The sequence below is a fragment of the Leptonotus elevatus genome, chromosome 13 (genome assembly GCF_054856555.1).
Source record: "Leptonotus elevatus isolate MCC_2025b chromosome 13, RoL_Lele_1.0, whole genome shotgun sequence".
Lineage (NCBI taxonomy): Eukaryota > Metazoa > Chordata > Actinopteri > Syngnathiformes > Syngnathidae > Leptonotus > Leptonotus elevatus.
In genome coordinates, this window is record NC_141251.1 from 17,194,662 (window position 1) to 17,266,581 (window position 71,920).

The 71,920-nt window shown below is 39.7% G+C and overlaps 4 protein-coding genes across 7 annotated transcripts; all 4 read left to right on the forward strand.

Moving 5' to 3' along the window:
* Positions 1-15,671: 15,671 nt before the first annotated feature.
* On the forward strand, positions 15,672-32,406 carry ercc6 (excision repair cross-complementation group 6). 2 transcript variants are annotated; one of them, XM_086093595.1, is made up of 22 exons: positions 15,672-15,731; positions 16,204-16,385; positions 16,481-16,709; positions 17,260-17,377; positions 17,809-17,923; positions 18,379-19,084; positions 20,686-20,817; positions 21,628-21,786; positions 22,504-22,639; positions 22,803-22,973; positions 23,181-23,357; positions 25,112-25,228; positions 25,712-25,807; positions 27,097-27,315; positions 27,639-27,749; positions 28,054-28,173; positions 28,891-28,985; positions 29,073-29,218; positions 29,299-29,745; positions 29,825-29,993; positions 30,074-30,152; positions 31,524-32,406. In XM_086093595.1, exons 2-22 carry the CDS (start codon positions 16,214-16,216, stop codon positions 31,959-31,961), a joined length of 4,152 nt encoding a protein of 1,383 aa, XP_085949721.1. In that variant the 5' UTR covers positions 15,672-15,731; positions 16,204-16,213; the 3' UTR covers positions 31,962-32,406. The 2 variants fall into 2 exon arrangements, with proteins under 2 accessions (XP_085949721.1, XP_085949722.1); XM_086093596.1 differs by lacking the exon at positions 15,672-15,731 and adding an exon at positions 15,744-16,040.
* A 1,961-nt stretch (positions 32,407-34,367) lies between these two features.
* drgx (dorsal root ganglia homeobox) lies at positions 34,368-42,165 on the forward strand. Its single transcript, XM_086093427.1, has 6 exons — positions 34,368-34,512; positions 35,005-35,105; positions 36,056-36,157; positions 38,166-38,338; positions 40,007-40,119; positions 40,195-42,165. The coding sequence occupies exons 1-6, from the start codon at positions 34,455-34,457 to the stop codon at positions 40,539-40,541; spliced, it is 894 nt and encodes a 297-aa protein (XP_085949553.1). The 5' UTR covers positions 34,368-34,454; the 3' UTR covers positions 40,542-42,165.
* A 3,966-nt stretch (positions 42,166-46,131) lies between these two features.
* c13h10orf71 (chromosome 13 C10orf71 homolog) lies at positions 46,132-59,729 on the forward strand. 3 transcript variants are annotated; one of them, XM_086093706.1, is made up of 4 exons: positions 46,132-46,285; positions 46,774-46,837; positions 48,705-57,628; positions 58,341-58,521. In XM_086093706.1, exons 3-4 carry the CDS (start codon positions 48,863-48,865, stop codon positions 58,362-58,364), a joined length of 8,790 nt encoding a protein of 2,929 aa, XP_085949832.1. In that variant the 5' UTR covers positions 46,132-46,285; positions 46,774-46,837; positions 48,705-48,862; the 3' UTR covers positions 58,365-58,521. The 3 variants fall into 3 exon arrangements, with proteins under 3 accessions (XP_085949832.1, XP_085949830.1, XP_085949831.1); XM_086093704.1 differs by having other exon boundaries at positions 48,705-59,729; XM_086093705.1 differs by lacking the exon at positions 46,774-46,837 and having other exon boundaries at positions 48,705-59,729.
* Positions 59,730-62,486: 2,757 nt separating this feature from the next.
* On the forward strand, positions 62,487-71,045 carry vstm4a (V-set and transmembrane domain containing 4a). Its single transcript, XM_086093786.1, has 8 exons — positions 62,487-62,680; positions 64,651-65,103; positions 68,815-68,868; positions 68,958-69,065; positions 69,156-69,189; positions 69,269-69,417; positions 69,843-69,907; positions 70,473-71,045. The coding sequence occupies exons 1-8, from the start codon at positions 62,539-62,541 to the stop codon at positions 70,623-70,625; spliced, it is 1,158 nt and encodes a 385-aa protein (XP_085949912.1). The 5' UTR covers positions 62,487-62,538; the 3' UTR covers positions 70,626-71,045.
* The last annotated feature ends 875 nt before the right edge of the window (positions 71,046-71,920 follow it).

The following is a 71,920-nucleotide window of genomic DNA, read 5'->3' on the forward strand; positions in this document are numbered from 1 at the left end:
GGGCATTCGGCCCGGGCTTGAGATACTTAAGTGATATTCAAAAGTTTACTCAACGATGCCATACATTATAACTATTTTAACATATGCCTCCTCTATATGGGTAGGGGAAAAAAATAACTCCCATTTGAAGTTTTACTTGACAAATTAATAAATAATAATAATGTTCTAAACCCAATATATTTTTTTCTCTCGCGGTAGACCCCCCCCCCCCCTCCTTTTTTTTTTATATGAAAGGGGCGGGAACAAACACACACCCTTTGGGTTGGGAGCACAGAGCGCTACTAGTGAGCTAAATTAGCCAATGAGCCATATGCGTATTGAACAAATAACAGAATTGGGCCCTAAAAAAAAAAACACCGCACCTTTTCAACCTCTTTCTTTCTGTCTCATGCAAATGAGCCACTACTTGCCTGCCTCCTTCTATTGCAAATGTGGTTTTCATGACCATGCTGACTAGGGGGAGAGCTAGGGTGTTACAACTAGGTGAGCGGCTAGTACCTGTGGAAGCCTCAACTGAGAATCAGAAAAAAAAAAGTGTGTGCCATCGATTGTATTTTCACTCATTGAGGCAAGACTTTCTCACTATTCATGTACACAGGCGCCAAACACAAAATCATGTAACATACATTTACAGGCTGTAGATGAGCAAAATAAGTAGCCATTAATCACAAATAAATAAATTCACTAAAGAGTTGAAACCTAAGAGCAAAAAGCCACGAGGAATGTTGATCACTGACACGCAAACCAAACACTCTCTCGGACCTTGAGGCAGACACAAGCTGCTTGCATTAGTGGAGGATGTTTAGACCTTGTCCTTGGAAACCCTTGAGGGAGATTTACCAAGGCAGGATCTCGCCGACCTCTAACCTCACAGAGGGGCAAAGAAAACACGGACGCTGGTGCACAGAAACCGAAAAGATTGCGCCCATGTTTCAAGGAGAGAATATGATGAGAACACGATGGCAGGCGGCGGAGGGGAAGAGGCAGCAGGACGGACAGGAAGGCAGAGTGTGGTCTTCAGTAAGTGTCAAGGATAATAAAGACGGGCTTAACAGGGTTTAGGTGCTGTTGGCGGATAACAGCAGGACAAATGAAGAAGACTTCTCTTAACAGCAGCACTTGACTGCTGCCAGCTGAGTCAACATCATCCCCGCGGGAATTCGGAATACCTGCAGGAAGAGGAGCAGGATGGAGGTTGTTGCTCCGCATGAGTGTGAACATTTCTTCTCATCACACACACACTCACCCCTTCCTAAATACAGCGGGACCTCGACTTCCGAGTGACCCGACTACGAGTCATTGCTTCAAAAATGTCACAATGTTGTGAGTGAGCAGAAGAAGAAAGGGATGCCAAGTCATTATTTATGTACCGGATTGCCTGATTGATTACCTGAGTACCTGATTGTGATTGAGGAAGATCACCTTCAGCAGTTTATTTGACATAAATAATCCATCCGACAACTCATGCAGGTGTTTTCAAATTCCTACCAGCAAGCAGCATTTGAAGCCCTTTCGCGATTAATCCGCTGCCATGCTGCTTTTTACACTTTTGTTGTCTTTTTCTGCCTTCAACACTTCAAACATTTGACACCATTATAGTCGTTTCTCTATCAATTTTGGCTCATTTGAAATCGAAATCAATGTTGACATTCTCAGCTCACTCCTATCTACGTTCTCATTTGCTGCAAGATTTTAATATAATTTTGCATGTAAAATAAAAATAATAATAATTATACACGATGTGCATTCATACCTACTTTAAATATCCATCCATCCATTCTCTGAACTGCTTATTCTCCTCACTGTTATTGTACTATGAACCAGAATGTATAATATTTGTCATTATTAGAATCGAACAGATCATGTTTTTTTAAATGACTCCCATCCTGTTCATTAGCCCTTATCACACATTCCCACGACTATTTTTCATTTTCTATTGCATCATCAACTCTCAAGATGGAAATTGATCCCTGAGATGGCTTAATGGCTTTAATACAATAATTTAGGTTTTCAATAGCACTCATTCATGTTGACTGTTGTTGAGTGAGCAAGGCAGGTGGATTACTATGCAAACGGTTTATAGGTTGATAGCTAAATATTGCAAAGAAAACAATGCTTGCAGTCTACTTTTCGTTCAGATTGAACTTCGTATCTGTTTCACGTTGGTTAAAGAAGACCTTCGGCTCTACGTTTCACCTCCTGGTGGCCCCCACAAGTGTAGTTTAGTTTAACCATAGGCGATGATTCATGGCGGAAACGAACACTGTGGGTGGCTGGAGCAGGATTCAAGGTCCAATGAGTGTCAAAAGCATCTTTACATTGTGCGGAGAGGCCAATATATTGGCAGTCTGCATTTCTATAGATATTTACGCCCCTGAGCACACACCAAAAGACAGGCAGACGGAGTCAAGACGATTTGAGTCAATGTTACACTCAAAATTAAGTAAAAAAAAATCGTAGTGGTTAGAATGTCTGACACACAGTTTAGAGGTTCTGGGTTTGAATATTGGCTCTGGTACACCTGTGGGGCGATTACATGTTCTCCCCGTGCTTGTGAGGGATTTCTCCAGGAACACCAGCTTCGTCACACACATTCCAAAAATATGCTTGTTGGATGGACGAACAGACTGAATTCAATCATGCTGTTGGCAGTATGTAGTATTTTTCTGTAGAATTCACGCCTTTGTGTTACTTTGAACTTGGCCTCTATAATTTCCCCCAATGTTTCTCCTCTGAGATGTGTGTCATCTCACTGAAACAATAAAATATACACAGTAAACATCTTCAGATTTTCTGCATTGTCAGTAAAAATGGGAAGAAAAAGAAGCACTCCAAGAATTTGAAACATCTGCATGTAATTTCTATACAAGCTGGCAAACTTGTGATTTTCACATGAAGCCCAAATATTTTGCATCCAAACAACAGCTGTCTTACACTTGGATTTGTCTGTCACACACGTCACTATATGTGAGTTATTACACTGACGTTGATGAGCAGGTGAGACCACACATACACATTTAAACACATAAAAACAAAAACATACATACACAGGCAGTTAGACAACTAATTCTATTCAGTAGTGAATAGTCCTTGCAGCATGTTCGTCTAGTGATGTGCCTCACAATAAAGAGTTTCTGGGTTTGATTCTCTAATTTGTAAATTCTCCCCGTGCTTAGCATTAAAATTTCAAGATTACATTTTTGGGAGTTGATTTTAATTCCTGAAATGTAATTTTCACACTTTAGAGTTAAATGGATGTTCATGAGAATAGGGGTTATTTTATAGAGTTGATCACCTAGTGTTAAATGAACTCTGCAGAGATGTAATTAAGCTCTGCCTTCGCACCTGCTCTTCTCCAGTTTTAGAGCTGTCATTTTCCTCTTCCTCGCTTATGACTCGGAAACACTGACATTCATACAAAATGAAGTCAAAGCATTGTTATAAGTTGTTGAATTATTAAATTTTTTACATTAAAGTTGCTCTATGTAACATTTTGCCCCAAAATATCTTTACAATAATCATTTTACTTGACCTTTTATGACTGAAACATCTTTGGTAAATTAACACATTACCTATTCACAATGGGTACTCCTGCAAGCCTCTGGCCAATAGTTTTCCGTCTGGATTCGGGTTCAAATTTCCCACCCTCTGCTGCCGGATGTGACGTCCTGTGCATATTGTGTACGTGAAGAAGGGAGTGTGCAGTTTCATTGGTTGGCCACAGGTGGCAGTAGTGATTCGAAATTCCATTTTCTGCGTTCAGCAAATGCGGTGTCTTTGTAGTGTGTGAGGAAAGAATTGGGAGTTTAATTGAACTGTAGTAATTTTGTGACTCTCTATCAGAGTTAAATAAATACTTAATATTAAGATTTCTAGAGCTAACTAATGACAGACTGTGGGGTTCCTCTGAATTACTTTTATTATTTGATACAGATTTAGAGCACTAGACAGTTACATTTTGTACCATTAATGGTAATGTGACCTTTAGGGTGTTCTTAAAGTGAATTGGTGTGCCAAATAGCTGAGAGACAGGATGACATGAAAAGTAAACAGAAACAACATTGACATTTAACCTCATATTCTGGTATGATTTCTGGAAATTGCTAAATGATGTTTCTTTAGTTACAGCTCTCGAGAGCATCAACCTTTAGTTGTCAAGATGAAGATGAATGGAACAAAACTAAACAGAGCATTTTCCGTTATCCAATCCCACATGTATAGTAAATGTATTCCAAGTCCAACTACTACTATCTTCTAAATATAATCCCCAGAGCCCCTCAAATCATACTGTTTGGAATTTGACCAAAAATAAAACATTTTGCTTCATTATGGACTTCATTAGACTCTCGTGTCACTATACTTTCTATGGTGCTTGTCCTCATTAGGGTCGCACATGAGCTGGAGCCAATCACAGCTAATGGAAAAGTCTGTATTAGAATCTGATAAAAGTAATGTGTTAAGTACACTCATTGCACAACTCTTTAGAATACCCCCCCCCCCCTAGCAAAAATGTATGTGTTTTATGGCACATAACATTAAAAATACACTGCAAGTGAGTATAGAGCATTGTTTTGCATCAAATATTGCTACAAAGTATAAACTCCTTGTGTACATCTGCTTTTTGTAGCAGGATTGAGTGCTTTCATGCCTACATATTGTCCTTTATCCTTCATTTCTGCCTTTTAATTCACTAGGGCTTTTCTGGATAAAAAGCTCTTTCTTGCTGCCAAAAGCCTAATTCTGAAATGTGTTTTCCCTCTGAAAAAAACGATGTTGCTTGTTGGCTCAGTTTTTACTTAATGAGATTGTTTCCTTCTGTGGAAGCATGTACGTGTACGTTTTTTTGTGTGTGTGTGTTTTTTTTTTTTTGCCTGATTGTGCTCCATAATGTCATGGGAGGATTTGTATGACGTTTTTATTCTTGATGAAACATGCTGACATGGCCCAGAACATTTCCTCCTCTCAATGTCATCTTCTTTGTTCAGCGGATACCACAGTGTCTTTATTTACTCTGTGTGTGTGCGGTGTGTGGATAGGGAAGGAATTCTTCATGTAAATCACTGTTTTCTCGAACAAACATCTTAAAATGTACTTTGTGGAAAGGCCAAATCCTCACATGAAATAAAAAGTCACAGCAATATATTCTCTGAAAGGCATACAATATATAAAAAAATACTGTTGTCTCAGAACTTTTTTTAAACAACAATACATCAAATGTTTTCCTATGTTGATCCCAGTTTTCCTGTTTTTCCTTACACATTGGCTAAGTTCCTCATCTTCAGTTTGGAGTTCCCCCCCAGGTCACAAAAATGGCCAGATAACAAGATCCCCCATTTAATAGCGTCACATGGCCGCTTAGGATTGCGCGGCGGGAGGCAAAACTTGTTCAGCACAATAAAAATGTTCCCACACAGGAAACACAATAACCACTGGGGAAAAAAAGCGACAATGAAAGTGACATGACTGTAAGCGTGAGTAACTAAACATAGACCAGAAGCAAATGGCTTTGGGTCATGAGGTCCTGCTGGAGAAAGTTCAGTGTTCTCAAAACTGAGATTAAAGATTACGACCTAAAACATCATAAATCAACAGAGGACAAAGAAGAACCTTTTTTTTTTAAAGCACATTTTGTGATAAAAATCAACAATGAAAGTGATTGCTTCAGCACCTGGTTGCTATTTTTTAAGCGAATGTCATGTAAAAGACATAAATTGTATGGTTTAAAGCAAGAGTTGGGGACCTTTCTCCTCCAGGGACCAGTTCATATATAAAAAGTCCTCCGGGGCTGTGTTAAAGTGGACGTGAAAAAATACGACAACAAACAAATAGTTTTACAGTGGTGCCTTGATTTATGAGATTTGTTTGTGTTCTCTAAATACTTGTATCTCAATTCATCTTTCTCCATTAAAATAAATGGAAATGCCATCAATCCATTTAAACACTACATTGCGCTCATCTGCGTTTGTGCGCCTTGGGCGGGAGTAAGTGCAGACACGTGCACACAAAATGAAGAACAACTGCTTCAGTGCTATTAGCTCTTCGCAGAGGATAAATACTATATGCATGTGATTATTGTCATACTGTTTTTCTGGAAGAATTGTTGAAATGTGAACATTCAGATAGATTGTTCTGGAATTTAATTTCTATAGGTTGGTTCTGCATAACATATTCAGATTTAGATTTTTATTTTAAACACCAAAAAAAAGTACAAAAGTAAATTCAAATTCAGCGCAAACAGATTACCAATAAACCATTATAGAAAGTGCTAAATGTTCCATCAAATAAAATGAAAGCACTATACTATTTCAAACAGGAACAATTGTGGCATATCCTACTAACACAAAAACAACAATCAAAATCCTTTGTCGTTCCGCTTTTGCATGAGGCAGAGGTAAATATAAATAACGGTGAGGAAAGTGAGAAGATTGAGGAAGGAAGTTCGAATAGAAGAGGAAATGGACATACTGTGCTGTAGTTGGAACTTCACAGATGGATCTCTTGAGTGTGTTGAAGGCTGAACTGGTGGCACACAGGAAGTTGTGGAGGAAGCAAAACATAACGAAGGTTGAGAAGTTGTTTTTTTCCATCATCCCTTAAACACAAACTTCATTTGTTGAAGGTAAAAATCTGACTTTTATTGGATCTCTCATTGCCCATTTTCCCCCCCACACTTGTATATGGGTATAAGCGATCATATGACTTGTAGCTATTTAATTCACCTTGTCCACATCAACCTCTGGCTTTTTCCTTAAAGCTATGTCAGATCAAGTTGCTCTGGCTACTCTTGGCTCACAAGCATGCTTCTTCTTTTATCACTTCCAGAGCCGTTCCTTTACTTTGCCAATGCTACTAATTTATCTGCATGTGTCTGCCGCACATAAAGATGTGGAGCTAAATCCTTTGCAATGTACTGTAGGTGTGCTATTGCCTGAGAGGGTCACTTGTTGGTCACAAACTCAGTTAGAGTCTATGCTGTCACTATTTTTTATACACATAAAACACAAGTAACCAAACCCTGATGTGTAGTTAGTCTAGCACATGCAGATCAGAAAGCGAGAGCCAACATTCATTATAAAGCCCAATTACGTCATTACAGAACAACTTCATTTATTCCTTTAATTTACTGGGTTTGTTTTGCATGATTGTTCATTGTTTTCCACACCTGATATCCTGGTGTAGCTGTAAACGCTTACAGGCCTGGAATGAAGAAAGATCGATAGCCACTGTGTTTATTTTGGTTCGGAAAATTCAAGCCTGGTCTCTTCGAATTTTCAACAGCACATTATACAAAGTGCATTTATAGATTAAATCACATATATCTGGGCTTAATTAATACACACCGCAAATAAATCACTCCATCTACAGAACGTGGAAGGGGTTAAGTATGTCTGGAGGGAGCAATAAACCATTGCCACACTCACACTACTACTCCATGTCGGGTAACCCCTAACTCCGTTTGCCCTTTCGAAGGGTGGCATCTAATCATGTTGAGTAAGGGCAGCAGAAGGACGAACCAGAGGGGTTCACGACGAACAAAGCAGAATCCTAATTTATGACTTGTAGCGCAGGAGGGGGGGGGGGGGGGGGGCACAGTTGCACTTCTTTGCTTAACATCTTATGATCCTTTCCAAAAGTAAATCAGGTATGTCAAACTGGGATCAGCTGAGAGCCCATTTGGCCAGAACAATTTTTTTGTTGTAAACTATTACATTATTACATACATAGAAAATGAAAAGGCTAGAAAGACTAATTTGTATTGTATACTTTTGTAATATGAATTCTACAATGTGAGCATTCTAAATATTGCTCTTTTCTGGTAACACTCTTTTGGGATCCCGAGATTGCTTCACACACTTGAGGATTTCAATTTATTACACGTAATGCCGACTTGGCAAGAAGTGTGAATTGACTTCCTGTTCCCAGAACCTCCAGATCACGTCTCATTGCTCTTTGTCGTGAAGCAAGACGATGAGTTCTGAACTCGTGACTTGACCTGGACTTCATCACTCAGCTGTCCTGATCAGTGATGCTTTTCACCTTTGCCACATTGTCCCAGCGCTGACGTGTGTTATTCAATTCCAAATCTTTTCATCCGTTACATCCCTGCATGCTTACGCTTAATAACTTGATTATCTGCCTCCTCTGCTCTGTCCTTTGGTGACCCTAAAATGAGATGAACAATTCAGCAACATGCCACTTGATTTAGCGTCACGCCAGTTCCTGTTGTTGTTCTCTATCACAATGTTTCACTATTTTGACATGAAGAGGAGATAGGTTAGTCCCTGGTAAGCACAGGTGACCCAGCTAAGGATTTGATAGCTCAGCATATTTTTCTAATGATTCCGCATATAAAACAATAGAAATTATCTAATGTTCTGGTTCTTCTGTGCAAAATAGAAAGTCAGCTCGAGTTACAGTCATATGAAGAATTTTGCTATTTATGTTGCAGCGAGTGGGAAATCACATCCAAGCCAAGTCAGAGTAAGAGTAACATTAGGTGGAAGTTAATGTTTGTGTATACTACAAATTGTGATTGCTGCAATCTTAATGCTGAAAGATGCTGTCACCACGCTGAAAGCAAAAAAATATAGGAATTGAATTGCAGACTGTAAAATGTTATTTTTTTCCAGACTGAGTATTCAACTCTTGAGTAGTCACCCAAAAAAGTATAGTACCAATATGAAATGAATGGCAATTTTCTGTTCTTGTTATTTCTAATTTCTAGTTCCTGATCATAAAACGGCAAAAGAGGGCGCCCGAAACGGATATTGACCGCCGTCACAAGTACCAATACCGTGAAATAAGGCCTTGCATCACTTTCTCATTCGGCATCCATTGCAGCCTGATCATCCTGGAACGGGGATTACTACATTTGCGGTCTCTTCTCAAGGTTTCTTATTTTTTGCCTGTTGTTGTTTTTGTTTTTTTTCATGCCTTCTTGTGGTTCGATTAGGGGATTTCATTGATATTTTTCAACTGTGGGCATGTGAAGCCCTTTAAGACTCTTGTGTGATTAAGGGCTACATAAATAAACTTGACTTGACTTGACTCATATTCTATCAGATGTGGCTGGTCTAACACCCATTTCTAAATGCCACCTGACCTGCAAGTGACAGACTGAATGTGTACAGTGTACACCAAACAAGTTTGTGAGGAGGTTGTTGCATCTGTTTATGGTAGTACAGCTGTGTAAAATCACAAACAGATGCATTTAGCAGCTACTGACGAGAGGTCAGCCCATCCCTGTAATCACTATCAGACCCTTAGAGAGACATTTACTAACTGAGACAGCGAAACACATGGGAGACATTACTGCAAATGTGCTCTCACATATAACATACAATGTGGTCCGAATGTACAATGCATTCATGTAGATGTGATGAAGTTACACCCGTGTTGACTTTTTGTACAATCCGCTGCTTAAGAAAACATCCTTTTTCTTGTGCCTTCTCACTGTAACCTTGTACCGCTCATAAACGATTAAGCACTTTATATTGTGATATATGGACTTGTCACAAAGTAGAGGCCCCCAAAGTGGAAGACAATCTGTTCTGTCGCTGGTTGACTTCCAAGCTGTTCTTAATTCAAAACAGTTTGCCCATAGAAAATAATGTAAAGTGACGGAATGCGTTCCAGGCTCTGACTCTTGTCAGGAACTTTGCAAGGCAAGTAAATAGTTTACATTCCTAACTATCTTACTTTTATTCTTTTAGAAAAGTTAACCACTGTCTGTACCACTGTAAACAAAACAAACAGTCGGTCACAGACCGATACTGTCACCTGGTGGCTCTTGTTAGACAGACACTTTCCTATGTTAAACTTCAGTTTCTATGGTTATCATGCTTTTTTTCTTTGCCATCTGGCACCATTTTTTTGCATCATAGAAGCAAAAATTTTAATAAATAAAAAACAATAAAATGTCCAAGCTGGTTAAGTTCATATTTTAAAAGCTCACAATGCGTTTTTCATGACTTTTGAGCCGGTATATTTTTGAGACTATATCATTTAGCATTTGGTGCGGGTTTTTTTTTTCTTCTCATTCTGTCTCAACAATCTGAATCAGACTATAATGAGACCAAAAAAAATCTTATTGAAGGTGAAGTCAACCCCCAAATTTTCTTTACTTTGAAATGTTGTATGTGCCCCCACTAGCCTAACATTGCATTTTGATATTGTGTTGTGAAAAATCCACCTGTTTTTAGCTATCTCAGGGCTGGCCATTTTGTCTCTTGCTTTTGACTGAAAATGACATCACAGTTGCTCAGGGCTCAGGTAACAACCAATCATGGCTAAGTTTCAGAAAACAGGTGAGTCGTGATTGGTCGTTACCTGGTCAACAGCAAGTAATGAAATGGATAAAAACAGGTGGGTTTTACTATTTAACCAATATTCCGCATACGCAATATTAAGCAGAATACGGTGTTTAGACTAGTGGGGCTACATAAAACATATTGCAAAAAAAATTGTGTGGTTGACTTCCTCTTTAATCTAAGAGCACGTTGGCTTTTATTTATTTAGTAAATTATACCATTTGAGAAACGACAGATATTGGATCCATCTAATTATGTTGTAGGAAATAGCTCGTTTTGGCACTTAAAGGGTATGCTGGGAAGAAAGTCGATGTTTAAGCAAAAAAGATCACTTGGGAAATCATTCCCTAACACCAGAGAAAACAAGTGTGAGGGAAGTTAAATGCCCTTTGGCGTTTAAACCCAAATCTAGTGGAGCTACTTTACAGATAATTAGACGCACATTTACAATTGGGGATACGCACAGCACAAATTGATGAATGGACAGTTGGATTTAAAAATTAGAGTAAAAAGTATTCAAATGCACTAGGCAGATGAAGTTCACAGGGTGAGAGCTTTGACCCTCATACAATTGATTCATAATGTGGTGTGACATCAATAGTCATACAAAAAGAAAAGACGCAAACGCAGAGGAAAAAAAAAACCTCACAATGCTCTTGCCTTTCCTCAAAAATATATCCTGAAGACATTGGTCATTTTCCAAACTGTTGATGAAGGCCATACGGACGCATAGCAGCACAACTACATGCTCGAGATAAAATGAAGAACCTCCACTGATTAATTACCGCAAATACCATGTAAAGTGTTGCCTTCGCTGCACATAAACATTCAGCGTATTTTGGAACCAATCCTCTGAGAAGCGAAAGTCAGCAAGCACAGAGGACATAAACCTGTTAGTGTTAAGTCTTTAAATCTTGCTCCATGTGTTATTCTCCTGTCAGGATGGAGAGCAGCGCAACACGGCAGCGCTAACACACTACGTACCCTCTGGGATGTGCACTCTACCCCCCTCTGCCAAATAAATCTGCAGTCCCCCAACATGGGCAGGATTCATTACATGCACTCTTGTTCACACATTAAGGCACACACTAAAATGAAGATGGACAGTTTGGCAATACACTAACTCCTGTGAGCGCTGTGTGGTCCACCAAAGGAACTTCCCCGATCATTGTAGAGCCTCAATATCACGCTGTGCAAGTGCTAACTGTTCCAATTCAGTCATGTTTTCCCACATTTTGACTGTGTCGCATTGAGATTTAAATGCGAGCGAGCAGCACAACTTTAATGAAGCTTCATGAGATTTTGATAGAACAGATCTCATATGATTGCAGCAAATCATTACCAAAGTCTGACATCCCTGCATGAATTAATTCATGGTTTTAGAATTGAGTTCAAGCAAAGCACAGGAGAATCTGAACATGAAATGAATGCGTGAAGTCATTGAATGAGGCAATCAAAGTTATATTACATTATATATTACATTTTTTCATTTCGCTTGGTGTGCGGTGGACATTGATGTCATGAATAAAGTCATAAAGATGTTCCATTTTTGTTTATCTTTCTTGTGCTGCTTTGCAGCTTGCTAGAGTAAGGGTCAGCAAGCTTTTTGAAGATGAGAGCTGCTTCATGGGCACTGATAACTGCAAAGGGCTACCAGTTTGATACACACTTCTGAAATAAATAAAATGCTCAAATTAACTTTAATAATGCTATTATTATCTTTTATTATGAATAATTAATGGTATTCATTTATGTGAAGACACTCACCATGTTAATGATTCCTATCTATAATTAGGAAACAGAAAATATCAATATGCAATATTTTTTTGTATAAATCTCTGCCAATTCCTAGGAAATCCCAATGGCCCATCGCTGGTGCGCTATTTTAGAACAGGCCCGCGAGACACTCGTGATCCTTGTTACCCCTGCGCCAGTCCATACTGTACAGCTAACCTTCCCATTTACATTCTTGTGACCAATAAGAGATCAATGTTATTTGGTTTATTGACGCATTTTGGGATCTTGCATTCATGTAAAGTCATTTTGGTTACTGCTGTCTAATGTGTAAAAAGTGTGTTGGGTTGCTGATCTTACATATTTTTGAAATGATAAGTAAAACATATTGCAACAGCTACTATTGATGAATGTATCTGTATTTTTTGTTTACATATCTTTTATCAAAGTCATGATAATACCAATAACTGTAGACAGGGCTCTAAATTAACTTTTTTGATGACCAGCCAACGTGGCTGCATGGTGACTCTCTAAAGTTACTAGCCAAACACCATTTCCAACAGGCAATTATTTTTCCCAGTGAAAATGTTCCCATTTTTGTTTTCTTTTTGAAATCCTTAAACATAAAGTAACAACAGTAGCTATGTCGATGACAGCATGTTATGTTGTATTAAATACACTGATTCTGTAACATATAGTAAAGTTAATTTTCTTACTCCCACATCCATACGGTCTGTGAAAGGCATGCTCTTTTTTTCCGATGGCGTGGCCAAAACATCTCCAACTCATACTTTTGTACACTTCCAATTAAGAAAGTATGGCGATATATCTTCAGTTTATAATTCTACACATTTAAGATATGTTTAATGATTGATTTACATCCGAAAACTGCCCAACTCTAGGCTTGCATCATTTATATACAAGTTTTATATAACTGCGCACCATTTTCTCACTTTAATTCATTCAACAGACCTCGACTCCATTGCCACCGTGAATGTGATTTGTAGAGACTGCATATTTCTTCCAACACTTTTCACGTGTTAAACAATCGTGAAATAAGAGAAATGCAATTGTTGGCGCTATTAATTACACTAGGCGAGTATGGCGCCATGACTTACCGGCATCTTTTCTTTACCGCTGTTATATGGTGCTTGTGGAGTAGCGATGTTAATGGTTCTTGGTGGAACAGAATTGTCAACAAATCCTTCCTCCTAGCGGCCGTTTTTCGGCATATTTCTACTGTTTTTTTGATTAATGTCACTCTTGTCAAAGTTGTCAAACCCAAATTAATTCCAGGTGAGTGGCGCTTGCTAAAATGCTAATATGTTCATTGTGAAAGTCCAGAAGGCAAACGTGAAACGCTTCCCGTGGCACATCCAAAATAAAAGTCACTACACATTTCAGCGATCAAGAAAGCTATATTATGACGAGGTCCGACAACAGTACCTCTAACTGTGCGCAAATGACATTTTCAGAGCTGTTTTCCGCAAAAGAGCACCCGATTGCCGATGACCAACCGGCAAAAATAATTTTAACCCGCATTTGCCGGGTGTTAATTTAGAGCCCTGACTGTATATAAAATGTAATAAATGTAAATAATAAATGTAATATCACTTTGGTTACTATATTCCATTTTTGTACCATTTCATCATTAGTGTACTTGCTATGGACAATGTGTTGAGCATCAGAATCCCTTAAATTCAAATAAAAACAAATAAATACAATGTAATACATAATATTGGTGAATAGAGGTGAGAGCTAAAAGATCTCTTGAGACCCTTGAAACACCTTTGTTTAAAAAATATAGATTAAACGATTTGCCATCAAACCTACTGTCAAGCATTGAGGCGTCATGCCGACCGTAAAGCCCTTGTGCAGAAGGGAGTGCAAGTGTTGGAATGGAGGGAAAGTTGAATGTGTGCAATAGGGGGCAGGATCATTAAAAAGGTGACCAACACCATCCCAAAACAAACAAGCAGGTTGAGAAAGCAAAACATTGCCGGGCCATTTGCACTAGGCAGAAATTTAGCATATTATTCTGCTGCTACAGACAATCCTGAGTGAGAACTTTTAGTGCTCATAATAGAATTTATATATCAGACTGGGGAATCGGCTCACATTTCAACAAGACCATAAAGTCAAGCCGCGTGCCAAGAAAATACAAGCACTGCTTTGGGAAAACACTGACAGACTAGTCCAGAAGCAAGATATTGACTTGACTCTTGAGATGTCTGAAAATGTACAAGCACTTACACTCACCGCTCATGTGTTTTCTATGCACTTGGATGAAAACAATTCCAAATGTCTGTAAACCTTGAAAGCATGAGAAGGTCTGCAGTTAGCCATGGTACATAATATCCTAACCTTGGTTTAAAAAGTCTGAATTTACACAAAAAGATGGAGGGCAAAACAGATGATAAGTTTACATTCCCCGCTGCATCTCAACCTTACAGTCACAACATTTCGAGCATGTATCGCTTTTTTCACAACATGAGTGATTCATCAGACGTTTATTTTGACCCATTCTTACTCCTGTGTGGGTGGCTTTGTAAAAACAATTACCTAAAACAAAAACATGGTCTGCACACTGAAGATCTTGCTGTGATAAAGCTTTAGCTCTTACAAAAAAGGGTTTGCTTTATTTAGCATGTCCAATGTCTTCATAATGCTGTAGTAAATCTTGCAGCATTTTTCAACCCCCGATTGCTGAAATTATTTATTTTCCTTTCTACAACCCCTAAATAAAAAGCCAAGAGGATGTTTTAATTAAACCTGCAATGTATTATTATTGCAAAACATTGTAAACAAACTTCCTCTGAGGCACACAACTACTTGGAACCATACACATTTATATCAACAATGAAGCGTTGTCTTTTCAAAAGCTTCCCATTACTAAAGAGCCGGAAATGTAATTTTCATTCATATTTGTTGAATTTCGTAGTATATTTTATTGCAAAGACACACACTCTTTATTGATTTTACTCATAGCTACAAATATGAAAAAAAATATTTTTAATTAATTTTAAAAATAGTTGGGTCTACAAAGTGCCTGCCACCCAACAACTATGAATTTAAATAATCAAATAAATGTTTTGTTATCCACCCACAAATTGGTCAAATTAACCCCCCCCCCCCCCCAAATAAAGGTTAAATTTGACCATTCCAGCTGGTAGTTATGTGTCCGACAGATCCTTTGGTTAAAACAACCAATCTAGAATATTGGTGATTGGGCCAAACGATACAAATTGGTCATCCTGACCAAGAGATTGATTAATCTGAGTTAGAGCCTGACAGACAAAAAAAAGTACCACTGATTGTCACACCCACCTAAATCGGGCGAAATTTGTTCTCCGCAACATGGTGTCTGCTCTGACGTAAAAAGAGGGGTGAAGGGGCGCACACAGGCGCTGTGCCATTTAAAAATGTCTATGATCTCTTCTGTCTCCGTTTTTTTTTCTCCTGATGTCATCGCCTCTCTGTTTTGTGGCAATCAACACGGACTTTCATGCAAGTCGGTGTACTAGTAACACAAATAGAAAATGATTATATGGCGTCATCTGTTGGCCAAAAAATAATAGCAGAATCGGTAGCGCCAGCAGAAGGCGCTGTCGCATAAGTCAAAGACTAGACATTCTCCAGCACCGGAAAATGCTTTAAGGACGCTGATGTTGTGTAACTGCACGTCTTGTAAGTACTGCATTGTCGATCTCTTTCTCTTCCAGACGTATGACATATTTGCCGTCATGTCATTCAAATATTCTTAGTGAGTTAGTCTGTTATGCTGTAAATGGTTCGTCAGTCATTCATTTGCTCGCCTGAACAGCCGAGAAGTAGCTCAGCAAGCTAGGCTAGCCGAGTAAACAATGGACTGCTGCGAGAAACATACTACACTGCCAGATTTGTCTTCGTTGAGAACAGGTTTAATTCAACTTAACGTTTCGTGGCACATACTTTGATTCACACATTGAAGAACGGAAAGCTCGTATATGTGGACAGGTAACCGCTTTATAAATTGCTCGCTACAGTCTAGTCTATTCCGTGTTTTGAATTCTATTTATATATCATATATATCACAATGCTCAGATAGAAGTAATATTAGTTACGTTTTTAGAACGTCATTAAAAATGGTAAATGGCCTGCCCGTCATACGTTGTTGCAGCCACATCACCATGCCAGTAGATGGGTCAGGGGACCAGACCCCCTCCTCTCACTCTGGGCCGGCCAGTGCTGCTCTCACCAGGACAAATTCAGAGGAGAATGGAGGCTCAGCAGTTTTTTCTCAGGGCCCCGAGGCTGCTTCTCCCTGCACAGCTGTCAACGAGGCTGGGGAGGGCAACAGTGGTGAGAACTAAAAGCTTGCTCACAGTAATTTTGCCTCAGTAACATAAAATCAATTGTCATGTTTGTTTCAAATTGTCATCCATTGTTTTGTTCAGGTGCTAAGAGGTCTGGAGCTTTACTGCATATTGATCGACAGCGCATCCAAGCAGCGTCTGCCAGTTCTGGGGCTGACGAGTTGTTTGGCCTCGGTGTGGCCGTCTATGACCAGGATGTATTGGAGCAAGGCGTCCTGCAGCAGGTGGACGAGGCCATCCAGGAGGCTAGTCAGGCTGCTGCAAAAGCCGAGGCCGAAAAGGAGTACGAGTCGGTGCTTGATGATGTCAGGTAAGAAAGAAAGAAACAAACAAAGAAAACTTTAAAACACCAAACACAACAATAGGCAAACCCAAATCAGGGTGCATGGTAACAGAATTTCAAAATATGACACAAAATAGAACAAAGAGTAGTAGTAGTAGTGGTAGTACCGCAATAAGAACACATAAAGAAGCTATGCTAATGGTTTGGTTATCTGGTAATTCTTTCCCTTGTCATTGTTATTATGTTGAATAAATTGTGAGACACTTTATACAAACACTTAATCATGATCACAGTCATAATGCTCAATGGTACTACTTGATATTTCTTGTACTTTTCCCCCTCTTATAACTGAGTCAGGTAATCAAAACAATTGACACACCTTTCAGGTTATATGATGCACCACTTTAAACTACAACCACAATTATAAACACATTATTAATAATTAATAGCTCGGATTAAATGTTATCAGGCTGCAGTTTGCATAATGTGAGCTGTAAATTTAGATAATTTGATATTACGAAACTATAATTATTTTATACGTATCATATTTCTGTTATTATTTCCACCTGACTTATAGGTCTGTGACAGTATCTCTGAAGCACATTAATAAGATCATTGAGCAGCTATCCCCGTATGCTTCAAGTAAAGACATCAGCAGGAAGATTGAATCGGTCAAAAGGCAGAAAGAAAATAAGGTAAGATTGTTTAAATGATGTTTTCACATTAATTTGATAGTGACCGTTAACGCCCAATTCACACTGACTTGCGGAGCGAACGCGGAGCAGTTTCCATACGGCATCCGCACGGATTGCAATTTTGAAATATACCGGAACTACCTTAATTGCCGACGCCTGACTTCCTGTCCGGCTCGTGTAATTCCTTTAGCTTCATGAAAATCCGTATGCGGAATCCGGAAAAAAATAGAAAGCTTGCGGAAACCTTCCGCAACCCCGCATCCGACCCGCACTGCATACGCACCGCACTGCAGCTGGTGTGAATTGGCACGCAGACTCAAATGCTTTCTATTCCTTGCGCCGTCCGTACGGATGGCGTTCCGCGTCCATTCCGCAGTCTGTGTGAATTGGGCGTAATTCTGAAAAGGATTTTGTGTTTGTGTATGATTCAGGAGAAACAGCTCAAGAAGGTCCGAGCCAAACAGAAGCGGCTTCAGGCCGTTTTGGGAGGAGAAGTTACTCAAAAGTTTGAAGATGAGCTTTTGGCAGATGATGCAGAAGACACAGGTAAGAGCACTACAACTTACGCTGTTTACTGAAAAGCCAAGTTTCAACCAAATTCAAGAACTGAAACAAAAAGAGATTTGTCTTGGGCATTGGGGACAACTCCATTTGGAGAATGCAGAATTTTCCTTAAAAAGTAAATGTGACTGTTGATTCTACCATATTATCATTATTATATTTTATATTCCAAACGTTGATTGTAACTGAGACAAAACAAATGTAGCATACGATGTTAGAACCTTTTAAACCTGCATGTAGCCAGTATATCGTTTTTTTTGTCCATATTTTTTTTTTTTTTAAACCTCATTTACAAATGACCACGGAAGAATGTTGATGTGCCCCCAAGTAGGAACTTCCAATTTGTGTGACGTTCCAATGCAGCAAAAGCGTATTTGTTTTTGTGGAACGCACAATTATTATCTATCGAGCATTAGCCAATATTTGTTTGTGTCGTACAGAGCCTGGCCCTTCCACGCTGGGCAGCATGCTCATGCCAGCACAGGAGACCGAGTGGGAGGAGCTCATCCGGACAGGTCACATGACACCTTTTGGTACACGAATTCCACAGAAGGAGGTGAAGAAGGAGCCTCGTAAACTGATGCTGGCCGAGAACTCTGCGTTTGATCAGTACCTGGCCGACCAGGCCAAGCTGGCGACTGAAAGGAAAAGGACTCCTCACATGAAGAAGAGGAGGAGTTCTGGTACGCATCGGCAAGGATCCAAAGGAACTGCCACCTCTCCGAAGGACAAGAAAATGCGTAAGCGCATGCGCAAGCTCCAGATAACTGCTCTGAAGGCTCATCCTAAAGCAAGGCCGAAGTCTGAGCCACAAGCACCAAAGCATAAGAGAAAACCTCAAATTGAAAACGACGAGGTTGTTGACAGCGAAGGCTCCGAGTACCTGCCGAGTGACGAAGGCTTCGATCCCGAACAAGAGAAACGAGATGCCATGGAGGAGGGCTTTGAGGAAGACGGTGACGACGACGAATATGAGTTGAAAGTGTACAAGAGGAAGAAAGATGCAAAGGGAAGGAGGCCGATCAAGAAACAACAGAGTGATGACGAGTATTCCCCTGCGAGTTCAGAAGAAGAGGATGACGGTAAAAGTAAAGAGAAGAAATGCAAAGATGACGGGGATGTGGAATATTACAGACAGCGGATAAGGTAAAACCTTCACTGCCACAAGCACAACAGTTCAATTCCACAATTGCACTAAACATTTTAGAGGCCAAGCCATCATCATGCAAATATCATCATTGCAAAACCTCAACATAGTTCGTTAAACTTTTGGAATAACTTCACAAGTCAGTTTTGCTGTTACTTTGAATTTTTTGTGATTTTCTTTCTTCCTTTTTTCTCCTTTTATGATTGTGAGGAGGGGAAAATGTAAAGATCATCATAGAATAGGAACATACAGTATTTCAATGCACTTGTAAGTGCTTCTGTTTTATTATTTGGCTTAGTTCAAGTGCTCCCAAACACGTATATTTTTATTTTATTCATTTTTATGAGCTTGTTAACATACTGTTTGCCATATCACGTGACCGAGACAAGCCTTTTAACAGAAGCACAGGCAGATAGATGTGCCTGATTTTCAAAAACTACTCTGATGGTCAATAAAATACATTTTTGTTCAGTTTCTTTGTGCAGCCCAATACCAAATGGCCCATGGACCAGTCCACTTTATTATTTTCTGTATTAAATACAAACAGTGGTTCCAGAGGTTTGACAAAGTTTCAGCAGAAGTCGTGTAGAAAAGTGGACAATTGGCAAGATTGAGCCTCTTTAGTTTATGTCGCATATGGAACGGCATCGTGAAAATGTGCTATTGTTATTTGCATTAGTTAGTTGGTTTGTGTTGGCTGCACTGTGCCAGAGGAGAGTTAATCCCAGATGAGATTGGCAGCTGTTTCTTGACGAAGCAAATTCTCTCCCTGCTCTTTTTCCCCTTCTCTATCTGCCCTAATTATCCTCCTGCACGTGGTTTTATAAGCGCACTCACTCACTCCCTCTCATGCTCAAATTAGGGGAAGAGCAGCCCTAATGAGATTTCATATTTATAGCTGCCAAATAAATAGTGTTGGCATGTGTCCTTTTTTTTGCAGTACAATGATTGGATATCTGTTGAGCAGCACAGACTTGGGCATGGCTGGCTGAGGCCGGCCTTGCGAGCACTGATGTTATAAGGAACAGTTTGTAGTTGGGCGGAGGCGGTAAGGTGGCCGTGGTGTTGGTGCAGAGGGGGCAGAAAAGTGTAATTAACTGAACCAATGCTTAGTCTTGACTTAATTAGAGCGCACGGTCTCGCAGGCCCAGCTAAAGGAGCAGTTTTGTGGCAGGGTGACAGGACCAGGCCCAAATGAAGATGGATTCTTATCCCCTCCACCTCACACCTTTCTGGGGAACTCGCACTACTAATTGTCTGTATCAATCTTCATTTGCTGCGTGACGACTCTGCCTCCTAACTGCCTTTTGCTGTGCCACTATTAAACCCTTTCTCCTTTACATTTACCTCTATTTTTTTTTTTTTTTTTTTTGGGCCATTGAGCTTCCAAATCTTAAGGGACCACTCTTAACAGCAGCCTTCCGCACAACTTTTGTGAGGTATCCATCTGTTTATTAGCTCTTAAAGGCATTATGAATCTGCCTCAGCCTCTGTTCAACTTAACAACATCATTAATGCTTTCAGACGAGCTCCTTTCTCATTAACTACTGTGTTTGTTTTTGTACTACAGCGTCATGAGTCTGTACTTTTTCCCTGCTAGGAGGTGGAAGCGACAGCGTCTTCAAGAAAAGGAGAAAAGGCGGGAAAGAGGTGAGGAGCTGACAGATGACAGCGATGCGGAGTTTGATGAAGGCTTCAAAGTGCCTGGTTTCCTCTGGAAGAAACTTTACAAGTGAGTTGTCCTACAACTACAGTTAAAGGGATGGCTATAAAAAAGTTATTAAAAAAGTCATAGGGTCTGGTGCTACAGCTGTCTATCTATCAGTTACTTGTATTTTTTGGTATAGCTTCTCGAAATAAACTACTCAAATTAAACATGTTGCTGTCCAGGTGATAATAAATAAAAAAATCTGAAGACAAATACACTGTTGCGTTGCTATGTTGCCCTGCTAAATAATGGCTTTTAAAAAAAGTTGGTGGATATGATCTACATGCATTTTATTGCACACTGTGAAAACAGTACAGGACAATGAGCACATTCGCGCAGGAGCTTTTGTTGGCCGCAGCTCGCGCCCAGACACTCACACAGACTCACTTGCCAACATCACACGTTATCATGGATTTTCATCGATTGTGGGAGAGGCTGGAACATACACCCTATAATGAATGGAGGTTCCTTATATGTACCGTTTAGGGCTGTCACAAACAAATCTTTTTGGAATCGATTACCCTTTAGACTATTCCATCAATTACACGCATTTACTTCCCCTTGTTTGCGTTTCCAGGCGACCCCAGTGCCGATTCGCAATAATGACATAAAACGGGAACACGGAACATTGGTTACAGCAAACGCAAATACGGTTTTAAAATTATTCATTATAGTTGCAGAATTTTAGGAGCCCATGTAAAGTTCTAAACATGTTCTCACTATCACATTTCTCTCAAACATGTTCAGACCTGTATATACTTTATTGTATTCCTTAGGTCGAAAAATAATTGTTGTTTTAAGTTGCGGTTGCATATGTATGTACTGTGCGGTCAGGTACCAACAGACTGGAGTGCGGTGGTTGTGGGAGCTCCATTGTCAGCAGGCAGGAGGCATCCTGGGAGACGAGATGGGTTTGGGTAAAACCATCCAGATCATCTGCTTCCTGGCCGGACTGAGCTACAGCAAACTGAGGACCCGAGGATGCAACTACAGGTGCGCGCACACAACGCTTGGCCTGAGACTCTGTGTCTGTATAGTATGAATATTTGATTAGGAGGATTTCTGCTTGAGTGTGCTCGTCTGAATTATTTAACGTGTTTCAATTATCGGACTCTTGACTTTGGTCCTGCAGACATCAGAGAATACACTGACACCGTTTGAGTGAGCCTTTTCATGAACACTTAAGAGGAATCTCGGAGTCATGAAATGGCTACACAGCGGGAGCGGGGCCATCAATCAAATGTATAATACATGACGCAGGGGTGGTGATAATCTGGTTTTACTGCACAAATAACAGTTGTGCATTTGGTAGGCGGAGCTTCCCCGTTGGTCAATATTCTGTCTGCTTGTAGAAGTCCACAAATTGATTGCTTGCAAACTCAATTATGGTCCAATATCAATACTTACCACTGATGCTGAGGTTCATACCAGGCCATTAGTGCATCTTCGAGGGTGTGTGTATGTGTATGTTTCCTGTAGATTTTCACCAGAGTAAATTTGTAAAGTGATCATTTAAGTAAGCATTCTGTTGCCACCTTCACTTTCTGCCTCACGCAAGCACTTTATTTCTACTCTCTGGGAATTGCCTTTATTTACTTTAATTTGGTTTAGGAATTATTACTTTAATTTGCCAATGAAATTTGCTGATATTTTCCGCAGTAATAAACCCTTTGTCCCCCATGTTGACGCGTACTCTGCATTTGCTCGCAGGTATGTCGGTCTGGGCCCCACCGTCATTGTGTGTCCTGCTACGGTCATGCACCAGTGGGTGATGGAGTTCCACAACTGGTGGCCACCTTTTAGAGTCGCTGTTCTTCATGAAACGGGATCCTTCAACAACAAAAAGGTGTGTTTTGTTTCTTTTTATGGAAGTTTTTACTAGTCCTATGTGAGCTATAAAGTTTTCAGTGGAGTCTTTTTTCCTCTGGGGGTCACTACAGCACTATTAGTTCCTAAAAGCACATAGGATGAGATGCTCTTTTATAACATGTTTTTTTTTTATGTTGTAGGAAAAGCTGATTCCAGAGATAGCATCATGTCACGGCATCCTGATAACTTCATATTCAGCAGTGAGGATTTTGCAGGACACGCTGCAGCGCTACGACTGGCACTATGTCATCCTGGATGAGGGCCACAAGATCAGAAATCCAAATGCCGGAATCACAACAGCCTGCAAACAGGTGCAGGGCATCATGATGCAGCACAAATTGAGACTTTGTTTGTAGTTTGTGCTAAGTTGAATGCATTGCTTTGAATGTGTGGCTTTTCAATGGTACCCTGGGGTCCGCCATTTTTTTTAGTACAATAGTTGCATACATATGTCATAGACGATTTTTCTGTCGCTCTCATTGACATCCTTCATTTTCCTTCTTGCTTTCTCGGTCCAGTTCCGCACCCCTCACAGATTCATCCTGTCCGGCTCCCCCATGCAGAACAATTTGAAAGAGCTCTGGTCTCTGTTTGATTTTGTCTTTCCTGGGAAACTGGGCACTTTACCCGTCTTCATGGAGCAGTTCTCTGTACCCATCACCCTGGGAGGATACAGCAATGCCTCACCTGTCCAGGTACAGAACTATGAACAGTTGTCACATTTATATTTGGCACACATTGGCCTGACTCACAGCGGTGGCGATACCACTACATGAATTTTTAGTTTAATTTACTCAAGCATGGTTTGATTTTGATTTTTATTTTTTTTAATGGAACATGTTTGACACAGAGAGGGTTCAAAGGGGTGTTTATCACCTGAAATCAGTATTTACATGTTTGTATGTACACACTGATTTCAAGAGGGAACAGCAGAGCTATTAAGAGCCGAATAATATTCTGTAGCGCATGCAAAGGAACTTTAAGATCATCCTGTGTGTGTGTGTGTGTGTGTGTGTGTGTTTATTTTGTGCATGCTTGTGAGAGAGACAGAGCGCGGCAAGAGTGGAGAGCTAAATTGTATCCCGTTGTCATTAGTGTCCACTCGTTAATAACCCACTGACTGAATGAATTTAATTATTTAAGATGGCTATCGATGCTTCTTCCGCTGTCGATAATAAAAACCTTTACTAATTATTAATGTTATTAAATGGTCGGAGAAAGCTACGCTCGGCTACTTTGTCCTCTTCTTCAAATTCTCAGAGCTCCATGGCTTGTATGTGTATGACTACAAGTATATAAAAACATATGGGAGAGGTGGGGGCATGTCTACATATGGATATGGGTTCCATTACTGAAACTCGCCTTTACACCCCATTTGAATGCACTCAGCATCATCTGCTGCCCTCTCTCACCTCACCGAAATCCTCACCATATTATTGCCCCCTCTTGCTATGACAGGTGGTCTTTTTGATCCCTCTGCGTAACTCCTGTGAGTTAATGTTTAAAAAGCTAACTGGCCTTTAGCATAAGGTGTAGAGGCCACTTTAGTGGTGCAGGGAGGGTCTCCAGTTGTGTCCCTTGAGGCATACAGCACTCTGCTCAGTGGTCAATGGCTTGTACACAGGGTTTCCGCGGGCTGTTAAAAAGCATTAAAAATCATTGAATGGATTTTGCTAAAATTAATGCCTTGCTGGCATTAAAATGCCAAATGCATTAAACACGATGTCCAGAGGTATTAAAAATTTAAATACAATATTGTTGTGCATGCTTGCTTTTACATACAACATTGTGCAAAGGAGTCACTATAACACAACTTAGCAGTAAGAAATGTAATTTAAAAAAAAAAGTATATATGTATTTGTTAAAAAAAAAAAGTATATATGTATTTGTTAAAAAAAAAAAGTATATATGTATTTGTTTAAAAAAAAAGACCTGGAGTCCACGAGTTGTTTCATGTTCCAAATACCAATTGCTCAGAATTTGAAAAGAAAAGTGTAACGTTCCTGTCACCAACATCTAACATGAAACACTAATGCCACATAGTGGCAGGAAAACAATCTCAACACAAATCTAACTTCACTTAACTAAAAATAATTTCATTAATTACAACTAAAACTGTAAATAACTGACAACCCTAATATAAAACAGTATGTACATATATGTATGCATGTACAAAGTATATGTGTGTGAGCGTGCAAGTATATGCAGTACAATGTGGACATTAAATTAGTTTTAAGTTGCATCAAAAAGAAACAGTATTAAAAAGCATTAAATCAAATTTGCTGATACCTGCAGAAACCCTGGTACAGCTTAAGTGATGAGAGTGGGAGAGGTGCTAAATGACAGTCCTTCCTTCAGGAAACATCCATGCTGACAGGGGTTACTGCTGACTGGATTGGCTACAAATCTGTTCATTCTTTAATGAGCCGGGTCACTTGTTCACCTTCAGGTCCAGACGGCGTTCAAGTGTGCATGCGTGCTGAGGGACACCATCAATCCTTACCTCCTTCGAAGAATGAAGGCAGACGTCAAGGCCAACCTCGCCTTACCTGACAAAAATGAGCAGGTATTTCACATTCAAAAAAATATTCATTATGTTACCGTTTTAGTATCCTTTATGTTTTGATGATTGGGAAAATGTTGAGTAACCTACCAAACTTGGTGAAAAGTGTGCTCAAGTTGTGGTTCATGATCAACTTGCGGTTGATCGTTGGAATTGACCACATGTGCAGTCTTCATAATTATTCCATGACTTTGCATGGCCTTTCTATGTGAAGCCAGCTAATAAAGTCCTGCTAAAGTAAAAGGAGAAAGTATTCATTAAGTTGGCCCAGTCTCTGGTCTATCCTTGAGTCTGACGCTGCTTGACTCCTCAGTTCACTTCAGCTCATTAAGTGCATCCCCAGGGATGCCGATGGCTCCAAAACACGATTCTGTTTCTTCCCCTGTAATTTCTCCACTCACAACGCGCCACTTCAGCAAGGTGCTGTAAAGAGGATGTTCACTCACTCATTACACTCTCTCACACTTGTCCCCTCTATATGCATAGGTTTTGTTTTGCAGGTTAACGCAGGAGCAGCGGCAGGTTTATCAGAGCTTCTTAGACTCCAAAGAAGTTTACCAAATCCTTAACGGGGACATGCAGGTGAGCAGAGTAACTGAACAGATTTTATGCGTCGGCTGATTTGATGCATGTTGCATTAAAAAGACTTGCGGTCAGGGAGATGACTTCCAGGAACACAACAAGCCTTATTCATTATTTAACCCCCATAACTAATGAATTTAGTTTATCACTTAAAGACATTTGTGTTTGTTTTTAAGGTTAGAGACTCGGGGTGAAATTATTATTTTTCTAAACATATATTTTGGTCAGCTCCATAACAAGCTCACTTTAGTCGTCTTTAAAGATGTGGAGGTTGTGCAGATGCGGGTCTCACATTAGCCAGACCCTGGAGAGAATCTCAACCCATTTATCACCACTAACCAAATGGACGTAGTTGGAGAGCCGAGGGTGACCACAGCAGATTGCACGCACACACATATTCAGTGGTCACTCCTGAGTCCATTAACCACCATTACTAATGCAGTGACCGCTGTGCCTTCATCAAAAAACATGGCCCTAATTGTCCGTAAATAAGTTATGCAACTCATTCCTTCTATCTGTTTAAAGGTACAGCGTTATGAAGACGAGGACAATGGTTTTTTTTTGTTCAAAGCTTTTTAATTAGTTAGCATCATTCTCAAGATTCAACAAGCTTTCAACAGTGCTAATGAAAGAGATAAACAATAAAAATATCAAATTACTTGTAAAGAAAGATATTCATAAATATAAATTCTAAAATCAAATACTTGTATTGCCTCAGAGGTCGTCCCTCTAATAGACACCGTACGCCAATTAGTTGAAAAGGTCCGCTTAAGACAGATAAATGCCTTCCTGTTTCCATCTGGGGGGGGGGGGGGGGGAGCATATAATAAGTGTAATTACCTCAGATCGTTGCTCATATACACAAGTTGATATTAAATAGTTTTAGGCCTAGCCCATTAGACCTTGGCTAATGGCACAGAAGCACCAAAACACAAAAACAGTCTCTCAGGTGAATTAAGGTGGCGATTGGCTCATGTATGCTCGACAAAGTCGCCATATCATCACTGTGTATGTGCTAAATGCAAAGACAAGCATTTTTGCACATGCAACCCTTTAGTAAATCAGGCCATTAGACTTTCAATGGAGATGTATCATGTCATCAATACTTTCATTTACTACTTTCCTATTAGCCAGGGCTTTGGCGCAATCTTGTGGCATCTTAGAGGATTACAAAAGGGCAGAAAAAGCAAAAGTTCCACAGAACAAAACATCAATAGGTGAATTCGGGAATGGCAAACTGCGAGTAGGCGGGGCTTAACTTTAGCCGACTTTTTGTTGGTTCCCTTCAGGTTTTCTCAGGCTTGATAGCGATGCGAAAGATGTGCAACCACCCGGATCTTTTCTCCGGCGGCCCCCGGCTGCTGAAGGGGATCCCCGAGGAGCAACTGACAGAAGAGGAGCACTTCGGCTACTGGAAACGCTCGGGCAAGCTAATCGTGGTTGAGTCTCTGCTCCGTCTGTGGTCCAAGCAGGGCCACAGAGTCCTGCTCTTCACGCAGTCTCGACAGGTGACCTCAAAGTACAATTTAAAACAAAAGCATATAATTTGGCATTGATATCATTTGTCTGAATTGACAAGGCATGTGGTTGTAGAATTTCTGAGTGTGCATGAGAAGGAAAATGTGAAGCATCTGTTGTCATAGTCGATACCAACGAGATTAGACATCAGAGGGAACCTGAGACCCTCCCTGTCGGTATCTGTGTCCATGTAATATTAATCTGCTTTAATCCTTTTAGGCCTAATCCAAACCCCCGACACTTTTTATTTTTCCCCTCCATCTCCTCCCTGCTGCCTCTCACACGCTCAACTCCCTCTCGTCTTCCCTTGCAGATGTTGGACATCTTGGAGGTGTTTGTGAGGCAGAACCACTACACGTACCTGAAAATGGACGGCACGACCACCATAGCTTCCCGACAGCCGCTTATCGCCCGCTTCAACGAGGTACGGATTAGTCATCCCTAATGGCGCTGAGTGTTTCCCATGAAAATCCCCTCCTGAGGGACAAAAAGGCTTCCGAGGATCCGTGCTCACCCTGAGGTGGAGACGCTAATTGACGGCAAGCTGTCGTTCATCTGGATGCTTTTTACTACTCAACTCCTTATACATGGATACATTCGTTGAGCAAATTTCTTTATTCCCGTTTATCGTACCCAACTGCTGCTGTCACTATTTTGAAAGAAGAAATGTGACAATTGTGGCACAAATGTGAATATGATGTTTAACATGTTTTGTTTGTTTTAACCAGGACAACTCTATATTTGTCTTCTTGTTGACGACGAAAGTGGGAGGTCTGGGAGTCAATTTGACGGGAGCCAATAGGGTCATCATCTATGACCCAGACTGGAATCCCAGTACTGACACTCAGGTTTGTCACGCTCCTCTCTTTTTTTTCTGTCTTACGTTGAATGCAAATGCTATAAAACTTTGAAAGGTGAATGGTAATGAGGTCATACTATTTACTATTTGCAATTTGACTTTTAAGAAAAATGCACCTCTGAAGTCACAAAACTCTATTTCCCCTAAATATCTTACAAAAGTCCCATTTTGCTTTTTCTTTGGCCTCTTTTTGCCATACTTATTCAAAAAGAATAATAATAAAAATAAAAATATACACCTGTGGTGACCCACAAGGGATATACCATCACCAAAGAATTATACCTTTAAGGCAGGGGTGGGACTCAAAGGCAGGTCATGTCTCTCTACTCTCCACACAAAAACTGACTGTTCACATTGCAAGCAAGAAGCTACTGCGTTTTGAACCTTTTGGAATCTCTCATCCCTTTGAGACAAGAAACATCATACTCCACCCCTGCCTTACAGTAATTTCTGGACTACAAGGCGCACCTGACTATAAACCGCGCTAGCTAAATTTGGGGAATACTACACATATAAAATGCACCCGACTGCAATTGTCTCGCTCTCGTTCTCTCTCCTACTGTATTTGGGCTCACTTGGTTTGTTTTGCTCTGCCTGACGCTCTTGACTCTCTTGGGAACAACGGACAATTTACAAAAGAATTGATCCAGACAAATACACTAAATAGATCAAGTGCATTCAGTGTTGATGTTTGTGCGGTCCACAGGCGAGGGAGCGGGCCTGGAGGATTGGTCAGAAGCAGCAAGTGACTATCTACAGGCTCCTCACTGCAGGCACCATTGAGGAGAAAATTTACCACAGGTGAGACACCGTCATTGTTTTCCATATAAATCATTTGCGGCTTTGCTTTTGCATAAATGAACACACTCCTCTGTTTGCACCATTCAGGCAAATTTTTAAGCAGTTTCTGACCAACCGTGTCCTGAAGGACCCCAAACAACGCCGCTTTTTCAAGTCCAATGACATCTATGAACTTTTCACCTTGGCTGACCCTGATGAAAAGCAGGGCACGGAGACCAGTGCAATATTTGCGGGTATGCATTGTATTGTGCGCCACCTAAAGGACTTGACAACCGATTTCCTGAACACATTTTCTTCCCTGCGCTCATTACAGGTACCGGCTCTGATGTCAAGGCACCTATAAAACCTGACAGAATGCTCCATAGTACACACTCCAAATCCCAGCAGAATGAAATAGATGCAAATAATAGACATTCCTTATTAAACAGTTCTATATCTACGTGTGAAAAATTAACTCAGGGTCCAATAAATGGTACCATGGATGCTCAAAACAAGCAAAATGGCATGGATGCAAATTTGCATTTTTCATGCGGCAGACTAAAGAACGACTCGGGCGTGAAGCGCAGGGAGAAGAGGAAGCACTGCGACTCCAACAAAATGGAAAGACACAAAAGTAAGAAGCATAAACGAGAAAAGGACGCTCGCTTCGAGGGCCATCGCATCTCGCACTTAGTAAAGAAGAGAGAGTACAAGAAGACGGACGCTGAAGACCAGAAGCAATCTGACGATTACGTTTTGTCAAAGCTCTTCAAAAAATCTGGTACGAACGAAAATTCTGCTTTATTTGACAAGTCTCGAGCTTTTTCTTGCAGATGCTTATTACGGACGCGTCTTCTCAGGAATCCACAGCGTGATGCAGCACGACTCGATCATCGAGTCCTCAAATCCAGACTTTGTCCTGGTGGAGGCCGAAGCTGACAAGGTGGCCAAAGATGCCCTGAAGGCCCTCAAAGTGTCCCGCCAGCAGTGCAGGCTGGCCCTTAGTCGAGGCCCGCCGCCACCCGCACGGTAGCGAACCTTAGAAGGACATCCATGCACTTGCCCTTTATGACCTACTTGGCTCACTCTGCCCCGCCTTTTCTCTCCAGGAAACGCTTTGGACAAAAGAAGAATTCTCTCCTGCTAGGACCATCTGTGCACACGCTGCCCAATTCCAACAAATGCAAGGTAACGAGTGTTTTAATAGCATCGTTTTTAGGGTGCACATCATAGTTCCTTTAGGGCAGCATTAAATCTGGACCATCATGCTTCTGTAAACCTTTTATATTGAAGGGTAATGTTGTAAAATGAGTTTGTTTACATTTTGAACCAGGTATTCTCAATGTGCTGCTACTTGTACTCACTCCAATGGTCGTTGGCTCAAGTGCCAGGGTTTCTGCGGGCCATTTAGAGTCACCTACTCATTCACTACCAGCCATTTTCACTGAAGTAATCCCCTTCACTCCCGCCTTTTGACTGATTTTGCAAGGCCCACAGAATATTGTATTCTATTGCTATAAAAACAAAAGAAAGATTAGAGTCTCTTCTTTCATCAGGAAAAAAAGTTTTTCTATCTGTTTCCGTTTTGCAGCAATTAGCATCAGAATATAGCTAAGTTTCGTCATTATTCACAAATCTATTTAGAATTGTGAGTAAATTTGCTTTTTTTAACATGGCCCTGGTTGATCTCTTCTGCTTTGCTGCCACCTGCTGGCCGTTTGTGTAATAACTACCATTTCTTTAACCATTCTTTGCCATTGAGAGGCTGCACCAAAGCCTTCTGTATGCTCTAGCATAAAAAGAAATAAAAGAACATTTATAAATACATATTTGGGACACTTAAAACATTAAAAATAGAACGTATTTATATGTTTTTGGGAGTTAAATGGATTTTGCTGAAGTAAATTCTGAAATGATATTAAAAAACATTAAATATAATGTCCATTACCGGGCATTAAAAATGTAAATACAATTGATTTAAAAAAAAAAAAATTAAAATAAAATAAAAGATTCCTGTCACCAACGTCCAACATGAAACACCTAAATGCCACTTTGTGGCAGAAAATGACCTCAACACAAATCTATGACTCGCACTCTTTGTAACCCTAACAGTTAACTGTAACTTAATGAATTACTCACCATAAAACTTTTATGTTGATTAACAAGAGTATTAAAAACTTGAAAATGATATTTTATTGTACATTTAGAATAGATAAAACGTGTGATTAATTTACGATTATTCGCAAGTTAACAAAGGAAATCATGCAATTATGACAGCCCTAATATCTAAACAGTATATCGACGCCCTAAAATAATCGCCTGTCATTTTTTACGATTTTTCAGGAAACACAAAAAAAATAGCTAGCTGATTGAGGCAAAAAAAATTGACTTAGGCAATTATTTTAAGAGGGTGATGATATGCAGCATGGCGTGAGCATTACACTAGTTTTAAGTTGCATTAAAAATGGCATTAAAAAACGTTAAATTAGATTTGATGATACCTGCAGAAACTGCGGTTTATAATATTTCACAATGTCAATGTGCATGTTTGTCTGTTAGGATGCCGCTATCATAACAAAGACAAAGTCAAAGAAGCCCGATTCAGGGGCTCACTTCAGCGGGGAAGTAGCCGAAAGTGACTGTAGCGTAGCCCCTCCGTCCTCGTCCGCCCTTCTGGCCCGCATGAGAGAGCGCAACCACCTCAGCCTTCCCTCCGGGAGCCAACAAGATGGCGACGGAGAAGAGGACATGGCCGGCAGCTCGCGTTCCGTTCCGAACACCGAGCACGACGATCTGCTGGCGGACCTGCGCAACTTTGTGGCCTTCCAGTCGCGAGTGGACGGGCAGGCCAGCACGCAGGAAGTGCTGGAGTACTTCAAACCCCGACTGAGCGTCAAGCAGGCGCCCGTCTTCCGAGAACTGCTCAGGAGCATCTGTGACTTCCAGCGGGGGTCTGGACACGAGGGCCTGTGGAGGCTCAAGGAGAACTTTCGCTGAAAGTCAAGCAAACTACAACCTCTTATTATATAATATTTTAGTTGAACATGATGCGTTTCGTGATGTAAAAGGTTCTTGTGAGCCTTTCAAGGAACAATAGTCGCCAAAAGCTCAGCCTCATTCCTAACTAAACTTGGAAATTGTATGGTACTGTTTTTTTGTTTGTTTTTCTAATTGTAAAGTGACACACCTCAAAACTCCTGTTTGTCATGAACTCCAGTGCCTCTTTAAGCACTTCTGCCATTAATTCATTCTATTTATCTGCTGGTTCTACTTGAATTTATAAAAGCGCTTTTGACACTGTCGGTTTACTCGCATGTGCTACAGTCATTATTACCTCAAATTTTTTGAATATTTGTGAGAATGTGCTTTTATGATCCAACCAGTTAAGTGTCATCATTTTGTGAAGAAATGGAATGTGCAATATTAAACCTTTTTAACAAGATGGATTATTTCGCTTATTTTGGTTGTAGGACTTTATGGTTGAGCCCAATCTGTAATGGTGCTTGACATCCAAATGTTTTAAAAACACTTGAAAGAATACAAAATAGACAATACTAATTTGAAGACTATAGGTGTAAAGAAAATGTGTTCACAGATGACATTTTATAAATTCTCAGTCATCCAGGTCATGCTAATCCACACAGGTCTTTTTATGAACATGTTCTTTTTAATAATTTGGGCAAATATGTATTTAGGCTAATTATGTTAATGTTTGTTAGCACCATCTCTTTAAATTAATTAAAATGGCTCATGAATTGGACTAAGACTAGTGAAATAAATTGTATTTTCCATCCTTCGGTTATCAAATTTTTTTCCCCCTCTGCCATACATTTTAAATTTTTTTGTCATTACGTAAAGAAAACTGGATGTAGCATTTTCTAGAATATATTGTTTAGTTGCCTAATTGTACCACTTTTGGGACTTTAGAAGTTCAAATGGACTATATTAATATTTTGGGGAGTAATTTATATAAAGATGAATACCCAAATCTGCCCTTTGGCTTGTATATGCAAATCGCTTTCTGGTATACTATTTAGCAATATTAGTGGTTCTATTAAACCACATGTTTTTTTGGGTTAGAGTTCTGAAGCAAAAGGTGCTTTCCGTATTTGTGAATGTTTTGCATAAAACGTTTTTTTTTTAAGGAGCAAGAGTGGGATGAGCTGCACATCCACTTGAGGTCTCCTCAACTCTTCAGGAGCAAATATTGGGCTAAAGTTATTTGATTTCAATTTTCTGCACGCACCTCGCCATGCAGGTCATAATAACAACTTTATTTTCAGCGGTGCATAAATTAATTACGCGCATTTAATAACTAAAATATCATTATATTCCCCCTTTAATAACATAAACGCCGCACGCCGGGGAAAGCCTTAATAGCGCGGGGCCGTGTAACTGGCCATTATCCGCCTGTAATGATATTACAGAACCAATTACGCGCCATTAGAAGGGATTTGGTGCACTTTATGTGCTTTGCGCTCCTCTTGGAAATTTCTGCAGCCTCATTTTGCGTGCGCCTCGCAAAAGGCGCGCGGGCGTCGTCCCGCATGTGCTTTAAAACTAATTGAAAGGCTCCCGCAGCACGTCATTCATCTCGGTCCGCCTAATAAATCGCGGGACCCCTTGCTGTGAACAAAATCAAAAATTTGGCCTTGCGAGTGTTGGAGAAGCGCAAGCCCTTGTAAAGTGGACCCTTAACACACCCCCGACGTGCAATTAACACCCCAAAAACTCGCTGCTTTTTTTTCATTTTTAATATATGAAAGAAATCAAAAAGTTCCGTTGGCATGTGCGCGTGTTTATGGTTTGGGAATAAGCGTGTTCTGCACTTTGGCTCTCATACGCACACACACAAGGAGGGGCGAGCAAGACAAACATAATCCGATTAGGAGCAATTAGGCATGAGATTGTGCGACACCAACTGAAAGCCTTCCAGGGGTCTGCTACCCACGGCCCGTGGGCCACATGCGGCCCGCCAAGCAAATAAAGCAGATAAATAAATAAAAAACTAAAATACACAAATGCTCATCATTTATGATAACAATTTGCTTTCATTATTTGTCCTCATTTTAGTACGCCCCCGAGGACTTTCAATGTCTTGAAAAGGTTGACATCTGGACACTCCCAGAGGTGTGTGTGTTCATTAGTGTGCGCGCGCGTGTGTGTGTCATAGAAAGAGCGAGAGGGGGTAGACTAGTGGACCCTCCCAGTCAACTCTTCTTCCCTCCAGAGCAGCATCTCCCTCTCTCTTGCTCTCTCTCTCTCTCTCTCTCTCTCTCTCTCTCTCTCTCTCTCTCTCTCTCTCTCTCTCTCTCTCTCTCTCTCTCTCTCTCTCTCTCTCACACACACACGTTCCCGCACACACGCAGTGCATCTTTTAGAGGATGCTCCCACGGCACACTTCCCAACTTTGACGTCCATGTACGTGTGTGTTTTGCGAGCGCAGGCAGGATTTTTGCTTGGTTGATTGTAAAGTGAAACTCTTGCAGGATGTTTTACTTCCACTGTCCTCCGCAAATCGATGCTGAGTGCTGTCGCTCCAATACATGTAAGTATTTGTTGTTGTTGTAATCATTAGGCATGAGGAATGTGTCAGTCTCTTAGCGTGACATTTTTAGTGCACTGAAGCGTGACTCTCTTTGCATTTTACGGTTACGTTTTCTGCATGCTTAGTGCTAGAAGAAGAAAATGAAAGAGGAATTTAGTGTTGAAGGCCCCTGGGGGCAGCTTTCATCATGGGTGGTTCTTTCGGGGACAGATGTTGGTCGGCTGTCATTAGTGTCATAAGTCCTTCATGGCTCCCCACAGATTTAAAAAAAAAACATTAATGTTTCACGTCAATATGATTGTATTATTTGATTGTTGATTTTGCACTCGGAATCTTTTTGTTTTATTCCCCCAAATGAAAACGAAATAAATGCAAATGACTGACTGAGGCACCTCGTGTGTTTAAAAAATATATATTTACAAAAGTGACATTTTAAAACAAGCAAGTATTTACAAAGTGAGTAAATGTGTGTCTAATGTTGATACTTTTCAGTGAATTCGAGCACTTTTGCCAACCACGCCCCAGCTGACTTTGACGATGGCTTCCTGCGAAGGAAACAACGGAGGAACAGGACCACGTTCACTTTGCAACAGGTAGCTATATAATTGCACATTTTCAAAATGGACACTTTGCCATCTATTTTAGGAAAAGCCACAAAAACATATGCAATCCTATACAAGTATATTATTTTATTAATATAAAATACCAAATGTACTAGTTTTGTTTTTGTTTTTATTTAAATAAACAGCTATACAAGTATATTATTTTGTTAATATAAAATAACAAACTTACAGTTTTTTTAATAAACTGCTTTGGGCTATTTATTTTTTATTATTAGAGAAATACGTTTTTGTTTTGTCTTTTACTTGGTTTTCTTCATCAGTTATTGATGACGTGCTGGTGTTGTGTTTTCACAAATGTTGTCAAATTATCTTACTCACTCTGTGTTTGGAGTGCAGGACTATAAAATGAAAATCCTGAAACAAATCATATTTAAGATCATAATAATGTTAACAATTCCAAACTTGGCAGAAAGTTGCTTACTGAAGAATCCATTAAATAAAAAAGAAAAGAAAAAAGTTACTTATAGACTTTTTAAATTAGACTACAGTACTTTAAACAAGTATGGATATGCATATATATATAAATGTGTGTATTAGATTATTCAATATTTAAGAATTTATTAATACATAATAATAGCATGAATAAATACATAAACTGTATTCATAATAACAAATTTTCAAATATGTACCATATTTTCATGAACTTGTTTTGCATTGCACTTATTAATTTTTTTTAGTTACATGCATGCGTATATTGCGTGCTATATATACATATATATAGCATATATATATATATATATATATATATATATATATATATATATATATATATATATATATATATATATATATATATATATATATACATTTATTTTCATTTAAATAACGTGTTGTGTGTGTGTGTGTGTGTGTGTGTGTGTGTGTGTGTGTGTGTGTGTGTGTGTGTGTGTGTGTGTGCGCGCGCGCGCGTGCGTGGGCAGCTGGAAGCTTTGGAGGCGGTCTTCGCACAGACTCACTACCCGGACGTGTTCACGCGCGAGGAGCTGGCCATGAAGATCAACCTGACCGAGGCCAGGGTGCAGGTGAGCCTCGGCCTCCATTGAGTCATTACCGCCGCTCAAATGTTACGTAATAAAGGTCTTAAAATTGGCATCAAAATAAAATGACATTGTTTCATCATCATAATAAGCAGCTGCCATAATGTGGCTCTATAATTTGTCAAGTGTGAGTCAATTTCCAAGGCAAACGTCATCATGCAAAAATTATCATGTTACGTCACTTCCTGTTTTTTTTTGGGGTGGCGGGGCATGTAATTGCGAGGGACATAATAGTTGGGGTCACCCCATATAGCTTAAGGTCCGATAATGGAATCCAGCGTTGTAATTCAGGAAGCGTCAACAAATAATTCCCCCTAATCCTATTATCACATTGCTATTATTGAATCTGAGCGAGCAGGGATATTAAAGTTGCATTATTATTAGGAAATAAATGTCATTTCTGTTGCAGCGTTGTCCGCCTCTCCCCCCCTTCCATCCTCACTCCCATTTTTGTAGTGTCAATGGGCCTCCCCCCCCTCCCCCGCATTAAGAGCACGGTGCAAATGGAGATGAATGGAGCAATTATAGGCCATTGAGAGAGAGGGTGGGATGGTGGTTGGCGTTTGGGGGTATATAGGCTTGACTTGTAGCAGGAAGGTGCAGGGGTGAGATAAGTCCGTCGGCTGCATTGTTGTCCCGTCTGCATGTTTGCTCGGCCTTGTTGACATGACACAATGGAGAGGTAACCTCCATTCAATTGGCACGGCATGATTAATGCCCGCTCGAATGTGTTCCTAATCGAATGTGATGTTGTCAAACAATCCCTAAATGGGCAAATAAACGACTTCATGGCCGCCTCTCCCGGGCTGCACAACTGTCAGCGGGAAGTCATTAAAATATGATAATGAAAAATGGCTCAATTAAATGTTCTTATAGGCTCTGACCTTCATTCGATTAAGATACCACCACTACTTGTTCTTACTTCTCACACGTGCATGCGAACAACTTTTGCACTTTGACTGCTACTTCTACAACTTGACATTACATTATGTATGTGACAAACTGACGAGCTACTGCAACAAATGACATAATTGACACGTGACCAACTCATATAGAAAGAGTCATATATATCTTCTTGTGTGGGTTTGGATGTTGTCAAGCTTAACATGTCCATTCTGTCGGGAAATATCAATTGATTAAGAATAAATAAAAAATCAGAAATTTGAACTCCACACAATCAACTTGCTAACTGAAACATGTTGCTAGGTGACGTTAGACCATGTGCTCATGAGACAGTAACAAAAATGTCCACACTATCATTGTCCAGTGTCTACCCTGTCAGCAAGTGCACATTTTGCTGTTATTTTCTGTTTGCAGTTATTATTATTATTTTTTTAAGTGTTGGAGCTTGACCAATTGGTATCAAGATGAGATTTGACATACTTGTCATACCGTATACAGTATGATATATTTTTATTAATTTTTTTACACTACATTGCTTACATTTGACTTGTACAAATGGACTAACTAACTTTTATTTGATACTCACACACTAAACTGTATTAGTTATACTTGGCCTACAGATATAGTACAAAACATTACTTATATGTGGCATACTACTTATTTTGACATACTTATTGAAAACCTGTATACTGTAATGTTTTCTCGTTGTTATTGTTAGACAGTTACTGAAAAAATAATTAATGGAATGGGGTGTACCGATACTAAGTACCAGATACCAGCGACCGACACCAGTATCGGCCACCCTCTTGTGACCATTTTACGATCAGGATTTAGACAATAGAAATAGAAAATTGCCATTAATTTCATGCCATTTTAAGGAAAAATGCTGTATTCGGAAACGTCTTTAAAATGATCTGTCATTGCTTTTTTGGGAACATTTTATTAATCAAAAGTACCAGTGATCTTGGTGCTTGGTATTGTTATGGGCTACTTCCCAAGAGTTGAATACTCGTACTGGTATCAGTCTGAAAAAGCATGGCACAGAACATCGTGGTCAAAAAGTCATTGGTCGTGTTTTGTGTCACTGCAGGTTTGGTTTCAAAACCGCAGGGCCAAGTGGAGGAAGACGGAACGAGGCAGCACGGACTCTGAAGGAGGCAAAGAGCAGCTGAGCGAAGCCGCGCCGCCAACGCGCAGCATCAACTCTCAGTCGCCGGTGGAGCCGAGCAGGAAACTCAAAGACCCGCTGGACCTGCAGCAGAGGTGAGATCGGAACACTGAAAAATGTTTCATTCAACTTTAAGCATTTACGCACACCTCAAACTGGATCAACACCAAATTGGACGCTTTCACCTTGATCCACATCCTGCATGTACAAGCATTTTCTCACAAAATGCCATGCATTATTAAACGAGGAAATGCCGGCAAAGTTTAGGATAAATCCTAGCTCTCCACTAAAATGTAACTGTTTGATAATGTATAAGGTATACAAAATTAGTTTACTAATTAGTTATCTTTTTAGCTGGTTATAGACCGCATTTCAGAAAATAGTGGAAAGATATTCCGGTATATAACAATAATGTGGAAATATGACATAAAGTTGACAGAATGCTTTTGCATCGTTAATGCTGTGCAGAGTATTAATTTAAAGAATGCCGTAAGACTCCACACTTTCATACTGTTTATTTGCCTAAGTGTTGCTGTTTTGGTTAGCAACATAGTTCAAATGGGTTCAGCAGTGTCTGAGTGTCAACATTAATGTCTATGAAACGAGATTTCAGCCTCTATGTGTTGCCATGTCAGGGCCTTCAGAATCAGTAATGCTGGCATGGTTCAGCTGGAACTACATTAGCAATGTGACGTTTGACCTTAGTTAGCATTTTCTAGTGATGGGAATATGAAGCTTCATGAAGCACTTGCGGTAGGTAAAGTTTTACTCTTCTAAATTGTGCTTTTGGTTTACATATAAAGACTAGTTCAGTGGAAATTGGTTAGATTTCCACTGCATCTTTAATAAACCAAGAGTGCCACCTAGAGGAGTCAAAATATATCACAAGTGTTTCATGAAGCTTCATTTGCCCATCACTGCATTTTTGGTTGGTCATAGTAAAATTTGTTACAACAAAATAATGTAACAACAACAATAATCCCAATAATAATTAATAATTATTAATAATAATAATAATAATAATAATAATAATAATAATAATAATAATAATAATAATAATAATAATAATTAGTGGTGTCAAAATTGGTGCATTAATTTTGAGTTAATTTAAAGTTCCTTTACTGCTACAAATTTTTTAAACGTGCGATTATTGACTGCCCCTTACTTGTAAAGCCTGTATTGGGGGGGAATTCCAGTCGCAACGAAGCAGACATATCCACATCAAAATTTAGCAGTAATAAATTTAATAGCAATGCATATATTTGTGGAGACTGGGGTCAAGTTGTATTTTACAATTTTTTAAATGTTCAGAATTTCACAAGGTATTTCATGTTAAATATTGGAAAGCTTTTAATATGAACATTAAAATGGACTGAGCTGTAACCGTCTTACAAATACAATTATGCCATCTAGTGGCAGATGAATGACCTCAACACAAATCAATATCACAATTTTTACAGTACAGTAAGTACATCTTTTTAGTTTTAACTCAATTGTATGAATTATTCTGAAGTTACTGTATCAATGACTAAAAGATGCAGCCATATTTTTTCCCCACTTTTATGTTAACAAGAGTGTGAAACTTAGAAAAAAACCGTATTTTATTGTACATTTAGAACAGATATAAAATTTGCGATTAATTGTGAGTTAACTATTGAAGTCATGCGATTAATTACAATTAAAAAAAAATCACTTGACACCCCTAATTCACAACATACCACAATTTTTGTACTTGGAGATTAAAGTGTCTTTGTTTTGGTCAGTATGAACAGGCCGGTGGGTCCCGGTGGTCCCTTCTTCCCATCATGTCTACCAGGGACCCTCCTCAACTCTGCCACTTATGCTCAGGCCCTCTCTCAGGTGGCCACTTTGAAAGGTGATCCTCGCTACTACACCCATAATCCAAATTCTTACCTTCACCATTGTAAATGTCAAATGTGTTGTCTTTCAGGTAACGCTTTGTGCTCCTGCTGCGTTTCGGACCCCATGGGCTTGTCTTTCCTGCCTCCCTACGGTTGCCAGGGCAACCGTACAGCCAGTGTGGCCGCCCTCCGAATGAAGGCCCGCGAGCACTCCGAGGCCGTGCTTCAGTCGGCAAACCTGCTCGGCGGGGCCGGGTCTGGGGTCTTGTCTGGGGCGGGCATGGTGAGACCCCCCGCGGGCACTCCGGCTCAGGCGGAAGCAGGCGCGACCGGAGGCGGGGACGCCTCCAGCCCCAACCTGACCTCTAAGGTGCTGGGGGGCGCCCTTGAGAAGCACCCTCACTGCTCCAACAAGGACGGCGTGGAGAAGAAGTGAGCATGCGGACACTTGAGTGACAATGAGCGCTCGTCGGAGCACAACGATGGAGCGAGCACGAGATCTAACTATTTATTGGACTATTTTGAATTATTATTATTACTGTTTGTGACAAACATTCGGGGGACCTGTTTGACCTCGATCACAAAAGCACACGTTTGGATCTGTTTTTTCCTGCATTCTTCGATGGACTAATGCAGTTAAGTCCGATATGATTCATGCATTCATTCAACACATTTTGAGTGGTAAATTGGCTGTAAAGGACATAAAAACACAGCAAAAGAATCATATTTCTTTTTTACATTTTAACAAAAAGTTGCATATCCAAAATTATTCATCCCCTTTCTCTTTTTGAGACTTCATTTTCACTTTTTTTTAAACTTACTTTACTTACTTATTTTATTTGTTTATTTATTAATATTTACTTAACTAACTACTCTAATTATCATGCTCCTCAATAATACAGTCTGAAATTACAGTAATGTCAAGCGACAAACCTATATTTGCTGGGTTTGACTTTTGAGTAAACATGCTCGTCGCTAAATATTAAAAACTTAGCATTTTTTCCCCATAATGCCACGGGGTATTGACTTAGGCATGTGCAAGTTAAAAAAAAAAAGATATATTTTTTTAAGCATTTGGCCTTTAGCATTTTTTCCCCCCATAATGCCACAGAGTATGTGCAATTCTCCATGGTGTTATGGGAAAAAATGCTACGTTCTTAGCATTTAGCTACAAGTACGTTTGCCAGGCTAAAGTGTTTATATTGGCAGTTCCATACTTAAGTAATTTGGGGCTTTTTGGGAAAAGCACAAAAAAACCCATCTTACAGCTTTTTACCACTTTCTAGTATGAATTCCAGCTAAAATACACTTAGTTTATATTTAACTGAACAAATACAAATGTATGAATCATTTGAGGCTTAACTGTACAGTGGATCTAAAAAGTCGACACACCCCTGTTCAAATACATTTTCTTTTTTTTCTCTTTGTGATATAAAAAAGAGACCAGGATAACTCATTTCTAAATATTTTTCACCATTAATGTGACCTATAACCTCACCATCACAATCAAACTTAAACAGGAGTTATAACGCACCTGCCACTTTTCCAAGTGCCTCTGATTAACCCCACATAAAGTTCAGATGTTCTCGTATGTTTTTGCTGAAACATTTTAAGTATGCATTTGGTTATTTTGTTGGTCACATTAATGGTAGAAAAAGTTTTGAAATAATTTATCTTGGTCACAAAAATCTGGCATTTGCACAGGGGTGTGTAGACTTTTTGTATACGCCCTACACCCAATGGATAATGTGAATATGTCAGTTCTGTGGGCCCACACTTACTTATTGTAAATGTTGATGCATGTAAAGAGTAACTTAATGGCAGTGCTTTGCTGCATTTTTTTGTGTTTCCACAAACCAATCATTGTTGATCTTCAAGTGAAAGTGCACTTTAATCTAATAATATCAAATCAGCCGTCATCAGTGGAAGTGTGTCCATGTGCCGGTGGAGGGAAGTGAAAAGCAGCCTGGGTGTCTCTCTTTTGTTAGCACGATAACCGACAGACAGCGAACACAGCGCCGCTGCTGTCGTGACATGTTCTTTAAAACAATTAAACATGTAGTCGCTCATGTTGCTCTCGCTGCAGCCATCTGTTCTTATCCATTATTTAGCAGCTCCTCTTCAAAGCCCGGAGAGCATCACGCTGATGTTTATCATTCATTTACTTTGAGGAATCTTCCCCTTGCCTCTTAATAAAGCCCATTAAATGTGATCATCTCAGTGTATTTTGTGGTCCATTTGAAGAAGATGACCTCTCATCACAGCTATATTTATTATTATTATTGTTATTATTATTTGATCACTTCCTCCCTTCAGTGATGCAACATCAGATGACAACACAACCCATCCTGGAGGATTTTCAGGAAATGACTTTTGATAAGTCAATAACACAATTAAGTCAACTGCACACACATTATCGTGAATAATTGATGACAAATTATGTATGATCGTGAAGTACAGCTTTAATAATTGATGAAGTGACACCCTGCTGAGAGATCATGTCAAAAGTATAAAGTCACATTCTAGACTACACCAATTATGTGCATGTTTTATATTAATATATTAATAAAGCAAGTCATTACAGTCTATAATAGCTTTTCTTTGAAACAAGAATACTAAAATGAGAAGATGCTAATTGTGTATTCTTTTAATATTCAATTTAGCACAATTATTCTTCAGAAATTAACATTACTAACATGAATTACCCGCCAAAATCAGGTATATATATATATATATATATATATATATATATATATATATATATATATATATATATATATATATATATATATATATATATATATATATATATATATATCAAGGAGCGTGGCATGGCAGCTAATATCCTGCCATAAATGAGGAGAGAAAAAAAAAAGCACCAATGTGTACACCACAATCCAATCCCATTCTCACAAAAGATGTGGAAAAACACATTACGGCTTCCCAAAATTAAATACAGTTGTTGTGGAATTGAATCATTACAAGCCAAAACAAAGCGTGCAGGAGTTCTAATGACTCCGATCATCATTAAGTTCTGCCCGTAATTCCCGGCTTTAATATTTCATAAACAAGTCAAGTTGGTGTTGACATTCAGCGGCAGCATGTGGCATCATTGATGATTGTACAAGTCGTTGTGCGTTGCATTGTTATATCAAATTAGCTGGAGAGGAGCCAGAAAAGCAGACAAACATGGGGAGAATGTGGCTGATAGAAGCTCTTAAATTGCAGTTAATGGCCTTCTTTTGTTACAGTAATGAAATATTTTTTGCAGACATGTGGTCAAATGTGTGCTGAAACCACACACACACACACACACACACACACACACACACACACACCCTGAACCATACTATACACTATAGTATAGTTCATAAAGCCGGAAACAGCCCGCTCCATATTACCATGTCTGCTTGTAATTCCTGCACCAGACCTGATCAATAACCCAATCAATTAGGATCAATTAAGCTCATCTCTGAATGGCGATACTCCAAACGAAGCAGATTTTAATGCAGCCGCCACTAATGTGCAGGTGGGCCGTGTGCCACTTTCGCTCCATTTGAGTCCTCCTTCCTTACTCAGCAACCTGACTGAAGGCCTCCCTGTCAACATTTGAGATCTAGGCTCAAACGGAGAACATTTGCAACAAGATCCCATCAAAAGTGCAGTTACACTAGGGCTAAGAAATAGTGAGGGTCTTTTATTGTCATTTTTCCACTAGAGGGAACTAGTGTGCAGGACTCTTCTTCCCCAAGATCCCATACAGCAACTCCAATTATATACTTTTTATGTAACATTATCTATTCCATAGAATATTACTAACATTATGTATTGTAATAAGATACAATGATAACACTAATACACCATATATGGCAATTAAATAAAGTTAAGGAACATTAATGGCAAAATAGGTGCTGTATATAGTTTATAGTGCAATTAAATTAAGGGTCATCCTGAAATTTCACCTGAAAAACAAATGCCTTGGGTGCACGTCTGTAGTTCTTGAAAATACATGCTCAATCCCCTAAAAGTAGTGATAGACCGATGCTTTTTTTTTCAGGGCGGTTACTGATACCGATTATTAGTAGTCGAGGAGGCGAATAACCAATATTTCGAGCCAATACTTGAGTAAAACAGAAAATGTTAGCGTCTAAATAAAACAATAAAAATACTCAGTTGAAATGGGATCAAGCATGTTTGTTAAAACAACCTTTAAAAGTGTCAACATATTGAAGGTTTTTCTTTTAATTTTAAACATATAGAGAATTACGAAAGTGCATTGCATTCACTTGGGACTTTTTTTTCTTCTGAGAAATTATTCAGAAGGCTGTATTTTTTTTTAGTATTCTTTTCTTTTTTAGAATATTTATTTTACTATTTTTTTAAATGTATTTTTCAGTTTTAGAATTTTTTTGTAGTTTTTCCCGAATAATATTTTCTGTTTTACTGAATATTTTTTCCCTATTTTACAGCCACTCACCCCCCCACCCCACCACTATTTTTCAGAATATTTGTTTTTCTGTTTAATGTAATATGTTTTGCCGTTTTTTTTTTAATATTTGTTTTATGACAGAATTTTTTTTTCAAAAACATAAACTGAAAACAAATTATTCAGAAAAACAGAAAATATATGCACAAAACAGAAAAAATACTAAACAAGCAGAAAAATTAAATAAAATATAAAGGACACAGAATTTGTCAGAAAAACTGGAGTGTTTATTTATTTTTCAAGTGAATACGGTACACTTGAGTAGACAGCTTTGTTTTAAAATTATGATAAAAATTGCAGGGCGGCTTCGTCATCAACATATTTTAGGCTAAATTAAAAACAAAACAAGAAAATAGTTGCCTAAAGTTTTCTACTGTAGTTTTCCAAAATTCCAACATAACTGAAATGTTAAACTTTCACGTATTTTTGTTTACATTTCTTAATTTGTAGTTGTTATTTAAAACAAAGTTCAAAAATAAAACCTGAGATACTTCCCATAGTGTCAGCAACATATTTTATAAAGTCAAGTGAAAATTTAAATAAACACGTCAATAAAAATAAAATTCCCTGTGGGTAACCCAGTTTTAAATTACTCTCTTAAGATGGTATTTCGCTGAGTGACAAATTAATTTTAATGCAATTTATTTACGACAAGTAAAATGTAAACATCTTTGCAACATTTTGCAACATTTTAAGTACCCTAACGAAAACCCCAAATTCGCTACGTTTGCTAGCATTCACCGCTCAATGTGATACCAGATTTATCGCCTTCAGATTTGTCAACTTGCCAAATATCGGCACCCCTAATTGGCCCGACCATTAGTCCCTAAATATTTGTGGACCAACAGTACAGTACATGTAGTAGTAAATATGCAGAGAGAGTGTGTGACCCGGGCAGCGCATGTGTGTGTGTCCATCACGCTGCCACGCCGGCTGTGCACCCGCCAAGAATCCCAGGAAACAATCTGCTGCTGCAATCTCCTATTATAGCAGCGGGCTGTGGGAGGGCACAGGCCCGCCCACCTTCCTCCCTCATGGCCTTTTGAGCTCCAGGGGGGTGAGAGAAGCTGTAGTCGGGTAGATTAGCCCGTGATAAGGTCTACTGGAAAATCAAATGAAAGAATATGTTGAGCGGTATTGACGAACACTTGGCCACTTGTTGACACGCCACGTAGATCAGTAAGTGTGAAACCATTTATCACAAAATTAGAAGCCCACTGAAGTGTCATAAAAATAACAGGAAATGTGATTTTATTTTTTTGTATTTTTTTTATCGTATCTCCTCATAAATGTATCCACAGTGAATATTTCCCAGTCTGCCCAAAGCTCATTCCTGAGTGAGCCGTCCTCATTTAAAAATAGTTGCCAGGCTGTTTGTTTCATCCATGTGATACTCGACACCACAGGATCTAGTAGACCTGCACGCCAGCTCCGAGCCCCCCAGTCCGTCCCCCCATGATGGAAACTCTCTCTGGGACAGCTCCTCTATTTCTGCTTGCGCCACGGCCCGAGACCCGTTTCCTCGCTTGGATCTCCAAGAGGACTTCGTAGAGGACTTTGGCTTAGAGGGTGAAGACGGTGTGACTAGACAGTGGAGAAGATAGGGCCCCCCTCCCATCAACAAGGCCTTTTCTTGGGAGGGGAGTTTTGAATCACTGGAAGGCCCAAAAGATGGAATATAAACTTGGAAGAAGGTAAGACCTCACTTGACATTTTATTTTTAAGGTATTTCTATTACGGTACATAGATGAAGACTAGATGGACAATTAAGAGCTCTGAAAATATCCTTAATCTTATTTAGTACATTATGTAAATTTCGAGATTTGAACGCAAGTATTGTAAACAGATTGATTACAATCTAACATCATTTAGAAATACTGAATAAAGTAAAATATTATTGCAGTTCTGTCTACGTTTGGACCTTTCACTTAGGTGTTAGATTTTCAAATCAGAGGCCTCTCACTGTACACACATAAACTAGTCACATGTAATAATGACCCAGAATCTAACCACAACTTGATTTTATTACCAAAAAATAATAATAATAAAAAAATCTTCCAACAGCCACTATAAAAGAAAGCTACATTTAATTGTTGCGCATGAACAATATTTTGTGCTTATTATCCTTTTGCACCTAAAATGACTTAAATGATGCAAGTTTAAAGTATTCTATGTGACGTAGGTGCACCGTGGCAGCAGAGCTGTAGAGCTTAGATGTGCTTTAAATACTTCTGGATGGCTTCCAGGTAAGAAGATATTAATGAACCTGGAGTTTGGCAGCAAAAATAAAACCCAATAGCATGCATGTGATGCTATTGCTGCTTCTGAATGAATGCATTTATAAAAGAAAAGACTCACAATTTCTGATCATTTTTAATAAAACCATGGCAGCTGTTGCAGTGCTTGAACGTATTAGAGAATGTAAAATGACTTTTGATGCAAATAGACAGCATGTACAGAGGTGATTATAAACAATTCACTATGAACATTTTGCTGTTATGTTATGCTGTTCAGCCAAAAATAATTCACTAATGGATTTCAGTATGGACAGTGCGGTGTCCTAATTTTTAGGACGTCTTCCGAACAGTTGTAAGGTTGGCTACTAATCCAGGTTTTACCCAGCCTTTTTCACACTTTATATTGGTCAATTATTGGTAAAAATTATACCCACACATCCACACGTGTAGTAACTATGAGTAAAGATTTGTGACAAAATATCAAATTTGCCAAATTGTGGCATAGGAAGTTTCATCCTGACGCCACCAATATGATATATTTTTTGTATCCATCCATCCATTTTCTTAACCGCTTATTCCTCACTAGGGTTGCAGGGGTGCTGGAGCCTATCCCAGCTGGCTTCGGGCAGTAGGCGGGGTACACCCTGAACTGGTTGCCAGCCAATCGCAGGGCACACACAGACAAACAACCATTCATACTCACAATCACACCTATGGACAATTTAGAGTGTTCAATTAACCTGCCATGTATGTCTTTGGAAAGTGGGAGGAAACCGGAGTAGCCGGAGAAAACCCACACAGGCACAAGGAGAACATGCAAACTCCACCAAGGAAGGCCGAAGCCCGGACTCGATCTCACGTCCTCTGCACTGGGAGGCGGACGTGTGTGCATGGTTAGGTTCATTTAAGGGCAGAAAGCTGGTGCAGACAATTGGATTTGCCAAAATAACTAAAGTGAGCATGTCTTTGGTGCACATAGCAACGGTGAGAAATTTCCCAAACACACCCGGCAAGGTCAGACTCATTGAGTGGAGAGATTTACAAGACTGTTTTGGGAATGACATACTGTACAGTAGAATAACAGTAGTAATTTGTAATGGAGACATAGCTATGCATCAGAAAGCAACACAACACAAACCACATTTGCTGCCTGCACTGGTGATTTTATGATTTTTGGACTTTGTGTGATAGTGATTTTAGTTTGTGATTTATGACTTGGGTAAGGTTGGTTTGCCGTGTGCCTTGTCGGACCTGCCTGCCCATGAGTGTGGTTCAATAGTGTCTTGTTCTGATGTTTATTTTAAGTGTCAATATTAGCTTCACTGTAATAGTATAATATTTTTATTTTTATTATTTTTATTATATTTTTATGTTTTATATGCTTTTTAATATATTTGAGCATATATACATATTGTTGGCACCATGAAATTTTCAATCAACATATTTTCCCCTTAAAATGATAGATTTTTTCAGTTTAAACTTTTGACCTGTCATCTATGTTATATTCTGAACAAAATATTGAAGAAAAGAAATTTGGCACTTCCACATAATTGCATTCAGTTTTTATTCACACTTTATATATATAAAATCTTATTTTTCTTAACATTCATTCATTCATAGTGTCAGTTCCTGGAAACATGTCAATTGTGTTTAGCCTTTAATGTATTGACTTAGTCTCTCATCCTACTTTTGACGAAACTTTGTTCTGTCTCTGTTTGCTAATAAATCTATGTTGCTGAAATCCGAGGCCTCTCTCAGAGATAACCAACAGAAATAACTTCTAGTGTTCAAAACCAAGGAGGCATGAGATTGAAAAGCACCATTCGCTTAATTAAAACATGATAAAACGGTAATTCCAACTTTTTGTGTTTTGTAGGTAATTTCCAGGATTTATTTGGGTGAAGGACAACTGAGATGCACTAGTAGCTTGGACCCGGAACTCAGGGTTCTTAAGATCTGCAATGAAGAATTGTATGAGTTGCTGAGGTGACGGTTTGAGTGACTGACTAAGCTCACTGTTGGCAAGCCCGCATAATGACGTCAGTGAAGAAACGTCGCTCAAACCGGAAGAATGGGGGACATCGGAAGCACAGCGACGGAAGTTTTAGTGACACCTCAAGCGGTGGATCCTTTTTGGATGAGACTGACCGCGAAGTCCGTAGCCTCACAGACAAAGCCTTCAGAAGTCTCTGCATTGGAGAAGAGGCCATTTATAATGACTCGGATTTGGGTCAATCCTCACCTTGCATCCAGAGGGACAGACAGAGGGCCTTCAATGAGAGTGGACTGGAAAAGGAGAATGGTGACAAGAAGGAGCTTAAAAGAGCAGCTCATGAGAGCTTCAGCCTGATGGTGCAGCAGTATGAACAGGATTGGATCCATGACGGAATGTATGGGGCAGAGATGAATAGAAATCCACAATGGGATGTTTATGGAGACGGGACACAAGGGAGGGTTTCTGCCACATTCCAACAGTCCTTAATGGAAATGACCCAGGAGGACAGATCTCTTGAAGAAGACCCACTTAGCTATTTTAGCAACGGAGCCACCGATTTGAGTTTGCAGCATCGAAGAAGCCGTTCTAGAGTTTCTTCACTGATCAGAGCATTTAACTCTGAGGATGGAGCGGTTATGGAAGATCAACTCCGAGAGTGGAATGATGAGGCACGCTGGAACAGACCAGACTTGATGAACATGCCTTCACCTTATCAGCAAAATTTTACTAATGGTCATTTCTCCATGGTTGGCCAGTTCTCATCCCAGGCCAACAACCTTTACTCCAGTGAAGAAGCTGCAGTGTCTCACATGAATGCTGCATCTTCTTTTATGGGATTAACCTACAACAACCAACATATGATGACACAACTCGACTGTAATACCAACTTCTTTATACACAGCGAATTAAGTCCCTTCAGAGTATGGCAAGACCATAACAGGTTCCAACAAGGAGAAGTCTCGAGGTATATGCAATGTTCAGAGTTTCCTAAGTGGGGCCAAACACCCATGTACAAGGATCTTTCACTGGAATCCCAAATGAACGGTTCCTCAATATTTCAAGAGAGGAGTGGAAGGCACCATAGGACTATGATAGCCCCTGTGGCTCCCAACCCATCTTTACGATCCATTTCAACATCCACAAGGTTGCAGAAAGCATGTGCATTGGAGAAGCGCTGCGAGTCTGAGCAGGCGGTACATTGTCCCCAAAGGATTAGGACACAGAGTCTTGGAACAAACAGACTTCAATCCCAACGGCCATCAACTGCATCGCCCACTGTAGAGATGTCATATTATGCTCAGGAAACCCTAAGCTCTGTAGAGGCCCTTCACCAACAGATTAAAATAATGATAGAGCAAAACAATCCAGAGAAGACAGCTAATAGACATGGAGTTACTCCCTCCAATGTTGGCCAGCTGCTTTTGCCACTGGTTCCTATGTCACAAGCAGAGCCACCAGAAAGTAGAAAGAATGCAGGTTCTCCCCAAATTGTGGAACATCCTCCAGTGCGTGCTGAAAGCAGAGGGGCCACGCCTGATGTAAGGATGTCAAGCTATAAATCCAAAGCTAGCAGCCTGCTCTTCAATCTCAAAGACAACAGAAAGAGAGTGAAAAGTACATACAGTCCTGCAAAATTTAAAGGCTGTGAGACAACAGAAAAAAGCAGAGAACCTCCTTTCTGGGAATCGAAAGACATTGTGATTGATATACCTGAGTATCTACAAGCCGATGTTCAGGAATCCAGCTGGACTGATGGAGCATCTCATCAATATGTTAAATCTGATCACAGCCCCAGACTTTTTTCTCCTGGAATGAATTCTCAGCTCAATACAAGGCAAGTTTTAGACTACAAGACAGCTCAGAGACAAGATGGGACAGTCCATCAGTCTGGGTACATACCTGAAAATTACACTGGCAATAATTTGACTAATGGTCAAAATTTCAATGAAGATTGGCCATTATTTGTTCCATTTAAGCAGGACGTGGCTGGCATTCAGGTGGGAGGGCAGGTATACACACATAAATCATCTTTTAACACTACAGACGTGAACTGGCAAATGGGTGAAAACAGTCAAATAAGAGACTGCTTACCAAGGGAAGGTGCCCATTTGAAAGAACCAGATGTGAGGCATTCCACTGAGGTGGTTCAAGTAAATCAGAACAAAGACAATTATAGCAATGTTTCAAAGGAAATGTGGAGACATCCAAATACCCCAACTACAAATCAATTGGCTCTGGAAACAGTTGTGGCTCCATGGAAACAAGACACCTCACCTTTCAAAGAAAAACACCAAAATGATCAGGGGAACCTACAAGCTAACACCGTAAAGCAGATCAGATCACCAAGAGATAACCGCAGAAGAGAGAGTCAGCAGGACACAAATAAAGAAGCCAAAGGGACACCACAGCGTAGTATGTCTGTAAAAAACACCGAATTTTGTGAGCAAGACAGGATAGAGGGCTATTTACAACAGAACAATAATGGAAATGAAAATAAAGAAACTGACAAAACTATGCAAAATCAAGAAACAAGTCAGAGAAAAGTATGTACACAAACATTAAAGGAAAAACAACCAAAAGCAGCTGAGAGACAAAACTCATCAAATAGCCAAAACCGTTTGTTATCGGCTCATAAGAGGACAGAAAGGGTCCACCAAGTGAAGGATGGGCATTTGGTTGAGTTCAAGGCTGTACAAAATACATCAAAACAAATACAATCAGAGCAGAGACAAACAGAGCAGTCTAAAGTTCAGCAGTGGGCTCATGGGGAGCGTCTCGAAGACAAGTCTGCTTTGTGGCAGACTGGTTCATTTGAAGCAGAAAAGACTGATAAAACAACAGACAAGGTCAAATCGGGACAAGATGAGGCAAAAGAACCAAGAAATAAGGAGATGAAAGGAAAACAAAAAGACAGAACCTGTGAGACACCAACAAGAGCTCCAACTCAAGTTCGAGATAGGAAAGAAGAAATTAACGACGTAAAAGTACAAGTTGAACAGATAAGAAGTGCGCAGAAGTGTGTGAGTGAACGAGACCAAGCAGAGCAGGCTGACTTGGAGGAACTTAACGGCAAAGAGAGACTATTAGAGTCCGTTAAAACTCAACCCTCTGAAAAAGAAAACATCACACTGGATGAGGTTGAGGAAAAAACACCTAGAATTGAAGAAGAAGGTGAACAGAAAAAAGAAGTCATGGCAAAACAAACCGTAGCAAAGCAAGTCAGCAAGGAAAAAGCTCAACTACAAGCTAAAACAGAACACACTAGCACAATGGAAGTGTGCAGTGGAAAGAACAAGCAAAATGAAAAGAAAGCTGAGAAAGAATCACAAGTCAGCGTTCAACCTAAAGAAGAAATGTATGATGCCACAGAGACAAATTATGTTGCCAGAAAAGCAGAATTGGCTAAGATGGAGCTAACCAACATGGAGTTGGCTAAAGTAGTACTAGTAAAACACCAACATATAAAGCAAAGATCAACAAAGCCCACAACAATCCTAACAATGCCGCATCACGTTAAGAGTGAGCCCAATAAAGTTGACCGTGTAAAAATTGAGTTAGCCAAAGCTAAAGTGGAGCTAGCAAAGATAAAGGAGAAAATGAATGGAGATCAAAAGGAGAAAGTCAGATGTACAATTATCACTAAGGAGGAACTTGTTGCAAACAAAGATGCTTCTGTCGAGGTGACGGCCATACAACAGACAGAACAAGCACATCAACATAGGGACAATTCAGCTGCTAAAATAGCATCTAATACAAATCAAGACGACCATGGGACTGATTATTATCAAAGTCTGAGAGAGAAATATGGCTTTAGTAATTCACTTTCACACAAAATGACATCAGGGGCAAGCATTTCTTCAAAAGATGGCAATGTAACTCCATCATCTGTGTCTTTTGATATTGCAGAAGTGAATACCAACAAATCAAAGGGTGACTATCCCATAGTCTTTGGCGAAACCAATAATAAGGAGAAATTCAACTCTAATAGAGGAAATGAGAGTCTTTATATCTACAGCGAGTCATCCAAAGAATTCAAATTATCACAGGCAGACGATTTATCTTCTTGTGCAGACATAAAAGCAACTGGTGACACGGTTTCTGATACTGGAAAAGAAGACGCATTGAAAAAATTGGAAACATCTTATTCTGACTGTCATCCTGCTGCTTCACAACAGACAAATTCGGAGTCTGTTCGAAATCCTGAAAGAAAACATAAATCAGAGCGCCTGAAAGCAATGCCTCATAAAGAGAAAACTCAAACAAAACAGGAGATTCTTACTTCCAAAATAAAAGCTCATGCTGAAAAAGAGATTTCAGCGCTGATGGAAGGTTTTGCTTTACGAGAGGTCTTCACATCTAAAACCGCTACCAAACCACTAACAGCCAGTCAGAATCTTCATTTAATGCAGAAACCTCCATCACACGAGATGCTCGGAGGCCATGGAATCTCAATATCCAGTAATATTACCACTAAACATCAGACGGGATCATCAAAAATAGAGGACAAGGCTCGTCCCAGCCCAGGAGAAAGCAATAAAACTGTCAGTCAATTGCAGAAGGAACATCTCACAGAATCCATGAAGAGCAACGACCCCACAACTGAAGTTGCACCCACAGAGATGAAAATGACACCAGGTTATTCTGCGAGCACAGAGCAAAACACTGAACACCATGAAATCGGGTTAACAATACAAAATAAAGATCAGGAATCAAAGTATAGCAAAGAAAAAACTGCAGTAAAGCCTGATGAAAACTCAGAAAAACTAGAATTGGAATCACTTATGCACAAATCTGATGCACCTGGTGACAAAATGAAGTCATCGCAAGCTGCAAGTAAACAGGGAGAAGTTCACAATGACTTTGTCTTTGGGCAGACTAAGGGCTCTGTGGCAGAGGACAGTTTGCAAATTATGGGAATAATTGTGACTGAAAAAGTGAAGAATGATCACAAAGTGTTGAATGCTGAGGAGAGCAAACAAAGTAGTGCTGAGCCTGACACATCCTTCCTCAGCGCAAGTAGAGAAATGAGCAAGAAGAGTGAATGTTTGATACAAATTAACACAACACACGGAAAGGAAACTCATCCTACAGAAAAGGAAACTCCAAATAAAGTTGGTATGAATATTTATCATGAGGAAACCACGGAGAAAACTGTAATTGAGAACGTGACAGAGAAAATGGCCTCTCCCTTGCAGCAGTACTCTAATATCAATGCAGAACCCCAAAGTAAAGTACAAGTTAAAGGACCTATGTGTGGAAAAGATGTGACCCCCACACTCACTTTAAGTTCTATAAATAAAGCACCGGCCGAAATTCAACTCCTTCACTATAAACAGGACATAACAACATCAGAAATGGCAGGATGCAAATTTGAAACCTTCGACTCAGCAAAGAACTGCCACAAAGATCAAGAGGAAATTCAAACTAAAGAAATTAATCCACAATTAAAGCAAGTCCCAGCCAAAGTAATAAACTCAGGACTCAACTCCGATAAGGCTGTTGCAGAAACTCAATCTGTCACACCATCCCTGGAAGAGGATGTGGCACCTGCCATAAATCCATCTAAAATCTGCGACATAGAGGATAAGAGTGCACCCCTATTGGAAGTAAACAGAATTGACAGTAGCACCCCCCAATTAATTAAGACTGAAAACTCAAAAGACTCAAAACACAAAGAGTCAAACTTGGGGATAATGAATCAGCTGGAAGATGTTCACATAGACAACATCCTCATCAGAGTTTTACCAGCAGCAATAAAGATTGACAATGTGGAGAAACATCAGAGCGCAACATGCTCTGATGTGGCTGCTGTTGAGGAACATCAACATGAAGATTCATCTAGTGTGGGTGAAAACATGAGCACATCAATCAAAAATCTTAAAACTAAATATCCTGCTTCAAAAGGCTGTGAGGAGCAGAAGAAAGAGAAGTTTGAAGACAAACTGAGTGTACAAGATGTATTGGACAGTGTAAGAAAATTGGCTGATTCAATGAAAAACATAAATCAACACAATAACCTAAATACAACAAGAGAAGACAGGGAGACTGACATAGCACAGATACAAGTATCAAAAATACAAGCCAGTGAGGGAGACTATTTCCAAGTTCAAGGGATACCTGAAGCACCATTGAGAAATAACACACACGCAGATGTCTCAGGTGCTTCCAAAGTGATGGAACATTCTGACCAACCATCAGATCAGAATAAGTCAGCATCTTCCCCAATAAGTGTTCAAAATGAGAGCATGCAAAAACACACAAGGGGTGTAACAGATAAGAACTCTCAAAGTGATCGTCCTTCAGAATTACAAAACTGTGAAAAGATGGCGTCTGCCCAAACGGTGGATGTGAGAAAACAGCAGCCAGAGTTTAGATCAAGTTTATCAGTAAGGGAAAGACATAACGCAAGAAATTCACAGCCAACAAGGCAAGAGACAGAAGTGAAATCAAAACCAAAGGACAGAGTGTCTACAATTCCTGAGATATCAGCCCTGGCAGACTATGCCAGATTAAAAGTCATTGTTTCAGAAGACAGAGAAAACACAATTCAGGAATTCCCTCCACACAAAAAAGAAGGATTCTTTCCACTGATACAGTCACGTCATAGCAGACGGCCAGTATTCACTGCTGACCTACAAGAGCAATGTGTGAAAGACAGAAGTGTGCCAAAAAAGACAGAGGTCAACACAAAAATCAACAAAGAGCCAAAACCCGTTGTGTTTCCCATAACTGAGAAAGAGCATCAGCGGACAGGGATGTTCAAACTGGGAGAGAAGGATCGACCAGACAAAACAATTTCTGATGTCAAAGACCATGAGGGAGTTTTGCAACAACAGCTACAACAGCTCACACACAGAAAAAATCCTAAAGCTCAAGTTAAAAATGAGGTCAACAGAGAAGAGGTCCCTAAGGTTGATGGACAACTAGTTGGTCAACAAAGTACTAATCATATGCAAGCACCAACACCATCTGCCTCACTTAACCTACCAAGAGAAAGTCCTCAGTCACAACAACAAAACCAACTTGATACTCTAAATCCAAATGAAAAATTGTCATCATTGACCTCAATTAATAGTTTGGTGCTCAGGGATAAAGACTCTTCTACAAAACCCACTGTGGAGCCAATTTATCAAGATAGTATTTCAAAAATAAGAAACGTTGTAAATAAAGACACAACAGGAGAAAGAAAAATAGAAAAATCAAGAAGAGAAAACCTTGAGACAAAAGCCAAACGAGAGGAGAGTGCAAAACAACAGCAAAAAGAAGGAGCTTCCAAGAGAAGGGAAGATACAATTGCAGAAGACATAAAAGCTAAGATAGAGGAAAGGAGAGCTTTCATATCAGAAGAGAGAAGACGTGCACAAAGAGAAGCAGCACGGTGGGAAAAACTAAAAGAAACAGCACAAAAGATGGAGGAAGAAAGAAAGGGAAAACCAATAGAGAGCAGGAGAACAAATGCAATAAAGGATGAAAGAAGATTTGAAAGAGAAGGAGGAAAGACACTAAAAGCCAAAGAGGAAATGGGAGGAAGCATATCAGTTGGAGAGAGGAACAGACTGGAACAAAGACTGGGAGAGAGAACTGCTCAAGAGGAAGAGCAGATAAGAGCTCTGCTCATGGAGGAGCAACATCTAGCCAAAAGGATTGAGGAGAGGAGGCTTGCGGAGGAGACTAGGATCAAAAAGATTCAAGAGCACCACAGAGATACACAGAGGAGAGGAAAGCAAAAAAAGGTTGAACAGATGACACGTGACAACGCAGAGACAACTGATGCTGCTGAAAAGCCGAACACTAGTGCAAAACTCAAAGAGGAGCAACTGGCCAAAGGTGAGCGGGTGATTGCACCTGAAGAGCTGCTAAAAGACGATGATATCGCGGCTAAGAGTGAAGAAGAACATTTAACAGCTCAAAGAGAGAAAGCATCAACCAGTGAGGAGCAGAAACGTACAGCACTGTTAATGGATGCTCTTCAGTACTACACCATCACCTCTACTGATAAGGAACCCAAAGAAAGACAAGCACTTTCCCCGCTATCCCTCCAACAAAAAAAACATTCATCTGTGCCCGCCGAAGACTCTGGATCGCACAGAAGGTTACACAGGCCACATGCTCCACCATCTCCCGCTCCTTCCCTTCCACGCTCCAATACTTCTTCCCCTGCTTTTGCAGGCAAACCTTTGATGTTCAGAGTGAAGGATAACACCAAAGGTTCTTCTTTCACTAAATCAGTTAAACCACGCTTTCATAAGAACTTTGCAGAAGAGCCCAGAGTGGGATCACCGATGGAAGGGAGATCAGAGAGAAGAGAGGATGAACAGGAGATAATGAGGCGTAACACTGGAACACCCATCAACCCTGACATAGTCCCAGGATTAAATCGATTTACTCCTATTAACGAATCTTCTGTCTCTCAGCCTGCATTATCACAAGAATACTCAGCTCCTCTCCCACATCACAGGCCCTTCTCCAGAAGAAGCATTGCTCTGGATGAGGACGACTCTCGATCGGTCATCAGTAACATGTCTGAGGATGTACAGAGTTTTTCCACCGGTGCTGCTGACGTAGCAGATTTGAGAGGGCTGTATGATTACGAGAGGCCTGTATCAGCCTGCAGTTTTAGCAGTGATATGTCCCGTTTGGGAAAACCTCCAGCGGTTCCCCCAAAGAGTGACAAAGCCTTGCGCAGGGCACAAAGACTCACGACTCGTAGGATAAGGAAAGATGTGACACAAAGTGCAGCAAGCAACCCTGCAGAGAACCCACAACAGGAAGCCACCAGTAGGCCTGCTTCTGCCTCCACTGAGGTACGGTCCTCAAACCGCCATGCCATGGCTTCTCCGCATTTTGCCCCTCCCGTCTCCCTCACCCACGCACCTACATTTGGGCCTAGCTTACCCTCTACACACACAGAAAACCTGCACTCACGCCTCACTTTCCATGCCTCTCCTCATGCCACGGTCCCTGTCTCCCTCTCTGTCACTGCACCTGTATCATACCCTCAATACACTCCACCCATGTCGCACCCAGTTGCTTCTCCTTCCCCTAAACCTGCATTACACCCAGTCACCAGTGCTCATGCCACCACCCCCGTGTCCCTACATGCTCCATCCCCTAATGTAACTTCACTTACATCACATCATTTTGCCTCACCTCATTCCACTGCATCCATCATGCACGTAGTTGCCTCCCCTCACATCCCTGCCCCTCCATCCCAGCCAACCACCACTACTCACACCACAGCTCATGTGAACCAATTAGCTGCCTCCCCTCATGTCCTCGCACCTGTAATCCATCTACCCGCAGCTCTTCATGTCACTGCTTCTGTAGCCAATCCAGTTGCCTTCCCTTACATGCCTGCCCTTGTCTCTCATCCAGTTGCCACCTCTCATGTCACTGCACCCATCTCATTCCCAGTCCCCTCCCCTCATGCTTCTGCCCAGATTACCTGCCCTGCTGCTCCTAAAACAGTTCAACATGTTCCTTCTTCTCCCACTGTCCATTATGCTACCCACCCAGCTCCAGTGTCACAGTACCATGTAGAGTCAAGCTATCCCCAGTCCTACCCACTGACCCAGCGCAAGGTGTTGCAAGACCTTGGCTCTGGCCAATACTTTCTTGTGGATGCACCTATCGAGGTGAAAATGAAGACTTTCTTTGATCCAGAGACGGGAAAGTATGTTCAGCTCAATGTCCGTGAGTCTGGCCAGAACATCTTTCAACCTCATCTCCAGCCTGTGCTGACCCAGCCACTGTTTCCTCAGCTGAATTTACAACCCAAACTACAGCTCCAGCAGCAACACGAGCTTCTCTCTCATAGTTCTCCAGCTGAGAATCCTTTCACATTTTATAAAGGCTACCAAGCGTATCCACAAGTTTACAAAGGTATCTCCTCTATGCCTTCCCAAACGCCACCCTCAAAAAAGTCAGTCCAGGAGGAACTGTATTTCAAAAATAACTGTAAAACAAATCAATCCAGTGAAATTGGCCAGAAATCTGAAGGTCAATGTTCCAGCCCCGAGCAGACACCTTACATGGATACAGTAAATGAGACAAACAAAATACAAAACACTGTTTACAGCACGCACGATTCCTTCCCAGAGTCTAACACAAACAACCAGCTTGCAGGAAGCCTTTGTGAAAATGATAATTCAGCCCACTCAAGGTGCCGGCCATGTGATATAATATCTATGAGTGAACTGGATGACTTTATGGAGATGGATTGGTGAGGTTTGAAAAAAAGAAAGGAAAGATGTGTTATTGTGGTGAATGGCAGTGTAAACAATGCAATACAGCAATGTTTTTCATGTGGAAAAAAAGTATATGAATATTTTCAGTTTGTCCCTATGAAATGCAAATGTTACATTGCTCATGCTAAAATGTATTGGGCTAAAGCTTATGCAACAGAGTTCACCATTCCATTGCCCTTTATGAATGTGAGATACTAAAGCATCTCCCTTATGTAAACACTGTCAAAGTACAACTTTTGCTTTTGTGATGCATGTCTTGTAATGCATAATGCCAGTGAAGGTTTTGCTGATGTAAAGCACCGTTTAATGAAGTACTATAAGAAGCTGTTGTAAAGTGTCATACAGAAGTTGGTATTTAATGTTGGAAGTTGTGTTTTGCTGTGAAACAAAGCAGTGTGACGTACTAAAAATACACTTGACTCAACAGAATAACTGCTCAGCCAAATGACTACCTTTCAGAAATAACCTGACTGCTGCAGATTTCATTTTGTGACTTGAAAATGCAATAAGAAGATATTACTTTTACCTGTTTTGACTCTTGAAATGTTCCCTGGGTCTGAATGACTGAAATTAAACATCTTTTCTGCTGATTGCGTACAACAATTGTGAAGGGCTGTTTAGAGTGCATCGATAGGTCCTAAGAGAGTTAATAAACAAAAGAAAGATTTTGCAGCATATTCGAGTTGTCATTTCATTTCTGCATGGAACTGAACCAAATGCTTGAATCCTTGCAAACGATGCCAGTGGGATCTAATGACAGAATAAAAATCGATTTTCTTTGATTTCCCTAGACTGACAAATTCAGATACAAATGAACACTGATAGTGAATAGTGACCCCAAGTGGGCTCCACATTCCTCAAGCGGTAATTAATTGTTTTGTATTCAACATTTTACAAAAAAGTACAATTCCTTCAGAAATCACGTGTGAATAATAAGACACTGTTACTCAAGCAAAATGTCAAAGAAAGTATTAAATTAATGATTACACTTGTTAACAGATCACATCATATCACAGCATACAGTGGAACCTCTAAGGTCAAACACAGTACATATAGGGTTTCCGTTTGACCTCCAAGGTTAACTTAAACTGTTGCCATCATAAAGTCGTTATTGCAGGTAACCGTATTGGTAATGTTTTAAAGTGTAAAAGGTAACCTCTGTTAATCGTAAAATATAAAAATAAAACATGACGGTGTGAAACTATTACTGTGCTACTTTCGAGGCATATTTTTCGGAAGGTTTCTGTCACCATCTCACCCCTGACCCCAATGAGGATAAACGGTATGAAAAAATAAAGAACAAGATAACAGCACACAACTATGCTAAAATCATCTTTTTTTTCTTCTTTTATTGAACAACTGTGTCAAACATACACATCTATATTCAAGATAACCATACACACAACAATAAAGGATTTTGTCATAGCACACTACAAAATTCTAAGAGAAACCAGTATACAATGTAAAATAAAATAAAATACAATAAAAAACATGAAAAAAATACAGCTAGGGCTTTTCACGTAGCATGTATTTGTCAATTATACAAATAAGTTTAAGAGCATTTCTATTTTTCATCAGTCTAAGAGAAACAAACTCATGTAAATTGTATGAATTAGGTTTCACCTTCAAGATTTTTTATTTGTATAGAATTTGTTTTCCTAGGATAAGAATAGCATTAACCAGATAGTCATTATTAAAATCTTTAAAAACAACACTAAAAGATACATCTTCTTGAGAAAATTCTCTTAATTGGAAAACTTTCGGATGTAGCCAATCGTATCGATCCACAATGTCTGACCACATACAATCGAAAACCAGATGTACAGTTGTTCCTACATCATCACAAAAAATACATTTAGATGTTTCAATACCAAATCACTGTTGCACAAAGTCATTAGATGGAAGAAAAAAAAACACATTCATAACATTAACCCCTTCAGAGTCCAGACCCAGATGATCCCAGTGGACATGACATATTCGCGTTTAAACCAATAAAACGCATAATTTAGATGATGTCAATACTTGTGGTTTATGATTGGATCTTAACTAACCAATCACTATCGTGAGTTGACTTGCACGATGTTCATGTTAAAAATGTTGCGTAAAAGCTTGCTAAGTTTACAACACGTTACAGCCATATTATCCTGGCGTCTAAAAACATGAGATAACCACCCCCCAAAATTTCCATGTTGTTCTTATGTGGGAAAAGAGTCAAAATCAGCAACAAAAAATAAAAAATAAATACAAATAATAATAAAAATAATAATAAAAAATAAATAAAATAAAATAAAAAGAAACTTTGCCCAGCAGAAAAAAATGCGGGTCTGAAAGGGCTACAGTTGACTTCTTTGGCTTTGGGAATTATTGGAGATTTCAAATATTTACTTCTTAATTAGGTAAATAGTGTCTTTAGAAAATGATTTTAAGTTAGAATTTCTGTAAAACAGGATTGGATATGAAATTTTGTTAAATAATGTTCTTAATACCTTGTTTGGAATTTTGGTACTAAAATCATCATTTGGAGCAGTTCAAAATCAACACAAAAACAGCAAAACTAAAGGAACACTTCCTTAAACTGGATGTAGATGAGGAATACAAAAACACAACACTTTCTGAATCTATAGTGAAGAGAGCCAAATTCAATGACATGGTTACTCTCCCTGTTCATTTTGTTGGCCAGTAAAGTAAAGCCTATGTCTTGAATTTGAAATAAATAAATAAATAAATCACATTTTATTTTCCAATAAAGAAGGGTTCGGTGAATGCACATAGGAAACTGTTGGGGTTCAGTACCTCCAACAATGTTAAGAAGCTCTGGCATAGAGTTAACATGGTGTCATTCCATTTGGTTTTGGCGGCATTGGAAGCACAAGCAAAAGCACCAGCCTCAGCAATTCAGGCCGCCCAATAAAGCAGCAGGCCTTATTCCGCTGGGAGCGTCTGTCAACCGCAGCCAGAGACAAACCCGTGCCACTCTTTCCAGCAGCCAGACAAGGGAGAAGTCCCACCACGCACAAATGCATCGTTACCACACGCATGAAACAAAAACACAAAAGTCAACATATCGGACTGACAGCATAAGTAGACAAGTAATTGCGGATGATGGAAATGCATATTCAGCACTCTATGGTAAACGCTTCTAAAAATGACACGCGTTGCGATAGACACGTGGCCTCGCACCAAACAACCAGAGTGGAAAGGACCAAATGGGCTTGTGGGGTTTAAGGCCTTGGCCCAAGACGCTTCACAGGAACTCAGGAAATGACATTTCCTACGTTTAGCGGGACACAGAGACAGAGAGAGAGAGAGAGAGAGAGAGACAGCGATTAGAGAGAGAGAGAGAGAGACAGACAGAGAGAGAATTTGAGAGACTACTGGGAGAACGAGTGGGAGTTCCTAAGTGGGAACAGAGAAACTAGTGTTTCATATTACTGCAAAAAGAAGAAAAAGAAAGAGGGGAAGAGTTAATGTGGCCAAAGGCTGTGGTGGGTCGCACAGTCGTGCTCCGCTTGTTTAAGCGTGCTGCAGTTCTGGGTTTATGGATTCATTCAGCAAGGACAATGAACATTTCTGTAGTGCTGCTGGTCCTGACTAAAGCTCTGCTCATAGGTAGGTTCGTCTTGTTTACCGCAATAACACGGCAGGGCCAGTTAGAGTGAGCATGCATGCAACGAGTGCAGAAAATACGTCTAAAGAGGCATGTGACATAAAACCTAAAATTATAGGTTATGTTTTTTTTTTTTTAACTTTAAGACAGAAGAAGAAAGAAAAACATAGCAATACACTCAAGTTGAAAGTGATCATTGTCACACTTCTGAAAAGTGACTTGAGAGAAAAGCTTCTTAAACCATTAGTATTGAGTATTAAGTTTGTAAGAATCTAATTTGTTGCCACTCTTGTCACATTCAATTTGGGAACATGCACAGACACACCGGGAGATTTCCAAACTAGCCAAAGCAACACTGGACGGCATCTGGTCCACGTTATCTTGTTGTCTTCTTCTCTTTTTAAGCCTCTTTAGGGCTTACACCATGCTGCTTCCCACCAGCAGATTTATTTTTCCTGTTTTTTGGGGGGGGGGTCACACATCTTGTGTCCAGACTCCTTGTCTCTAGCAGAAGTGAGCTGCCCCAGTTGGCTGCAGAACAAAACATCACTACCTGCAGGCAAGCTAAACAGCAGCACACCGGGGAAGCGTTTAGGGTTAGGATGGGGCTGACTTTCCCCGTCAGATGATAGAAAAACATGATTGCTTGAGATGAAGTCTGGTGAATCTGTGCAGCCGCTGTGAGCATGCATGTAAACAAAATGCCGCTGTTATGTTGAGATGGCAGGAAATCAAACATGCTGCATAAGTGATGGCAGAAGAAGGCCCAACAAATAGACACGCACACGACACAAAAATACATCATGGAGGACCCTATTTGTGTTTCTAAACACGTTGTGGCAATTGTGAGATTTTAGGGTTAGGGTTAGGGTCATGGGCACAACGGCATGACACAAACAAGCTCTCAAACTCACATTTACATGCATGTTTGTGGAATTTGGGATGAAGCCACTCCCAGTTGAAGTTTACTGTCAAACTAAGCTAACGGTTAGCATGGGTAGTCGCAGGATTAGAACCAATTACAATATAGATATTTGAAAACAAATGATGGATTAACATGGAGATATAACACTGATTACAGGTATATATTCTTTATCCTCGATGTAGAGTGACTTATACAACAGCATCTTACTGAGACACTTAAGTATTATAAGAAGCTTCTTCTTTGTATTCTTCTTCGTAAGTGTCTGCAATACTATATGTACGTATACTGCCTACTGAACATGCCAGAAGAAGCTGCACAATGAATTGTATTGCTGCATAAATTTTGATTATGATGGTTTATATCTTATTTAATTTTGTTATAACTTATTTTTTTTATATTATGTAAAATATTAAAGGGTACTATATTTCCTTATTAAATCAAAGGGTGGCACGGGGAGGCCGCAATGGGTTATTAGCAAGTTTGGAGTTGAGGGCATGATCACTGAAGTAATTAAAAACCACCATATAAGTTACTCTATTTCCACATACAATTAACTATTTTGAAACTTGAATGTAATTATTTTAATTTAATAATAATAATAATAATAATAATACATTACTATTATCTAATTTATATTATTTGTATTATTATTGTTATATTATTTATTTATTTATTTACATTTTAATATATTTATATGTTTTATTCTTATTATTGTTTAGATAATTAATAATAATAATAATTTACTATTATTTAATTTATATTATTTTACTATTATTGTTATATATTTTTAATTATTTATAGATATTTTTATGTTTGTATTATTTTTATATTATTATTATATAGATGAAAATACTAATAATAATAACTATACATTAAAACTTTAATTTCAAAATACCAATTAAAATAATTAACTATTTCTTTATTGTTAAAATAAACTATTTAACATTTGTCCCATTACAAAATCAAATATGGCCCTTGTGCATACGTTTGCCCACACCTTGTGTTCAACCTCTCTCTTACGTTACTCTTTGTATGTTTTGTCAACAGAAATATGTCATGCCCTGAACGTAACGGTGATCCCCGGGCCCATTGTCATGGCAACCGAGCGGGACAACCTGACATTGTCCTGCCTGGTATCTCAGAGAAAGAGTAATGGCAGCACTCTCGTCCTCCGCTGGTTCTTCTCCCCTCTGGCCGCTCCCACCCCCGCGCCTCCTTTGCCTCCCCCGTCTCCTTCCCCCGCTGCCCCCGAGTCCTCCCAGCTCCTCATAGTCAAAATGGGCGTCAAGAAAATTAAGCTGTACGGGAACTACACCCGCCGCTTTCCACAGCCCAAGTTTCGTCTTTACGAGCAAATGGAGGGAGAGGTGTACCGCTTGAGGATTCTCAACACGAGTGGGATGGACCAGGGCTTCTACACGTGTCGAGTGCACGAGATAAGAAAGTACAAAACCATATGGAGGGCATCGTCCAATGGTAGGAGCACCACACAGCTGACAGGTAACTAAAGCACACACTTCTGGGTGAGTGAGCTTGAGCCTGACAACACAAGCTGTGCCCAAACTTGTCGGCTGCGTCCTCTGAGGGCCAAATTTGAAGGCCACTTGATGCAACTTGACCGCACGCTGAAGTCCAAATTCATGCGGCCTTCGAATGTAGCCTTCAAATTTGGCCTTCGTTTCCATGGAGTCGGGCCCACAGAAAAGGCTGCAAGGATTGGGGAAGCCTGCACTAGAAGAACAGTCAAAACACAGGCACCAATTATTTCCTCGTTGTTTGCAATCCCTCACATTTTACAAATCGGTTAAGATGTTAAAATTTGTTTTAAGCTTTAGATTGCTGTTTTTGTGTTTCAAAGCTCAAAAGGGAAGAGGCAGGATTTATGAGAATAGGTGTGTCTTCTCACAACGTCATTTTGCCAAACCCCAAGATGACTCGATTGTGGCCTATCCCAGAAAAATAATCATATGAATAGACCAATCAGAAGCCTGAGGTCAAGAAAAAAAGAGAAGCCGTATGCTTGTAAATTGAACAGATTACAGTCGCAATAGAAGCAGTTACAGTAAAACCAGTCAACAATTCTTCTTAAAAAATTAAAAATGAAGGCAAGAGCCTTCCAATCTAATGTCACAAATCACAAATGCTCCTAAAATATATTTTTTGTGTGACTCTCAGTACTGAATTAGGGAAACGATCCCCCAGCCCTAATGCAAAGTATGACGTCATTAACTACTCTCTTGTAAGGCAAGAGGTCACGTTCTCATAATTAATGTGAGAAGCCGAACATTCATTAAAAAAAAAAAGTTTGGCCAACTTCGCCTTCTTCCAAAGAGTTTCCATTCCATACGCATATTGCATATAAATCAAACAATCCAGCAGGTTCGATTAAAAGCACCGTCACTTATCAGGATCTATTTAATCATCACTTGGTTCTGGCAAGCGAGTCGAGTCAAACACAGAATCCTCAAACAAGAGCCAAGAGTGACTGGAACGGAGAAGTGGGGGAATTCTGCTGTCATTCAATTAAAAAAACGTATGATCTGGAATATCAGGACATCCCTACGTACTTGCACACATGAAATCCATATTACTGAATGACACAAACACTGGAAAAACGAATACAGGGCTATATTGTGTGTGTGAACCCGTTCCTGTGGTATTTCCATATAAAAACAATGAGCTCACATGGCCAAACCACACGCAACAATATCACTCTGTGAATGAGTGCGAGCAGAGGTAGCTTGTTGCTGAGCGAGCCGTGTTCACCAACTCAGAATTACATGACTTCAGCGTTTTGAAGGCTCCGTTCATTTTCACACCCAAATCCACAACCACAACAAAGCTGAACTCAAATGATGAGGTTATTGCGGTTTGACGCAGCCGCAGTGATGTCCATCTATACGATGCGAGAGCTCAACAGTCTGGTGCTGCTCTCGCATACTTGTAGACACTTTTAAGAACATCTGCACGGCGACGGCAACTGCCAACGCCCTGCCCTACTTTCAGGCCAGTGCCCCCACTGACGAAGCCACACGACCGCAGGCATCTCTGACATGCACAAGCCACAGAAGCAGAAAAACAACATTAAAAGGGCAAACAAATCAAAATGCTAAATCGGACCCATGTGAGGGATCTCCTCTGTCTGCTGGGAAAAGGCTGAGATTGGAACACTGAACAGTGGCTGTTAATTCACTCTCTTTTAAGATCTGAAAAATAAAATTATTCTATTGGATGCTCCCGTCTAGCATAACTATTTTAACATACCGAGATGCCTCCTATATAAGGGTAGAAAATAAAACAAAAAGCGTAACTCTCTTTTGAAGTCTTACTTGACAAATGAACAAATAATAACTTAATGTTCTTTTTTTTTGGAGAGAGAGAGAGAGCTCAGTATTGTTCATTCGGCAATCTTACCGATTCGACATGTCATCATCATTGCTCTCTCTCTCTCTCTCTCTCTCTCTCTCTCTCTCTCTCTCTCTCTCTTTTTTTAATATACATAATGTTCTAATCCCAACCTATTTTGCTTCCGCTATAAATGTATTATTATTATCATCTTAATGAGGGTGAGGATCGAACCCTCACCGTGACGATATCGTCGGATTGCGAGCACAGAGCGTTATCAGTAAGATAAAATTATGGGCCACCTACACATCTTAGCTTATTTGAAAATGAGGTACGTAAAATGCTGACCTACTTTTTCCGTTTAAATGAATAAAATACTTTTAGATAACAGTAATAAGACACACATATAACCCCCCCCCCCCCCCCCCCCCCCTACAACCTGTATTTGTCCCACAATGAAAAACTGACATTTTCATAAATTTGTGGACATGGCTGAGCAAAGCAGTACGTTTGGTCACACTATTATAGGTACACCGACACAATCTTCCATCCATCAATTTTCCATACCGTTTATCTTCATTGGGGTCATGTGTGAGACTATCCCAGCTGACATTCATCAAGAGACGGGGTTTAAGACTTACCAGAGATTTATAGAAATGCCGTCATGTCTTTCCAAATAACTGTTCACTTTTCTTTGTCTCACTGTATTGCGGATTTTTAAACCGTGTGTAATATCTAATTTTATATTGGGATTTTTTTTTGTGCTAAATTGCGGTGATCATTTTTATAACTACTCTTTAAAACAAAAATCGCTACATGCAAAGTGCTGTACATGGAGTAAAAATCAGTCATGCATTAAAGACAGGTAAAACTAAATAACACAAAATAAATACATTAATAAATATCATAAGTAGGTAAGTAAATACGTAAATAAAAATTTAAATAAATTTGATTTTTTTTTCTTTTTTTGGGTGGGCTGGGGTGAGGAGATTATTCATGCCAGAGTGTCGCACTATAGTTTCACTGAAATTGGTTGGACATGTCTATCATGACAGAACTCCTGAAAAAGGACCCATGCATGAAATTGACCAAAAAGTCAAATCCCATTTGGTTTGTAGCAGCCATTTTGGGCAAATTCTGGGGTTTATATAGTTTTACAAACTCCACAAACAAGTGAATTGCTCAAATGAGGACCAATCAAAACCACACATCCTAGACTTATGGATGATGCTAAATTGTGTCAACGTTTTACAATCATTTGGATGTTGTACTTAAAATAGAGGGTACGATGGCATATTCATCCCTATTTGCGGGTTTGTTCTGTTTTTATATAAATACAAAATTGGCTCTCCAGGTATACCCAATAAAATGGCCAGTGTGTGTAATTTGACTCAATGTATATTTTTTTGTTCCTGTGACATTTATTAGCGCCATATTCACACATGACAAGTCAATCACAGTTGATATATCTTATGAGTTTATGCGGCGTATGCATTTAAAAGACATATTAAAAAGTCATTAAGGGGTGCTTAGGTTAAGTCATTTATGTACGTAGCCTGTATTCATTCTCCTCAACCTTTTGCTAAATACCCCTGGCCTGTTCACGCCACATCATTCATTGACACATACTCACTGCAGCGTCCTCATTCATTTATGATGTGTGTGTGTGTGTGTGTGTGTGTGTGTGTGTGTTTGTGCGCCACTCACCCTCCATTTCAGCCTTTTGTGATATTTCTGGAAACCACAGAGGCCATCTGACCTCTAGTGGGTCAGTTTCTTCAGAAAACAGCAATTTACAAAGATGCTTAGTCTGGACTGTTTCTCCTCAAACGATTTTTTTTCTTTCTTTCTTTCTTCTCTTTCTAGTACATTTTACACTGGAGGCTCGTAGCGGTGAAGGAATTTGGCGTCTGTTATCAGGTATTCCCCGGCCCTTAGCACTAATGTTGTTTCCCTAACATTAATGGCTGGTTTTTAATGTTATTGTTCCAATGCGTTTGTCTTACTAGACGTGAACGTGTGCGCCGTGCTGATCTGCTCGCTGGGTTTACTCTCCATCTTCCTCTTCACTCTCACGCTCACCTTCCAGTACTTCTACAGGAGACACAGGCTCAAAGGTCATTTAATTATTATTTACCATCCAAGACTGCAATTCACACGAAACAATAATGGATGAATAGAACCACAATCTTTTTGTTCCTCCACAGCAAGTTACCTTCTGGTCAAGTGTCCAGAGAGCAGGTATGACCAATACGTCTTCATTAATAAGAAATAAGACGTGACATGATGTTGCGAGTCTCACAATCTGTGTTCCATGCAGTTCTGGAGAGACAGTAACCAGCTCCAGCAGTTCTTCGAGTTCCTCTCCAAGAGCACAGAATAAATATATGGAGCAGAAAAGTTATATAAAAGTGGCGTTAAAACCCCCTAAAGTGCCTGAGGAGCCTCCGCCACACACACCGCCTACAGGTAAAAACATCAGGACAGTTTGATTGGTTTTACAGGACGATTACGAGTCAGCTCACAAAACATTTGGACCTTGTGAAGTCTCCATCTCCAAATAGCGGCATTAACGAATAGCAGAGGCAGGACTTGAGGCTCCAGCCCCCTGCGATGCCAAGAAACTGAATGAGAGGGTTAAAATAATAGCACATGAAGGTATCGTTTATAGAGGCAGTATAATTCAATTTGCAGCACCATGAAAACAACATGGAGACAACCAGTGAAAAAACAGTGAACAGTGAGGAAACCCTTACGCTCTTATTTGGGGAAAGTCCCACAGCTTGAATTCAAGTTAAAGCATCATCAGTAAAACAGAAAAAAAGGCTGCTAAAAACATAACCCCCCCCCAAAAAAAAGCTTACTTACCCTTTTGTCTTCAATATTTTTTTCAGTGCCTGTGGCTTCTAAAAGACCGAAGAAGCCCAAAAGGTCAAAGGTTCCGAGGAGGTCTGCCACTGTAAGTCTTCATCTTCAGCATCTCCTCGACTGATGTCAAATTAATTTAATCATTTTAAAAAGGCACTTATAAAATTGCTGCAACCGAAATACACGCAAGAGGGAATTTGTCTCACGTCCGCGTGATTGTCTACAGGAGTTTATTGCTCTCTCTTCATTCGGTTATGAGCGTGATAATTATATTTATCGCTATTGCTTCTCAAACACAATTATTTATTTAGGGCGCTTCACTGGTTTTATTTCTACAATTTAACTATCAAATAAGTTTGCACAGAAGAAAGCTACTCCAATGTTTCCAGCATTTTTGTGATTTTTTTCTTAATGTGATGATGGTAAATTGGTAAAGACTATCCTGAATTTGCGCTAGCTTCTCACCAATCTCAGTCGCCATATACCATATCAATTTAGCATACTTCCTTGAAGCCAATGACTAATTTCCTAAAAGAGAGGGCTTGGCGCCATGTTGTGGCGGTTTAGGTCATTTATAGATCTACAGTAAAAGCACACAAAAAATGCAATTTGGTGATTTTTTTTTAAGCAATGAATGTTGTTCATCCCATTGTTAGCATCGAGCACATCAGGAGGAGAGCCTCACATACGCGGAGCTGGAGTTGGTCCGACCACCCATTGAACCCCCGGCCACGACCAGTCCCGACCCCGACCCCTCCAGCCCAGACACGGTGTACGCTCAGATCCTCTTCCAGGAGAAGCAGCTGTAAACACAGGAGCTTGATCCAAACCCGTAGATGTCCCCGCTTACCTCCCGGGGAGGAAGACATGATTGGGTTGCGGAGTAAGGAAGTGTATTTATGAACATGCAATCTGACAATTAGTATTTGTTTCCGCTGTATGTGCGTTTACGTGTCTTTGAGCACACCTGGTTCCAGTCCAACACAGACATTTTTGATGGGTCTTATTTTATTGTTTGCTTTGTCGGCATCTCTGGTCTGTGAGCCAGATGTTCATAAGAATGCTCTGTTATTGCTGAGTGGGTGCTCAGGAGAGAAATCTTGTCAATGCTATTTTTCCTCTACATTGCAACCCTCAGCTTTTTACATTCATCTACAGTTTACAGTGGGAAAACCCATTAATAAACAATAAATATGTCAATGTAAAATATTAGTTTCATATAAAAAACGTTTTTAAAATGATCTGGGGACTTTCTTCTGTCACAATCATATCCATCCATTTTCTATACGTACTGCTTACCCCTCAATAGGGTGACTTTTCTTTACAATAGTATGTTCTATGCAGACCCAATAATCTAAACATGGTATTGTGATTAATATTGCATTATAATGATAAATAACATTATTATTATTATTATTATTAGAGATGTTCGATACCACTTTTTTTTTAGACCGATACGATACTCAAATCTCCAGTACTCACCGATACAGATACCAAGTGCCCATACCATTCATACTTATCATGCATAAAATTTCCCAAAAAACTATGACAGATGTTTTTTTTAATACCTATATATCACAATTACAGCAAATTTCCTTAAAATTTCTTGAAATCAATGGCAATTATATTTATTTAATTTGCTCATAAGTCATTTTGCATAGAGCACATAATAAAATGAATTTCAAAAAATAGATAAATAAAATGAAACAAATATTCCAGTGGCCAGGGAAAAAAAGTCACAATCAAAATATGTGGTTGCACAACTTCCTTTTAAGGAATACAGTGAAGTGCAAAGAATTTAATTCAATACAATAATGTTTCAAGTAATTTAGTAAGATCTACCATATTAAGAATTCCTCAAGTTGATTAGTGTTTGATGTTTAATATTATCTTGTTTTGAAATCAATGCTTTTCATTTGGAAGACTGCTCTGTATTTCCGTTTCCTGTTTCACGTTCTCCGTTCGTCATTCATTTCATAGCAGTGCAGTAGTCAATGACGATTTACTATATAATATACAAAGATCTGTCTGTACTTAGGAGCTAATTTAATTGTTGAGTACAACTGAAGACTTATGTGCTCTCTTACCGGAACCGCCTGTGGTG

What these genes read in the sequence shown, in the direction of transcription:
- ercc6 (XM_086093595.1), top strand. Translation starts at nt 16,214, where the DNA reads ATGCCAGTAGATGGGTCAGGGGACCAGACCCCCTCCTCTCACTCTGGG. An exon ending in TCGGTGCTTGATGATGTCAG is followed by an intron (nt 16,710 to 17,259) that starts GTAAGAAAGAAA and finishes CCTGACTTATAG; the next exon opens with GTCTGTGACAGTATCTCTGA. An exon ending in CCAATTCCAACAAATGCAAG is followed by an intron (nt 30,153 to 31,523) that starts GTAACGAGTGTT and finishes TTTGTCTGTTAG; the next exon opens with GATGCCGCTATCATAACAAA.
- drgx (XM_086093427.1), top strand. Translation starts at nt 34,455, where the DNA reads ATGTTTTACTTCCACTGTCCTCCGCAAATCGATGCTGAGTGCTGTCGC. An exon ending in CCACGTTCACTTTGCAACAG is followed by an intron (nt 35,106 to 36,055) that starts GTAGCTATATAA and finishes GTGCGTGGGCAG; the next exon opens with CTGGAAGCTTTGGAGGCGGT. An exon ending in CCGCTGGACCTGCAGCAGAG is followed by an intron (nt 38,339 to 40,006) that starts GTGAGATCGGAA and finishes TGTTTTGGTCAG; the next exon opens with TATGAACAGGCCGGTGGGTC.
- c13h10orf71 (XM_086093704.1), top strand. Translation starts at nt 48,863, where the DNA reads ATGACGTCAGTGAAGAAACGTCGCTCAAACCGGAAGAATGGGGGACAT.
- vstm4a (XM_086093786.1), top strand. Translation starts at nt 62,539, where the DNA reads ATGTGGCCAAAGGCTGTGGTGGGTCGCACAGTCGTGCTCCGCTTGTTT. An exon ending in AATTTGGCGTCTGTTATCAG is followed by an intron (nt 68,869 to 68,957) that starts GTATTCCCCGGC and finishes TTGTCTTACTAG; the next exon opens with ACGTGAACGTGTGCGCCGTG. An exon ending in CAGGAGACACAGGCTCAAAG is followed by an intron (nt 69,066 to 69,155) that starts GTCATTTAATTA and finishes GTTCCTCCACAG; the next exon opens with CAAGTTACCTTCTGGTCAAG.